General features: G+C 44.9%; 4 protein-coding genes and 1 long non-coding RNA gene across 5 annotated transcripts; 3 read left to right on the forward strand and 2 right to left on the reverse strand.

The window, feature by feature from the left end:
* Positions 1–19471: 19471 nt before the first annotated feature.
* On the reverse strand, positions 19472–23071 carry LOC125540893 (uncharacterized). The gene is made up of 4 exons (XR_007297403.2): positions 22594–23071; positions 22408–22524; positions 20538–20674; positions 19472–19852 (listed from the first exon to the last, which is right to left on the reverse strand). It is a non-coding gene; the product is annotated as an uncharacterized LOC125540893 (long non-coding RNA).
* Positions 23072–31765: 8694 nt separating this feature from the next.
* LOC125535465 (sporulation RMD1-like protein, putative (DUF155)) lies at positions 31766–37117 on the forward strand. The gene is made up of 7 exons (XM_087543030.1): positions 31766–32315; positions 32403–32514; positions 33520–33682; positions 34370–34518; positions 34591–34742; positions 36439–36553; positions 36646–37117. The coding sequence occupies exons 1-7, from the start codon at positions 31888–31890 to the stop codon at positions 36772–36774; spliced, it is 1248 nt and encodes a 415-aa protein (XP_087399156.1). The 5' UTR covers positions 31766–31887; the 3' UTR covers positions 36775–37117.
* Positions 37118–37767: 650 nt separating this feature from the next.
* On the forward strand, positions 37768–41555 carry LOC125535467 (L-ascorbate peroxidase 2, cytosolic). Its single transcript, XM_048698521.2, has 9 exons — positions 37768–37987; positions 38082–38256; positions 38352–38417; positions 40020–40068; positions 40488–40573; positions 40668–40747; positions 40867–40969; positions 41083–41141; positions 41252–41555. Exons 1-9 carry the CDS (start codon positions 37866–37868, stop codon positions 41280–41282), a joined length of 771 nt encoding a protein of 256 aa, XP_048554478.1. The 5' UTR covers positions 37768–37865; the 3' UTR covers positions 41283–41555.
* A 512-nt stretch (positions 41556–42067) lies between these two features.
* Positions 42068–45095, forward strand: LOC125535466 (arogenate dehydratase 2). The gene is made up of 11 exons (XM_048698520.2): positions 42068–42387; positions 42473–42537; positions 42646–42738; positions 43034–43234; positions 43321–43404; positions 43533–43628; positions 43709–43786; positions 43882–43971; positions 44077–44141; positions 44248–44329; positions 44415–45095. Exons 1-11 carry the CDS (start codon positions 42162–42164, stop codon positions 44475–44477), a joined length of 1143 nt encoding a protein of 380 aa, XP_048554477.2. The 5' UTR covers positions 42068–42161; the 3' UTR covers positions 44478–45095.
* A 6161-nt stretch (positions 45096–51256) lies between these two features.
* Positions 51257–52262, reverse strand: LOC125534885 (TPD1 protein homolog 1A-like). Its single transcript, XM_087539557.1, has 3 exons — positions 52038–52262; positions 51859–51951; positions 51257–51743 (listed from the first exon to the last, which is right to left on the reverse strand). Exons 1-3 carry the CDS (start codon positions 52135–52137, stop codon positions 51361–51363), a joined length of 576 nt encoding a protein of 191 aa, XP_087395683.1. The 5' UTR covers positions 52138–52262; the 3' UTR covers positions 51257–51360.
* Between the last annotated feature and the right edge of the window lie 18439 nt (positions 52263–70701).

A 70701-nucleotide genomic window follows, 5' to 3' on the forward strand; every position in this document is an offset into this window, starting at 1 on the left:
AAGCACTGGAGAGAGCCTGGATATTTCTCATGTCATGTGGTCTGAACTTCTCTCTACCGTGTCTGAGCGCAAGTGCCCGATATATGGTCCATTCATCATGAGGCTCATTGAGAGGGCCTGGGCACGGACCTATCCCAGAGTGTTGCTAGAGACTAGAGACTTGGCTTCTCATGAGATCAAGCGTCTGAGGAAGAAGGACAATTGGGTCACCCCAGCGCCTCAAACAGGGGGTCCGTCTGCTGCTGCTGCTACTGCTGCCATGGAGACCGAGGATGGGGCAGCCACTGATGATCATGAGGAGGATATTGGCCCCTCTAGTGCTGAACCCTCGTGGGCGAAGAAGCTTAAAAACAAGTTGAAGAAGCTTTTCTGCATGGAGTCTCATGGTCAGTACATGACTCATGTGGCGGAGAAGCATGCCAGGATGCGCCACAAGGAGCTCATGCGTTAGTTGGGAGCGACAGTTGCCAGTGGTTCTGAGGGTCAGATCACTGAAGAGGAGGAGTGGATTCATCAGCACTGCCCTTGGACCGACTCCGAGGCCGAGCAGTTTTCGACCAACGACGGAGATGCAGACGATCACGCTGAGATTTGATGTTTCGAGATCCTCAGCTTGCCATCACCTGGAGTTGTAGCGTCGCTCTTTTCCCTTTTTGGTGTCTCGCTGCCAAATGGGGAGAGAGTGTAGGGATTTGTGTCGTGCTTTGTGTTTGTCGTCTTGTGTTTTCTTGTGTGTTCTCTCGGTGTCTTTGTTTGGTTTGGTTTGGTGCCCGTGAGACCTAAGTTCTAGACATATGGTGTGAGACATATGCTCCCTATCGCTACCTTATTACTTATGTCTATTCAGTACTGCAGTTTATTATGAGTTGCATGCTTGTCCTGTTATATTCTCTTGTGCTTAGAATTGTTGGACTATAAAATATAGGGGGAGTGTTGATCCGGATGTGTGTGTCTTGCTTTCCAAATGCTCCTCTAACTAGGTGCACACATTCTGGGGGAGCCCGTCTATATTTTGTAGTTCTTAGTTTTCTTTCATTTATTTCTTTTCCTTGCGCAAATCCCTAGTTGTCATCAATCCACCAAAAAGGGGGAGATTGTTATGGCATATCTCTCTCAAGGTAGTTTTGGTGATTGATGACAACATGTTTGCGGACTAATCATGTGCTTTGAATAGTTCACAGATTCACCCCTGGCACGAGACGTTTCCTTCCCTTCGGAGTGTCCTTCAAGACAGTGTAACTCTTTCGTTTCTCTCTCGGTGGACTAGTTGCGTAGAGGGCACCGTACTATCAAGAGGGGGTCCGCTGGGGTTTTGCATGGGTGGAATCAACACGTACACATCAGCTTCTCACCCTCCGAGCTTGTCCATTCCTTTGAAGAGGTCTCTCCACTTTTCCTTGTCCTGTCTGGGTCCCAGCGGTAGTACCGCGCAACCCAGCCGTAGTACCGCTGAGGAGACACAAGCGGCAATACCGCTCCACAGCGGTAGTACCGCCCTTGTCTCCACAGCAGTAGTACCGCTGGGGTGCCTAGCACCACCGCCTCGTCCTCAGCCTCATTGGAAAGATTCTCTCTCTCTCTTCAGTGTCCCAGCGGTAGTACGGCCAAAGGGTCACAAGCGGCAGTACCGCCCGTGACCCCGCTGCCGTAGTACCGCTGGGTTGTTTGGCTCCTTCCGCCTCGACTCGAGGGGTCTTTTTCTCGTGTCGGGTTTTGCGGCACTAGTTGCGGTTGTAGAGGCGGTAGTACCGTTTCAGGAGCAGTAGTACCGCCCCTACCACCGCGGTAGTACCGTGTTGGGTCCTATTCCCTACTAGTCTCCTCTGCGCGGCAGTGCCGCTGGCTGGTGCGGCAGTACTGCTGACCTAGCAGTAGTACCGCCCCCCTCTTAGCGGTAGTACCGCCCTGTGCGGGGCTGGTTGGTGGGGGGCAACGGTTGGATTGTTGCCCCCACTATAAAAGGGAGTCCCCTTCTTCTCTTTGACCTACCTCTTTCTCCCCCAAGCTCCATTTATTGCTCAAGCTCCATTAAATGCTCCAAGCTCCATTTTCGCCCGATCTATCTCTCTAGCCAATCAAACTTGTTGATTTGCTTGGGAGTGGTTGAGAAGGCCCCGATCTACACTTCCATCAAGGGATTTTCGATTCCCCCACTCATCCCTAGCGGATCTTGTTACTCTTGGGTGTTTGAGCACCCTAGACGGTTGAGTTCACCACGGAGCCATAGTCCATTGTGGTGAAGCTTCGTGGTTTTGTTGGGAGCCTCCGATTAAGTTGTGGAGATTGCCCCAACCTTGTTTGTAAAGGTTCGGTCACCGCCTTCAAGGGCACCAATAGTGGAATCACGGCATCTCGCATTGTGTGAGGGCGTGAGGAGAATACGGTGGCCCTAGTGGCTTCTTGGGGAGCATCGTGCCTCCACACTGCTCCAACGGAGACATACTTCCCCTCAAAGGGAAGGAACTTCGGTAACACATCCTTGTCTTCACCGGATCCACTCTTGGTTATCTCTTACCTTTACTTGTGCAAGCTCTTTAGTGTTACTTCTCTTGCTTGCTTGTTTGCTTGTTGGTATTGCATCATATAGGTTGCTCACCTAGTTGCACATCTAGACAACCTACTTTGATGCAAAGTTTAATTTGATAAAGAAAAGTTAAAAATTGGTAGTTTCCTATTCACCCCCCCTCTAGTCAACCATATCGATCCTTTCAACTGTCTTGGGCCCGGCGGCGCCCCTCGAAGGAGCCCGCCAAAATATTTTGGATGAAGAAGTGCCATCCTCTAGAATAGCAGGCGACTGCAGATGGTGTGATTCTCTCCCTCAAATTCAGTTTGCGAGATCATGGTTACCAAGCAGCGCAAAGTAACATCTTGCGGAGGTACCTCGTCCTTGAACAACAAAGAATCTAGTCACTCCTCAAAGACTTCGCAAACAAATTCAGTCTGCACCATGCTACCTTTAGCAGATTCAACACAAGGAGCAGCGGATCGTGGTGGGAGAGCAGCAGCTGAATACTTGCCGCCATCTGCATCTGAACCAGTCTTGAATCCATCAGAACCAGTCTTGAATCCATCAGACATTTTTTTAGAAAAGGAGGCATAACCCCGGGCTTCTGCATCACATTGATGCACACAGCCATTTTATTAAAAATCAAAGAGGTCCAAAAGTCTCCTTAAGCATTCTCAAAATATCATAAAGAAACCAATGCCACACGCAGCCAAAACAAAAGAGCCACAACCGGCTAAAATAGCTTAAGCTGCCTACACACCTAACCTATTACTGGACCGCCATCCATATCGGTTGTAAGTATCCCGTACAACCGTTTCCCATCGGTTGCACCCAATAGCCATGTGTGCCCTGTGGTCCGTATGGCTCAGCAAGGACCACATACGGATCCATGTAGACACTTTGAAGATAACCTGCAAAAAATTAGTAATGTGTTGTCTGTTAAAAGCCATGTCATTCCGACAATTCCATATAGCCCAAAGCAATGCACATGCTCCGACTCTGATTTGTGCTGCTATCTGAGGTCTCACCCCGTTCAGCCAGTTATGAAAGAATTGTGATATTGAAGTTGGCGGATTGACATTAAAAGCCACATGAATAGTTCTCCAGAGTAACCTAGCAATCGGACATTTGATAAACAAATGTTCAATTGTTTCGTTTTGATCACAAAAGCAACAACGGGAACTCCCTACCCAATTACGTTTGGCTAGGTTATCTTTGGTTAAAATGACACCTTTGTGAACAAACCACATAAACACTTTTATTTTCAAAGGCACTTTAATCCTCCAAATATGGCCCGACCTTGGGATGTCTCCGGTATTGATTAAATCCGTATACATAGTTTTAACCCTGAAAACTCCTGACACCGTTAACTTCCAAACTATCGTGTCATTGGCATCCGACAGATTAATATCCATTAATCTACGCATGTGATGCAACCATGTATCCCAACATGGACCTACAAGTGCCCGTCTAAAATGAATATTGAGCGGACTGGACTGTAACACTGAAACAACCGAAACATCTTTCCATTGTGCAATGTTATATAAACTTGGATACTGCAACGCTAATGGAGTGTCCCCTAACCAGGTATCCTCCCAGAATCTAGTTCCTTGCCCATTCCCTACTCTAAATTTCACTCTGTTAAAGAAAGCAACTTTCGTCCTCATAAGTCCTTTCCAAAACGGTGAGTCGGTGGGTTGTGCCATTACGTGAGCCAAAGACTTCGCATATAAGTATTTGTTACGCAATAACTGCAGCCACACACCCTCTGTCTCTACTGAAAGACGATATAACCATTTGCTCAGCAAGCATCTGTTTTTTACCTCTAAATTCTCAACACCCAAGCCACCCTGGTCCTTCGGTCTACAAATTATATCCCACCTGGCAAGCCTATATTTAGCCTTGTTCTCATCCATTTGCCAAAAGAATCTGGATCGGTAAAAGTCTAATCTTTTCCGTACTCCTACTGGTAATTCAAAGAAAGAAAGGAGGAACATCGGCATGCTAGTCAGAACCGAGTTAATAAGAATTAATATTCCTCCATAAGATAAAAGTTTGCCTTTCCAGCAACTTAGTTTATTCTCAAACCGATCCTCAATACACTTTCATTCTTTGTTAGTTAGTTTGCGATGGTGAATTGGTATCCCTAGATACGTAAAGGGAAGTGCACCTAATTCACATCTGAACAACTGTTTATAGCTTTCTTATTCCTCCTTGGCGCGTCCAAAGCAGAACAATTCGCTCTTATTAAAAGTAATCTTAAGTCCGGATAGTTGTTCGAACAAGCAAAGCACTGACTTCATGTTCCTTGCTTTCGCAAGGTCATGTTCCATAAAAATAATTGTGTCATCCGCATACTGTAGGATGGAAACCCCCCCATCCACCAAATGTGGGATTAGACCTCCTACTTGGCCTTCTTGTTTTGCCCTATTAACAAGAATGGTCAACATGTCGACAATAACATTGAACATAATTGGAGACATGGGATCACCTTGTCTTAATCCCTTAAGCGTCTGAAAGTAATGACCAATATCATCATTCACTTTAATACCAACGCTGCCTCCCTGCACAAAGGATTCAACCTACTTTCTCCAGGCTTCATCAAATCCTTTCATGCGCAAGGCCTGTTGCAGAAAAGGCCATTTGACTTTATCATAAGCCTTTTCGAAATCCACCTTGAAAATCACTCCATCGAGTTTCTTCAAGTGGATTTCATGAAGGGTCTCATGTAGGACAACCACCCCTTCTAGGATATGTCGCCCTGGCATGAAAGCAGTCTGCGTTGGTTGAACCACCGTATGCGCAATCTGTGTAAGACGGTTTGTGCCAACTCCCGTGAAAATTTTAAAACTCACATTGAGTAGACATATCGGTCTAAATTGCTCAATGCGGATTGCTTCCTCCTTCTTTGGCAATAAAGTGATAGTTCCAAAATTTAATTTGAAAAGTTGTAAGTGCCCATTAAAGAGATCATGAAACATAGGCATCAAATCTCCTTTAATGATACCCCAACACTTCTTATAGAATTCAGCTGGAAAACCATCCGGACCAGGTGCTTTATTGTTTTTCATTTGAGCAATCGCCTCATATACCTCCTTCTCAGAAAAAGGAGCTGTGAGGATCTCATTCTCGTCATTCCGAAGTTGAGGGATGTCATCTACTCTTGCCTCATCCAGGCTGACAAAATTCTCAACTGGATCCCCAAACAATTGTTTATAATAGTTAGTGATGTACAGCTTTAGGTTCTCATGACCTACAATCGTACCCTCATCCTGTTCAAGTTGGATTATTTTCTTTTTCCTATGTTTTCCATTTGCAATCATATGGAAAAATTGTGTGTTGTTATCCCCTTATACAACGCGCCACACTTTTGCTCTAAGCGCCCACTTCATTTCTTCCTCTCTAAGAAGCTTCGTCAGACTGACCTCAACTTCTCTCTTAGCAACCCGATCATTGATGTCTAGATTCATACTTCCTGCCTTAATGTCTAGATCATCTATCAACTTGAGTAGTCTTTCCTTCTCAAGTCTATAAGCTCCACTAATATTCTTAGCCCAGCCTCTCAAGAACTGTCTAAGGTGTCTAATTTTGTATTGCCATCTCTCTATATTAGATGTGCCCCGTTGCTTTACCGCCCACTCCCTTTCAACCAATTCAAGGAAGTCCTCTCTCTCGAACCATGCAGTTTCAGAAGAGAAAACACTCTTGTTACCCAAGTGAACTGCCTCACCTGAATCCACAAGAAGTGGCGTATGATCAGAAACCCCTCTAAGCATCGCCATCACAGAAACTAGAGGAAATTTTTGTTCCCATTCAGTGCTCATGAGAACCCGATCAAGCTTTTCATAAGTAGGAGATGGAAGATTATTTGCCCAAGTGAATTTTCTACCAGTGAGCTCAATCTCACGTAGGTCCAAGCTTTCAATGATCACATTAAACATAAAGGACCATCGGGCATCAAAATTATCATTATTTTTCTCCTCTCGTCTTCTAATGATGTTAAAGTCCCCGCCTACCAGAATCGGTAGAGTCTCGCCTCCACAAATTCTAGCTAGATCGGTAAGAAAAACTGGTTTGAGCTCTGGCTGTGCCGCACCATACACAGCCACAAGAGCCCATCTGAACCCGTCAACCTTAGACCGGACGTGGAATTTAACAGCAAATTCTCCCATGAAAACATTTATCACCTCAAGAGTCTCGCAATTTACTCCAAGGAGGATCCCTCCAGATCTTCCCCAAGGTGGCAGGCAATGCCAGTCGAAGTCCAGCCCACCTGATATCGTCCCCAAAAATTGTGAAGTGAAATTGTCACTCCCTGTCTCTAGCAACGCAACAAAATCAATCTTGTGCTCCCTAGATGCATCTGCTAGAAATCTGCGTTTAGCCAAGTCCCTCAGACCTCTGCTATTCCAGAATATGCCTTTCATTTTTCATCATGAAATTTCTTTCTAGCCCTAACTCGAACACTTCGACGAACGCAAAAAGATCATACTGCTTCTTCTGCCGTTTACGCCTTGGTGCTGATGGCTCGAGCTCACAGTCTGCATGGCCGTGATCGTCACCAAGACCATCACACTAGTAGAAAAAGGGCCTTTAGTCCCGGTTCATAAGGGCTTTTAGTATCTGTTCTGGAACCGGGACTAAAGGATCGGTACTAAAGCCTCCCCGTTTAGTCCCGGTTCTTACTGGAACCGGGACTAAAGGCCCTCCACGTGGCCGCTGCCTGAAGGTCCACCTTTAGTCCCGGTTGGTAACACCAACCGGTACTAAAGGAAATTTTATGAATTTTTTTTGAAACTTTTTTTTAGAATTTTTTTTGAATTTCAAATTTCTGAATTTTTTTAACCTCTAATCTCTAATCACCCTTCATCACTACTCAATTTAACCTTTAATCTCTAATCACCACTCATCATTCCAAATCATCTAACTTTCCGAACGATCACCCATCCTCTCACTATTCCAGCCTGAGCACGCTTAACTTTCGGGTTCTATTCTGCCTCGTTTCCAAGTCTGCACTTGTTGTTTTCCTGACAATAGTAAGATGTCAATTCTATTAACCCTCAGGAATTTAGCTTGAGCATGAAGTCACACATTTCACTGTTTGAGTTTGAAACTATTGTTCTAAAAATCAATAATTATTTAGTAAAACTAATATTTCTTGAATAAGTAGTTTGACCACAGTTTGACCCTAGTTTGACCACAGTTTAACCACAGTTTGACCAGATTTGACCAAAATTCAAAAAACTGAAATAATTATTTAGTAACACTAATATTTCTTGAATAAGTAGTTTGACCATTGTTTGACCACAGTTTGACCACAGTTGACCAAAATTCAAAAAAACTGAAATAATTATTTAGTAACACTAATACTTCTTGAATAAGTAGTTTGATCATAGTTTGACCAGATTTAACGAAAATACAAAAAAAATTAATTTGAGCATAACTTTTTTTCCTTTTAGAATTTGAAGATTCTAAAAATTTACAAACAGGCCATAGGCCGTCAAAATCGGATGCGGATTTTCGTGTTGAACATTTTGATATATTATACGTTTTTTCCGACATCGTATGCAAAAGTTATAGTCGTTTTACGTTTTCCCTGCACTTTTTGCAAAACATGTCCAAATTTAAGTTTTTAAATTTTCCTAACTAGTAGATGTAGTAATATAACTACCTCTTGAAGGATTTTATTTTTTGAAGTTTTTATCATTTTCTTTTGATTTTTTCAAAACATAAAAGGCGATCAGGGGGGTGGGGTGGGGTGTAGAGTTTGAAAATGGGACCTTTAGTCCCGGTTTGAGACACAAACCGGGACTAAAGGGCATCGCACCCTTTAGTCCCGATTCGTGTCTCAAACTGGGACTAAAGGTCTAATCTTTAGTCCCGGTTTGAGACACAAACCGGGACTAAAGGGCATCGCACCCTTTAGTCTCGGTTCGTGTCTCAAACCGGGACTAAAGGGCTCAGGTGAACCGGGACTAATGCCTTAGCCGCACGAACCGGGACCAATGCTCATATTAGTCCCGGTTCATGACTGAACCGGGACTAATGTGAATATTGCCCCATGACCAAAGCCTTGTTTTCTACTAGTGTCATATGGTTGTAGATCGACCGCATGCTCATCTACCTCCACGGTCTCCCCATCTAATAAATTACTCGGAACCAAATCCTCACATAACACCTCCAACTCATTAACCCCTAGGTCATTAATTTCACTTTCTTTCATTGGTTTGACCGCTGCTATGTTCTTTAAGCATATTGAACGCCCTATCAGCCTCTAGATCAAGTAATTCATTAATGGAAGTTGCAATCTCATTTTTGCTACTACCCAAAGAAATACCTAAACTAGCAGCCCTACACATAATATCATTCTCGGAAAAATGCAAAACTGAAAACTCAGTATTAACTAACAAACCCGAGGAGGCCTCGACATCTCGAAGCTTGGCAGCCCGCATGGCTCGCCCCATCTGAAAGTCATCCGCATATGGCTGCTCCTGAATGCGCCTGCTGCTCCACCTCCCCCCAGATGTCGGATGCGAGATGCCACCAAACGCGACCACGTCCTCGACAGATACCACTGTCATCTGTCGGTCAACAGCAAGCGGCGGGACCGAAGGCCCCAGAGGCACCACCCTCGCCGCCTCCTGCGGTGAGAGTAGAGTAGTCTGTAACCTCGTAAGAGTATCCTCCTGTACGGGAGTCACCTCCTGTGACACCCGCACAGAATCCATCAGACATATATGCATTATAGCATTGAATATGAGACCCGGCCGGCTGTAGCAGCAGCAGCAGCCAGCCTATGTAGCTTTACAATCAGGAGCATACTCTCTAGTTTGGTCTCATCCCAGGCAACCTCTCGATCATAAACATGATCACTCCATATCACAATCCTCATCATACGTATCATCAGTATCAGAAATCATTACTGCAGGAACACTCTGATCAGTCACCATGCATGACAGCCCCAGCGCCTCAGACGGACATGATCGAGGGGCCATAGACGGACATGCAATGAGCTGTGGCCCATCAGGTGCTCGCGTTTGTTTCTCCATTCGCCTGGGCCTGGCCTCCGTTCGAACTGCCTCGTGATTTGTTTCGAATTCGGAGTTCAGAACTTCAGATCAGATACGGATCATGTTGGTTTTGATCGTCCGGTTGTTCTCCCTTTCGAGTTCGGATTCCCTTATGCCCTGCCGACTATAAATAGCAAACCTGATATAGGGTCTGTCTATATTACATCTAGATGTAAGATAATATCTCACATCTAAGTATATGATGTCATCGCCACCTTTTTATTGTTTATCTTATTTGTTCGATTTTGATTTGTCTATGATTTTGATTTGTTTCGCGCTCATGTCCGCCTTGATGGGCCAGCCTATACGTCCAACAGCTTTTTACGTTGTGCATCAGCCAGCCGAAGATTCCTTCTTGCTACATGTGTCTCTCCCTGTGCGTGCATGGTAGATCAATAGACACTGGTAGAAAAAGGGCTTATAGTCCCGGTTCGTAAGGGCCTTTAGTCCCGGTTCCTGAACCGGGACTAAAGTGTCGGTACTAATGCCCCGACCCTTTAGTCCCGGTTCAATCTAGAACCGGGACTGATGGGCCTCCACGTGGGCAGTGCGCAGAGCCCAGGCAGGAGACCCTTTGATCCCGGTTGGTGGCACCAACCGGGACCAATAGGCATCCACGCGTCAGCATTTCTGTGGCTGGGGTTTTTGTTATTGTGTTAGGTAGCTATAATTAATAGAGAGAAGTGTCCTCTCTTATGTCCGTGCTTGGTCGACGCTACGTACTATACATACGTATAGAGAGGACTAGACACGCTAGCTAGCTAGTAAGCAAACGAAGGAAACAGAAGATCGTCATGAACATATATGCATACAGAGAGAAGTGATACCGACCACCTCTCCTTCTCCGAGAGATTGGTCGAACAACAAGTTCTCGTATATCTATCCGACACTACCGGCTACATATATACAATAATTATCTCTTACAAATATAATCATACGGACTCATGGTTCACATAGTATTCTCCGTCTTCAGCGATCACGTGGTCAAGAAAGAATGCCGCCAATTCCTCTTGAATTGCTCGCATGCGAGCTGGTGCTAGGAGTTCATCCCGCTTTCGAAACATCTAATTTGAAGAAGGGGGTCAATACATATATATATGAATGAATGAAACTCAACACGGATGATGGTAATAAAATAAAATTGTGAATGTTGTTATTTACGTACTTCATATTGTTCGTTAGAGTACCCGCCCCGCTCACAGGTTGTGTGGCGGATGGACTCGCAGACGTAGTAACCACAGAAATCATTCCCTTGTTCCTGCCACAACCACTTTACAAGAAATAGAGGTCAATCAAACTGATAAGCAAGAATGCTAAATGGTATTGATGAAACTAGCGCTTGAATCACTAGCTAGGAGATGCGCGGAACATGCTACTATAGTACTTACTTTCGAGTGTCTAAATTCCAGCTCCTTCGGCAGTCCCGGAACTTTTCTGGTGAATTTTCTCCAAACCCTGCCGGACTCGGTTCGGTCACCAGAGCTGTCATCACGGTCTCCTTCTTGCACCGGCATTGGGTCACCGGAGCCGTCCTCATGTTCTTCTTCTTGCACCGGCATTAGGTCATCGTAGCCAGCTTGTTCACCCTCTCCTTCCAGACCATCGGTGTCGTTGAGAAACAACGAGACGGCATCAGTTCCTTCTGCGATTATGTCCCTCAACAACGCTTCTTTTGCTTCGTCTCGGGCGGTGTCCATAGTTTCTACAAATATTTACAACATGGCAATTATTATTCAAACATGACAGATGGATATACTAGTGCCAAACGTAGAACTAGCTACCTAATCATAGCAAGCTATCGGGAGGGGGTATATATCGACAACGACGACACTACATCTATGTCCCTCGACGACCCTCGTTCCCGATAAAAAAAAGAGGAAGAAGAAGAAAAAAAAAGAGGATAAGAAAGAATAGAGGAGAAGAACTCCTCTATTCTTTCTTCTCCTCTTCTTCTCCTCTATTCTTTCTTCTCCTCTTTTTTTTTCTTCTTCCTCTTCTTTTTTTATCCTTTTCTTCCTCTCATGTTCGAGAGGATCGCCGAGGGGTCGGGAGGTTGCGTAGTGTCAAAGGATTCAACAAAACCATGTCTTCATCATTAGGCGAAAGTAACATGTGCATGATGGTATGAAGCTCTTCAAAGTTGTTCTGGAACGGAGTCCCAGATAGGATAATTCGCTTTTTGGTACAAAGTTCAGCAAGAGCCTTCCGGATATCGCTATTTGGAAGGCCTTTGCTGAATTCGTACCAAAAGGCGGATTATTCTATCCGGGACTCCATTCCAGAACAACTTTGCAGAACTTCGTACCAACATGCCCTGGTTACTTCCGGCTAATGATGAAGGCATGGATTTCTTCAATACTTTGACACTAGGAAACCTCTCTCGACCCCTCGGCAATCCTCGACCCCTGGAACCCTCGACCCCTAGACGACCCTGCTGGAACCCTCGACCCTCGACCCTATAGAACCCTCGAACCCTCGACCCTAAAACCCTCGACCCTTGACCCCTTAACGACCCTCGACCCTCTACCCTAGTTCCCGACCCTCGACCCCTCGGCGATCCTCGACACCCTCGTTCCCGATAAAAATTAAGAAGAAGAAGAAGAAGAAGAAGAAGAAGAAGAAGAAAATAGAGGAGAAGAAGAAAGGAATAGCTAGAGGAGAAGATCGAAGAAAAAAAGAAGAAAAAAAAGAGGAGAAGAAGAAAGGAATAGTGGAGAAGAAGAGAAAATAGAATATTCTATTTTCTCTTCTTCTCCACTATTCCTTTCTTCTTCTCCTCTTCTTTTTCTTCTTTTTTCTTCTTCTTATTTATTTCTCCTCTTCTTTTCCTCTCCTCTTCTTCTTTCTTTCCTCTTCTTATTTTCTTCTTTCCTATCCTTCTTTTTCTAAAATTGTAACTTTTGCATATATAAAACTTTTCTAAAATTGTAACTTTCTATATAAAACTTTCCTATCGGGAGGGGGAGAAGATCGAAGAAAAAAAAGAAGAAAAAAAAGAGGAGAAGAAGAAAAAATAGAAAAAAAATTCTATTTTTTTCTTCTTCTCCTCTATTCCTTTCTTCTTCTCCTCTTCCTTTTCTTCCTCTCCTCTTCTTCTCCTTTTTCCTCTTCTTATTTTCCTTTTTCCTCTCCTAAATATATAAAACTTTTCTAAAAATGAAAGTAACCTAAAATGTACTAAATCAGAGAACATATATAGATAATCCTTTTCTAAATATTTAAACCTAACTTTTGCATATATGAACATATATACACAGAGAACATAAAAACATATATACATTTTTATAAAAAAGAAAAATACAAAATACAAACATATATATGAAAAAAAATCTGAAAAGAAGCAATATACACAATACATATATGCATAATATACACAAAGAGGCAATATACACAAGCATATATAATATATAAAAAATAGGGGAGGGGCGCCGGCCGGACCAACGGGCAAGGCGACGGCGACGATGACGGGCGGGCCGCGGCGACGGTGACGGGCGGGGCGGGGCGACGGAGACGGGCGGGGCGACGACGACGGGCGGGGCAGGGGCGACGGCGACGGGCGGGGCAGGGGCGACGGCGCGGGGGAGGCCGGCGACGCGGCGCGGGGCGACGGGGAGGGGGCCGGAGATGGCGCACGTAGCGACGAGGAGGAGGCCGGCGACGGCGCAAGCAGCGACGGGGACAAGGCCTGCGGCGGCGCGGGGCGACGGCGACGGGGAGCGGGCGACGACGGGCTCGATCGGGGCGGCGACGACGACGACGAACGGCCTAGGGGCGTCGGGGGCGAATGGGAGCGATTGGCGAAATTTTCACAAGTGCTACCTTATATACCCAGAGCAATGGTCCCGGTTCGTGGCACGAACCGTGACCAATGCCCCCCTTTGGTCCCGGTTGGTGCCACGAACCGGGACCAAAGGCCAATTTTCAGCAGCCCAAAGGGCGGGAAGCGGCGGCCTTTGATCCCGGTTGGTGGCACCAACCGGGACTAAAGGGGGGCATTGGTCCCGGTTGGTGCCACCAACCGGGACCAATGGCCTTGTGCTGCCCCGCGCCCAAAAGTTTAGTCCCACATCGCTAGCTGAAGGGCGCCGGCACTTGTTTATAAGCGCTGGTGTGCCTCCCCATTCGAGCTCCTCTCTAATGCAGGATTTCGGGCCTAAACTTGCTACTGCCTGTGGGCCTATTGGGCCTTCTGCGGGCCTGAATCCTGGCCCATGTAGGGTTTCTAGTCGTATTCAGGCCGTGGAGGCCCAGTAGGTGGCATTTTTTTTTGGTTTTTTCTTTTTTATTTCTACATTTTTTTGGTTTTTTATTTTTTTATTTCTACTTAAAACTAAATACTTACAGTTTTTTAGTGATTTCTTTTTACTTTTAGGTCACAAAAATTATAAACTTTCTGTTAGTGCCATTAGTTTTAAATTTTGAATAGTTTAAATTTGAATTTTTAAAAATTTGTGTGAATCACTAGTTTATGAATAACTTTACTATAAAAATAGAATTTTTTTCTATTTATTTTTTATTTATACTTACAACTAAATACTTATAGTTTTTTAGTGATTTCTTTTTGATTTTAGGTCACAAACATTATAAACTTTCTGTTAGTGCCATTAGTTTTAAAATTTTGAATAGTTTAAATTTGTATTTTTTAAAATTTGTGTGAATCACTAGTTTATGAATAACTTTACTATAAAAATAGAATTTTTTTTTTCTTTTTTGCTATTTATTTTTTATTTATACTTACAATTAAATACTTATAGTTTGATTTTAGGTCACAAAAATTATATTCTTTTTGCTATTGAAGAATATTATAGTTTTATTTTAGTTGATCATAACATAATATTTTAATTGATTGTTTTTATTTTCATAAAAGTTTTGTAGTTCATTCTGTTTGCTATTAATTCATTCTTTGAGCTAAATGACTCTGAAATTGGAAAGCATTTAAAAATGAACTCTGAAAAGGTTGAAAGTTGGCATGGTATCATCATTTCACCCACATAGCATGTTCCAAAAAGTAGAGAGGGTTACGACAAAAACTTGATGCACTTCTGTACAAAATGGACAATCACTTTCGAAGTATCAAAGTTTCGGACAATAACTGCGCCACATCATTGGCTAGGACGAATGGTTCGTCTGTGTACCCAAGATTGTTTAGATCCACTGTTGTCATACCGTACTGTGGGTCTACCTGTACCCCGCCTCCTGACATATTGATCCATTTTCCTCAACACATAAAACCTTGAATCATAAGACATGAAAGCATTTCAAATGAACTCTGAAAAAGTTGAAAGTTGGGATGGTATCATAATTTCACCCACATAGCATGTGCATGTACAAAACGGACAATGGTAGCATGTTCGTCTGTTACAAATTTGGCATGGTATCATCATAATAGTTGCGGGAGAAAGTCTTCACTTTTTCTTCGCTTGTGTCATTTGCTTATTGCGCCGTAACCATGGATAATCTTCATTGTTTATCAGGATGCTTGGGTCAGCCTTGATATTGAAGGGAGGAATTTCATGAAACTTTTCATAATCTTCAGACATGTCTGTCTTGCCGTCCACTCCCAGGATGTCCCTTTTTCCTGAAAGAACTATGTGGCGCTTTGGCTCATCGTATGATGTATTCGCTTCCTTATCTTTTCTTTTTCTCGGTTTGGTAGACATGTCCTTCACATAGATAACCTATGCCACATCATTGGCTAGGATGAACGGTTCGTCAGTGTACCCAAGATTTTTCAGATCCACTGTTGTCATTCCGTACTGTGGGTCTACCTGTACCCCGCCGCCTAACAGATTGACCCATTTGCACTTAAACAAAGGGACCTTAAAATCAGGTCCGTAGTCAAGTTCCCATATGTCCACTATGTAACCATAATATGTGTCCTTTCCGCTCTCGGTTGCTGCATCAAAGCGGACACCGCTGTTTTGGTTGGTGCTCTTTTGATCTTGGGCGATCGTGTAAAATGTATTCCCATTTATCTCGTATCCTTTGTAAGTCAATACAGTCAAAGATGGTCCCCTGGACAACAAGTACAACTCATCACAAACAGTGTTGTCACCTCTGAGACGTGTTTCCAACCAACTGCTGAAAGTCCTGATGTGTTCACATGTAATCCAGTCGTCGCACTGCTCCGGGTGTTTGGAGCGCAGACTGTTCTTGTGTTCATCGACATACGGGGTCACCAAGGTAGAGTTCTGTAGAACTGTGTAGTGTGCTTGAGACCAAGAGTATCCGTCCCTGCATATTATTGAGTCTCTTCCAAGAGTGCCTTTTCCAGTCAGTCTCCCCTCATACCGCGATTTAGGGAGACCTATCTTGTTAAGGCCAGGAATGAAGTCAACACAAAACCCGATAACATCCTCTGTTTGATGGCCCATGGAGATGCTTCCTTCTGGCCTAGCGCGGTTATGGACATATTTCTTTAGGACTCCCATGAACCTCTCAAAGGGGAACATATTGTGTAGAAATACGGGCCCCAGGATGACAATCTCGTCGACTAGATGAACTAGGACGTGCGTCATGATATTGAAGAAGGATGGTGGGAACACCAGCTCGAAACTGATAAGACATTGCGCCACATCACTCCTTAGCCTTGGTACGATTTCTGGATCGATCACCTTCTGAGAGATTGCATTGAGGAATGCACATAGTTTCACAATGGCTAATCGGACGTTTTCCGGTAGAAGCCCCCTCAATGCAACCGGAAGCAGTTGTGTCATAATCACGTGGCAGTCATGAGACTTTAGGTTCTGAAACTTTTTCTCTGGCATATTTATTATTCCCTTTATATTCGACGAGAAGCCAGTCGTGACCTTCATACTGAGCAGGCATTCAAAGAAGATTTCTTTCTCTTCTTTCGTAAGAGCGTAGCTGGCAGGACCTTTATACTGCTTCGGAGGCATTCCGTCTTTTTCGTGCAAACGTTGCAGGTCCTCCCGTGCCTCGGGTGTATCTTTTGTCTTCCCATACACGCCCAAGAAGCCTAGCAGGTTCACGCAAAGGTTCTTCGTCACATGCATCACGTCGATTGAGGAGCGGACCTCTAGGTCTTTCCAGTAGGGTAGGTCCCAAAATATAGATTTCTTATTCCACATGGGTGCGTGTCCCTCAGCGTCATTCGGAACAGCTAGTCCACCGGGACCCTTTCCAAAGATTACGTAGTGTAAATCATTGACCATAGCAAGCACGTGATCACCGGTGCGCATGGCGGGCTTCTTCCGGTGATCTGCCTCGCCTTTGAAATGCTTGCCTTTCTTTCGACATTGATGGTTGGTCGGAAGAAATTGACGATGGCCCAGGTACACATTCTTCCTGCATTTGTCCAAGTATATACTTTCAGTGTAATATAAACAGTGCGTGCATGCGTGGTATCCTTTGTTTGTCTGTCCTGAAAGGTTACTGAGAGTGGGCCAATCGTTGATGGTCACGAACAGCAACGCCTTAAGGTTAAATTCCTCCTGTCTGTGCTCATCCCACGTACGTACACCGTTTCCATTCCAAAGCTGTAAAAGTTCTTCAACTAATGGCCTTAGGTACACATCAATGTCGTTGCCGGGTTGCTTAGGGCCTTGGATGAGAACTGGCATCATAATGAACTTCCGCTTCATGCACATCCAAGGAGGAAGGTTATACATACATAGAGTCACGGGCCAAGTGCTGTGATTGCTGCTCTGCTCCCCAAAAGGATTAATGCCATCCGCGCTTAAAGCAAACCATACATTCCTTGGGTCCTTTGCAAACTCATCCCAGTACTTTCTCTCGATTTTTCTCCACTGCGACCCGTCAGCGGGTGCTCTCAACTTCCCATCTTTTTTTCGGTTCTCACTGTGCCATCACATCAACTTGGCATGCTCTTCGTTTTTGAACAGACGTTTCAACCGTGGTATTATAGGAGCATACCACATCACCTTCGCAGGAACCCTCTTCCTGAGGGGCTCGTCGTCAACATCACCAGGGTCATCTCGTCTGATCTTATACCGCAATGCACCGCATACCGGGCATGCATTCAGATCCTTGTATGCACCGCGGTAGAGGATGCAGTCATTAGGGCATGCATGTATCTTCTCCACCTCCAATCCTAGAGGGCATACGACCTTCTTTGCTGCGTATGTACTGTCGGGCAATTCGTTATCCTTTGGAAGCTTCTTCTTCAATATTTTCAGTAGCTTCTCAAATCCTTTGTCAGTCACAGCATTCTCTGCCTTCCACTGCAGCAATTCCAGTACGGTACCGAGCTTTGTGTTGCCATCTTCGCAATTGGGGTATAACCCTTTTTTGTGATCCTCTAACATGCGATCGAACTTCAGCTTCTCCTTTTGACTAATGCATTGCGTCCTTGCATCGACAATGACCCGGCGAAGATCATCATCATCGGGCACATCGTCTGGTTCCTCTTGATCTTCAGCAGCTTCACCCATGGCAGCATCATTGGGCACATCGCCTGGTTCCTCTTGATCTTCACCAGCTCCCCCCGTTGCAGCATCACCGTATTCAGGGGGCACATAGTTGTCATCGTACTCTTCTTCTTCGCCGTCTTCCATCATAACCCCTATTTCTCCGTGCCTCGTCCAAACATTATAGTGTGGCGTGAAACCCTTGTAAAGCACGTGGGAGTGAAGGATTTTCCGGTTAGAGTAAGACCTCGTATTCCCACATTCAGTGCATGGACAACACATAAAACCATTCTGCTTGTTTGCCTCAGCCGCATCGAGAAACTCATGCACGCCCTTAATGTACTCGCGGGTGTGTCTGTCACCGTACATCCATTGCCGGTTCATCTGCGTGCATTATATATAATTAAGTGTCCAAATTAATAGAAGTTCATCATCACATTAAAACCAAAGTGCATACATAGTTCTCATCTAACAACATATAGCTCTCCAGAGCATCTAATTAATTAAACCATACATTGAAACTATGTAAAACATTTCAATGCGAAAACAAATGCGATCATAATCGCAACCAAGGTAACAATTGATCCAACAGCATAATGATACCAAGCCTCGGTATGAATGGCATATTTTCTAATCTTTCTAATCTACAAGCGCATTGCATCCATCTTGATCTTGTGATCATCGACGACATCCGCAACATGCAACTCCAATATCACCTTCTCCTCCTCAATTTTTTTTATTTTTTCCTTCAACAAATTGTTTTCTTCTTCAACTAAATTTAACCTCTCGACAATAGGGTCGGTTGGCATTTCCGATTCACATACATCCTAGATAAATAAAATCTATGTCACGTTGGTCGGCATAATTTTCATAAACAATAAATGAACCAATAGTTATAAAGATAATATACATACCACATCCGAATCATAGACAGGACGAGGGCCGACGGGGGCGGATACCAAAACCATCGCACTATATAAGATGCAATAATAAATGTAAGAAAATGATACAAGTATCTATCTAAACATACAAGTAAGAATATTTTTCCTTTCAAAAAGAAGCACTACAAGAATCCTGTTAATACATGACGGTATAAGTCCGTCATGGACTAGCGTTAAACCGTCAAGGAAGGACACGCGTGATGGATTTGAAATCCGTCATGTATATCGCGTCATAATTTGACCACAATGCCATCCTTGACGGATATGTGAGACCGTCATGGATTCATGACAGTTTTTTACCGTCATGCATGGCACTTAACTGACATGCTCATAACGGCGTTAACATGTCTTCCATGTCATCATTTGACATGGATCTGACGTGGCAGCCCATACACTAAGCAGCCCAATTATAATTTCGGCCCATTATTTTTCATTACCTACCGCCATGTAGTAGTCGGCCCAATTGGAATCTCAGCCCATTAAATGTCAAATCTGTCCAAGGCCAACTAATTTCAGCCCTCTAGATTAGCCCATGTCGCATTTCTCTTGGTCCATGATTTTTTTAATTTAAGCCAATATTTTTTATAGAAAATACATGCTATGTAATTAAATAAAAGGAAATCACCAGAAAAATAACAATTTATGCAAAAGGAAAAAAGACCACAAAAACGCAAAATTACACACATGTCGAGACGATACCATGTGCTGGAGCAAAAACACAAGAAACTTCAATCTAGAAACAAGTGCCAAACAAGTGCCAAACAAGTGCTAGAGAACACCCTATGCTACTTTGCAGCCACTGCCTCCCAACGCTCAACAGACAGCAACCAGGGGTCATTCCCATGCCTTCCCGGACACAGATCCAGCCATCCCCGCCGACATCAGTGAAGGAAGTCACCATATCACCTCAACCTATGCTCCCAAGGACCGGCGCGACGTTGCCTGCACATAGAAAAATTGTAAGGCTAACTCAAAAGTATGGGTTTAAGCATGGGTTTTCGTACATACACAAAACTGTACCAAAGGTAAAGTGAACCATGCATGTTAGCTTCAAATAATGGTATTTTTACTGTGACGACAATGCAGCACAAGCTAGCAACCAACAATGTTTTCAGGATAACATAACATCATGTTTGAAATATCAAACATCAAAAGAAACAAAAGCACAGAAATTGATGATAAAGGTCCTGGTACATATATTCTTTCCCTTTCTTAATTTCACAACACACATACAGTCGCAATAAAGAGCAAATCAGTTCCATGGTTTGGTTCTACATATAGGTTAGTAAAAAAGGGCTAGTCAATGCAAAAGGGTCCAATCAGTTAGCTAGTCATTCATAAAGTACAATCATGTGAAAAAAGAAAAAGAAGAATAACAAGCGGCCTGGCAATGATGGATATAGTATTATGAGATCTGTGATGTTCATGAAAATAACAGAAAATGATAAAATTGGACCTGATTAAGACCATAGTGAAATCCAATGATGGACAGAAAGAAAATCAATCCTAATATAGCGAGTTCCCTATTGAGTTGAGATGATTACATAGAAACAAATCATGTGACCACCAGCCAGATCAAACATTTATGGATAGGGAGAAAGTGGCAGCTTTCGTGCCGCTACTGTACCTTGGATGCGCAGCATTGGATGGGGATCACGAGCACACAGCCGCACCTGTACCCAGTTCCATGGGACCTTGAGAACATGTACCGATTGTTGGCCGCCATCCTCCCTGCGGTTTGGCCTCAAGAGATTTCTTCCACCTCTTTAGAAACCAAAAAATGAAATGCAAGATCAGATCACAATTGTACGGATGGAAAAAAATATAGTCAATGTAACCTGTTTGCCAAGTTGAAGGAAAATATAAGAATAAATTGCAATATTTATTTTTCACCAAAAAAATAACAAGAAAAGATATCTAGTCAGTCCAATTTACCAAAATCTGGACAGTAACATTCTGAGTATTTAAGTGAAGATGTAGTAGGCAATCAAATGAATATATGGTGAAGGTGGATAAAATGAGGCAATCAACGACTTAGGCATGGGGTCCCATTCGTCGATGGAGAGCATCTGCTGCTCCAAATCAAACAAACAAACAAATATGTTTAGCCCACCAAGAACGGGAGCACTAACCAAACAGCCCCTATCCAGCAGCAATTTTAGGCAGTGACAGGTCAGCTAGATGAGTTAAAAGGTGAGAAATATGAATATTTTGTGTAAGGTAAACATAAAAAACTTTTTTGGTAGGACTAAAGAGCTCTTGAATGTTCTGAAGCGCAAAGAATTAGCTATACTACCCAGTAGGACTAGCGTCCGGCAAGCATTGACATGACACGTATGTCACTAACAAAATGATAAGAGTGTCAGGATCATGACGCTTTTACTGAAGTGGAATGTTTGTTCTTTCTGCTTTGTGGCTATTCTAAATAACCCCCTTCAAAACATGAAGAAGAATAAAAAGCTAGTAAGGAGAAAATGCAGCAAACCAAGATGGCTTGGTCAAATGCTTCAACTAAAATCTAGCTGGGCTGGAATTTAAATGCAGTATGTACACATTGCTTGCACATGTCAAATGAGCGATGAATGGATTATTTTTGCAGCACAGAAAGCAAACACTCTATTCATAACAGAAGAAATTCTGGATTTACACAAGTAATGGTTAAAGGTTGAAAGTTCAGTGGCACGGCTAATATAACAGTAAAAAAAGACGCCAATTGTGGAATCAAATTGGCAGCAAGATTTTTTCATACTTGGGCATGGAGAGCTCTATATAAATTTAACCAAGAAAATGGATCAATTTGACCTAAGCAGGACCAACCCGAAACCATGGTAATAAAACTTGAAGCTAGCTCGGTTGATAAATTTGTTACGGCTAAAACAAAATAGAAGCAAGGCCTGCACCATCCATCTCTCTCTCTCTGAAACCAACCACCCATGCATGTACAAAGTAAACTGGAACCAAGTCCAAGCTACTCCATGGATAGGATAGGATCAGATTGGACCAAAGAAAACTAGTTTGCTAGCTAGGCAGGAGCGGTGGCGGAGCGTGACAAAAAATCAAGAGGGGGGCAAATTTTAGAATAATAGCAAAATATACATGAAACATGGCAGCTCGGCTCATCGACAGTCGGTGGCGTGCAACAGTGTGCGACGCTGGCTCGGCGGTTGTGCGGCAGTTAGCAGTCCAAACAAAAATTGGAAAAACAAGATTGAGGAATTGCATGGACTACTTAGTAATCAAATTATCACAGATGAAAAGCATGGAGGCAAGCCGTGGAGACTTTTGACCGACAGAGCTTCACGTACCGGAAGTACGCGCATACAAAATCAATCAAGCTAGCTATGCACCTATGTGATGCGGCACACTAGAACGCTTAGTATTCATGGTTCAAAGAAAATTGCACTTTTGGAAGGGGGGCCATGTCCCAGGCTCCGCGAGTGGGCAGGGGGGAGGTAAACTAAAATGCTGCAAAGAGGAAGGAAGGGTCTTCATCTTACCACCACGGTGGTGCAGGGGCGCCGGATATGGCTGGCCGTGGCGGATCTGAAGAAACAGTGGGAGAAGGGAGGCCTTACTTGCTCCATTGCGGCGTCCCTGCATCTATTGAGCTGCAGCTGTGTGGCGAAGGAAATCAGGGAAGGAGATCAAATCAAATCGAATTGAAAAGATGGGCAAGGGCTGACCTTGAAGCGCAACCATGTGTGTGCTCACTCAGCTCTCATAGCCTCCATCCATGGATGGTCGATCTGGAAGGGGAGGAAGCAGCCTCCCACATTGACATCCATAATGGGATCCTTGACGAAGCCCTCTTCTCAGTCATGGGAGAAAGATGGATAGAGAGGGAGAGGACGCCGGTTGTTGCCGTGGTGGATCTGACCGCCGCCCGACCCGCAATAACGGCACCGGCGTCGCGTGCACTAGGTTCGCCTTCAGGGTCGTCCCCGCCTCCGGGAACAAGGCTATCGTCGCAGCGGTTGCGGGATCTTCCCCTAGAAGATGGCCATGGATGGGGAGGTGGCGGCGGCCATGGATGGGGAGGTGGCGGCGGCCATGGATGGGGAGGGTTGGGGATCTGGAAACAGTGAGACCTGGGGAGTCGGGGCTGACAAAGGAGATGGAAGAAGTCGATCGAGATCTACAGAGGAGTCGGGAAGGATGGAGTTGATTGCTTGTCGTTGGATCACAGAAGAGGAGATGGTCTGGATTTGCGATCCGTGGGACGGCTAGCTCAACCAATCACAACACGAGTTTTCCCTCACGCTGGATTGCCACATCAGCGCCATCCATCCATGACGATCCTAATGGTATATAAGAACAAAAAATATAGGCTTCGTGAGTCGACTCGTGACGGTTTTCGTGACGGCCCCTCTTTATTTGTCATAATGGGGCTACCGGGTTGGGGGGGCCATCCTCATGTTGCGTATATGTGACGGATTTTGCGACGAACCTGATAAACCGTCATAATTTGTGACAGTTTTTGGGAACGTCACCAGAAATCTGTCATGGATTAACAGGTTTTTTGTAGTGAAGATAAGAACAAGAGGCTCACCACGGTGGTGTCGGTGATGAGATCGGCGCGGGTGATCGACGGCGGTGAAGACGGGGACGGGGCGTGACGGACCGCTAAATCTAGACAAATCTCGAGGAAAATGGAGCTTGGAGGTCGAGCTTCGAGAGGAGAAAGCTTAAGTAGTGTGGCTCGGGCATTCCATCGAACACCTCATGTGCATAGGAGGTGAGCTAGAGCACCACAAAGCCCTCTCCCCCTCGGCCAGAAAAAACAGAGCACTGTGCTCTGCTCTTGCGCGAGGGGGTATATATAGGCACCTCATTGGTCCCGGTTGATGGCATGAACCGGGACTAAAGGGGAGCCTTTGGTCCCGGTTCAAGCCACCAACCGGGACCAATGGTGGTGGGCCAGGAGCGAAGCCCATTGGTCCCGGTTCGTCCCACCAACCGGGATCAAAAGGTCCAGATGAACCGGGACCAATGGCCCATGTGGCCCGGCCGGCCCCCTGGGCTCACGAACCGTTCTAGACTGAACCGGGACTAATGGGCTGACTCGGCCTGGACCAAAGCCCTGTTTTCTACTAGTGAGATCATATTAGATCGGATGGCGACGTAGGGAGAAGCAGCAAGCACCTTGATAAGTTGTGTTGTATCACTACTCGAAGCTAAGGATCAGAATTTTTTTCCAGGAAAAGCTAGTGATCAGATGTATATCAGTGAAAATAAAGTAGCTCTACCATCGATTTGTTAGTTTTTGCGTTTTATTGCCCACTTTTTAGCGGCGTGTCTCTGATCGCTAGCTTCTAATAGGCTATAAATGATTTTTTTTTGCCCTTTGGTTTTTGCTTTCCCGTTCCACTCTTTATATTTTATGCATTAATTTTCAGTAAAAGACAAAGTTTGATTAAAAAAATCAGAAATATGTTCACGAATTTGTGGTAATATACATTTTTTAATATACAGTGAACTTTTTTATATACAATGAGCTTTTTAAATTATATTCACTAAGCTTTTTTAATACACACTAAATATTTTTTTAATACAAACTTAATCTTTTTTAATATACATAGAACCCTTTTAAATATACGGTAAAACATTTTTATAATATACACTAAATAATATTTTGAACACATACTGAACAATTGATCGTGCATCCAAAAGTGTTAAAAATAGTTCGTGGATTCAGAAAATGTTCGCTGATTCAAAATAAATAAATCACAAAGCTCCAAAATTTTCATGAATTGAAAATTGTTCATATATTTGAAAATGTTCAAAATAATTAAAAACAAAATGCGAAGCAAAAGAAGCAAAAAAAAAAGAAATAGAAAAAAACCAAAAGAATAACCAGAAAACCAATAGAGGATGGAAGTGCAATCGGGACGAAACAAACTACAAGCCTAGTTGCAAGTTGAGGGAGGACTTGCAACTCGGACAACTACACAAAACTAAAATATCATTTGCGATTCGAGGATGGGTTTGCAATTGGGAGAATAATAAACTACAAGCCCAGTTGCGTGTCAAGCGTGGATTTGCAACTGGGATGAAAAACAAAATACATATCCAGTTGCAAGTCGGGGGTGGACTTGCAACTGGGGTAAAAACAAAACAACACCCTCCTGAGTTGCGTCAAGTGTGGACTTGCAACTGGGCCAACAGAAACCCCTAGTTGCAGGTCGAAGGTCTAATTGCAACTACTATGAAACAAGAACAAAAAAACAACACCCCCCGAGTTGGGAGTCGAGGGTGGACTTGCAACTAGGGCTACAAAACTACACCCTCCCGAGTTGCGAGTACACGATTGACTTGCAACTGGAGCAATTACAAACTATATCCCTCGAGTTGCAAGTCGGGTGTAGACTTGCAACTGGGGTGAAAACAAACAACAAAAGACACCCTCCCCGAGTTGCGAGACGGCGGTGGACTTGCAACTGGGGCGATTGCAAACTACATCCCTCGAGTTGCAAGTCGGGGGTGGACTTGCAACTGTGGTGAAAACAAAACAACACCCTCCCGAGTTGCGAGACGAGGGTGGACTTGCAACTAGGCCGACAGAAACCCCTAGTTGCTGGTCGAGGGTCTAATTGCAACTACTATGAAACAAGAACAAAAAACAACACCCCCCGAGTTGCGAGTTGAGGGTCGACTTGCAACTAGGGCAACTACAAAACTACACCCTCCCAAGTTGTGAGTACATGGTTGTCTTGCAACTGGGGCGATTGTAAACTACATCCCTCAAGTTGCAAGTCGGGGGTGGACTTGCAACTGTGGTGAAAACAAAACAACACCCTCCCGAGTTGCGAGACGAGGGTGGACTTGCAACTAGGCCGACAGAAACCCCTAGTTGCTGGTCGAGGGTCTAATTGCAACTACTATGAAACAAGAACAAAAAACAACACCCCCCGAGTTGCGAGTTGAGGGTCGACTTGCAACTAGGGCAACTACAAAACTACACCCTCCCAAGTTGTGAGTACATGGTTGTCTTGCAACTGGGGCGATTGTAAACTACATCCCTCAAGTTGCAAGTCGGGGGTGGACTTGCAACTGTGGTGAAAACAAAACAACACCCTCCCAAGTTGCGAGACGAGGGTGGACTTGCAACTAGGCCGACAGAAACCCCTAGTTGCTGGTCGAGGGTCTAATTGCAACTACTATGAAACAAGAACAAAAAACAACACCCCCCGAGTTGCAAGTTAACGGTCGACTTGCAACTACGGCAACTACAAAATTACACCCTCCCGAGTTGTGAGTACATGGTTGTCTTGCAACTGGGGCGATTAGAAACTACATCCCTCGAGTTGCAAGTGAGGGGTGGACTTGCAAATGGGCTGAAACAAAACAACACCCTCCCGAGTTGTGAGTCAAGGGTAGACTTGCAACTGGGCCGACAGAAACCCCTAGTTGCGGGTCGAGGGTCTAATTGCAACTACTATGAAATAAGAACAAAAAACAACACCGCCCGAGTTGCGAGTCGAGGGTGGACTTGCAACTGGGACAACTACAAAACTACATCCCCCAAGTTGCGAGTACATGGTTGCCTTGCAACTGGGGCGATTAGAAACTAGGGCGACTAAGTTGGATGAGCAAGGCCGACAAGTAGTCAGCTGACCCACGACGTGACACGATAGCCATGCGAGAAAACAACTCTTGATCAAGATTTGCATGACATTTAAAGCGAAAAGATGGCTGAGTGAAATTCATAAATTAAAAAAGAAAAAAAGAAAACAAAAAATAAATATAAATAAAAGACAAAAGATCATGAGTATAAAATACTTCATAATTTAAAACAAATAATGAAACAACAAAATAAAAACAAAAAAGTAAAATGACGAGGCAAAAATAAATGGAAAGACATGACGCCTTGTTTCCACAGCACAAGCACGCGAATGGCTCAAAAAAAGACAACCAGCTCTAAAGACTACAGGAGACCGGCACACACAAAAAATCGATGGAAATAATTCCACAATAGGAGCGGCCCAGGCAAAGCAAAGCTGGCACGAAGCGGCCCAGGCAACAAAATTTTGATACGCACACGTCTCAACAAACAAAAAGACAGGAAGCTCCTAAAAAAACAAGACACGAAGAAGTGAAGGCAAAAATCACGAATCTTAATATGTTATATATCTAATGGCTAGGAAGTTAGATGTGGGATAGTTATTTCACATTTAGATGTGAAATAGCAAACCTGATATATATATGACGACAGGCTCGATCGATCGGCACCGTATCCATTGACATTGTGCAAGAAACGAGGGCCCCAAAGCCAAGTAGCCAGCCAATCTTGCCACGATGTCGTTCTTCAACCTGCGTCTCTTCGCTTCCATGGCAATGGCAGACATCCTCCGCTTCCCAGGAGAAGACCTGCACGATCAGACGCCCCGGAGCTGCCCGAAGGAAGCAACGGCGGAACTCCCGCTGCCGGTGGGATCGTCCCGTCAAGAGCCCCAGCGCGTCGTGGACTGCTCGGAGGCGGACTCGACGCTCGCGGAGAGGAGGAGCTCCACCAGCGCTTGAAGAAATTCATGTGTGATGTGTTCGTGCGTGAGTTCGAGGATTGCTAGTACGTAGTAATTAATATACTTTGACAAGATTGTATGAATTTCAGTGTGCTAGTAGTACTGTAGTACAAAATAGAGGTACTATAGAAGCGTACGCGGATTTTTGTGTCTGCCGATTTTTTTGTAGTAACAAATATTCAGTAATCTGTAGTGCATTCTATGAAAATGTAGCATATGTATGCATGGTGATATTGCGAGAAACCTAACGGTGAAAACATATTCAATACTGGAATTTTCACATCGCGCGCCGGATGTAATGCCCTTCGCCGAGTACTAAAACACGGACACTTGGCACTCTCGGCAAATCCAGTTTCATGGTAAACTGTCATCTTTGCCGTCACTGCCTCACGGCAAAAAGGCACCGCACGACAAAACCTGCAGACGCTGAGAGTCGCTCACGGCAAAGAGGGGCCACGTGGCATGCCCATCCGCAACAGACGGCTCCATCAGTTACTGTGTATTTTACCGAGAGCCGCAGTTCGACACTCAGCAAAGCATATTCAACATTCTATTTTTTTTGGTGTGTTCTTTCTAACTGACATGTGATCCCACTGGTCACATTTATCAGCAAAAGTTTCAAATAACTTGCTAAATATTTTTGAAAAAAAATGACGATATCTTTGCCGAGAGCAGCTCTCAGCAATCCTCCTGACCAGTAGGATAGCGTGGCCCACATGGCAGCTGACAGTTTACATATCTTTGCCGAGAGCTAGTCTCGGCAATGCTCGCCTTCTTTTCCGAGAGCTGCTCTCGAAAAAGTTGTGGCACAACAGTAGATCTCCCAGACGATCATGTTTTCGAGAGGAGCTCTCGGTAGTATTTAGTTTTCCGAGCGTTGCTCTCGGAAGTATTTCCCATCCATTCTGTTGTTTAAGCTATTTCTTTTTTGATCCATGCAGATAAAAACAACTACTTGGCAGAAGGATCGTATATAGGCATAATTTGATCTAGTCCACACATATATAGGCATAATTTGATCTAGTCCACATATATATGCATAATTAGGGATAGTTCACATATTGTCACACACAAATCGAATATATTATCCTAGTAGACGTCACACACAAGTCGCGAATTCATACATATTGTCACTACCGTGCACGTCACAATAGAAGTACACTTGTTCATATATAGATCATCTTGAGGATGAGAGGCCATCGGTTAACATTCCGGAGGAGGAGGAGGGATATCACTTGCACTGCTTCGAGATTGCATAAGAACCTATAAGAGTAGAGTCACATGAGGGAAGTACACTTGTTCATATATAGATCATCTTGATAATGTTATACCTGTAGTTGATCCTCAAGCAGTTTCAACCTCTTGTTCGTGTCTTCCCGTTCCTTTTCTCTGAACTCCTGCTCAGCCTGCCGCCTTTGCTCCTCTTCAACAGCCCGCTGCGCCATTAAATCCTGTAACATGGCATTAGGCTCATATAGGTTGGAATGGTGCTATTTCGAGGCATGGACATAAATGAAAGGTTAGGATGCTAACCTTGAGACGCGCTATCTCACCTGATGCGGCGGTTGGGCGACTTAGTATGGACGGAGTTGAGCTGGTGCTCGACGCGCGTATCTCGTGCAGCTTGCGATGCGAGAGGTGGCGATCACCCCGTTGCAAAGGAGGTGGCGGCCATGGCCCTTCCCCTTGCCAGCAATGATAAGAAGCTCAGGATCAAGGGGCTTGGACGTAGGTTCGGCTTCCTGCCCGTGCACCTCCTGGAAGACCTCTTTGAAGGTCCCCCATTTCTCCTCCACCGACTCGCTGCAGAATTCGGCGCCATCCTCCCCCTTGTGACCTTCTTTCCAGGCTTCCAGGATGTGGACCGGGCGACCAACCTTCGCCTCCTGTAAAATTAACCATCAAGTTTAATGAACCAAGATGCACCGTGCGAAAAAGTTAACATCTTAATCCACATACCATGTGTTGCTTGAGAGCGGTTAGGTTACTGCATACGGATAAATTTAATATTATAGCATTTTGAATTTATCAAAAAAAAACTAATTACGTTACTGCATACGAATAAATTTGAAATTTCATGTGATGTGATGGGACTTGGTGACCCAGGAGAGGAATTTCTTTTTTGACAAATAATACCACGAGAACTTCTTGTATTATGGTGTGTGTGTGCCCCGTTGCCGGTTTTCTATATAAGAGCATTTGCAGCGCCAACCCTCAAAACAGTAGTATCCGATCCGGACTCTGGACGTAGCTGTCCGGACCTCAGAAGCCATCCAACGTCGATCCCCATCTGTCCGTGGATACTACCAGTACATATTTATTGTTCATTTTTCTTATAATTGACATCTAATTCTTACCCCAACAAATAAAAAAAATATAGATTTCCTATTCGATGCCTATAGCGATGGATAGTGGGCGACAACAGAAATCAGCCCCCTCCCATGATATGGGCCGGCCCAAGCCTGGAGCTTGGGAGGCACATAGTCCTTCTACCAATTTTTATATTGGTTTTCTCTTCTAAAATTTTGTTCATACCAGTTTTTACTTTTATTTTGTTTTTTTTTCTTTTTAACTACACGATCATTCTTAAATTCATATTTAAAAACATGAGCATTTTTAAAATTCATGGAGATTTTTTATATTCATGAATAGTTTTATAATTCAGAATTTTTTTTAATTTTGTGAACACTTTTTCAATAATAACTTTTAGATCCGTCAAGACCAATACCTATTTTTCAAAGTTAAATGCACCCGTTTTTAAATTCCAAATTTCTATAAAACGTACGTGTAGTAGTCCTTTTTTGGTTCCTTAATCAAACGAGGGCGCACCTGCATGATTTAGCAACTATCCTTTGCTACAAGCCAATAATATAGCAAAAAATAGGAGCTCCCAATAATATCGCCATACAGTTTTTGATATACGTAATCATTTAAATTGGAAGGAAGTCCATTTTCACTCGAAATTGTGCACCAATGGACAAAATTCCACGAAAGTCGGCTTTGGTACGATTTTGACCCCCCCCCCTCTTTGTGTGTGTGTGTGTGTGTCCCTGTCTCAACAATCACCATCACCGTCAGAGGTCATTTATCTTTGTGCTGAGGCTACTACATTTGGTGGCAGAGGGTCTCTGACGGCAGGGAGCCGATGCTGAGCAGGTATATCCCAAGCCCATGAATACTCGAGTTGTACTCATACTTGTTCATGTGGAAGTTCATGGGCTTCCCGTGGACCGAATCCTTCATGGTGAGCAGGTGCTCCTCGACATGGTGCATCATCGGGTGGGAGTGTACGTCAGTGAACACTTTGTGCTCCTTGTTATATTTCATGTCATGGTGAAGGAAGTCGAGGATCTTGTGGACGTCGATGCATTACGAGACGGTCATCGGTTGCTTCAACATCATCAAATGCCTTGTGGGGTCAATTTGGATATGCGTGCGCGCAAGAGATCACGTGGAATACGAGCAAAGCGATCGGGGACATGAAGAGAAGCGACCCAACAATGCCATGCCATCTCCCCCAAACCGCCTAAATCACACTAAAAACGTCAAAGAGGGATTTACCAAGTTAAAAAAAAATTGACAACCTGTTTGGTTGGGGGGGGGGGGGGGGGGAATAGTGGTAGGGAATCTGAAATTGAGGCGTACAAGACATATAATCCATTATTTGGTTGGGATGCTAAGGAGTTGATGAGGGAAGGGGAAAGGGATGGGATTAAGGGGGTCAATTCCCGTGCATCTCTTCCTACCCTCCACATGTTAATTCACATGGGATGTTACTTTATTTAAAATTCCCCATACTAACTCACACCGTGCACCAAACATGAGTTTGGGATAAAAATCAACTTCCCTTGTATAATTCCTTATTAAACTCCCACATGTATACTGCCATTACCTTTCTTCATTTAGGCCAAACACGTTGTAACTGTCACTACCAAGATCGACTTGAGGGGGGATTCGTTCATCGAGGCAAATTTGACGTAAAAAATGGACTTCTTCCATCCTTTTTTGAGGGTCTTTTTACTTATTATAGAGCAATAGGCTCATCATTGACTTTTATTGTTTGTTTGGCCGAGCTTATATAGGAGTAAACAATTATAGTGCTCGTTTTTTTTGTGGGAAACAGTTTTTTTAGGGGGAATTTGGAACGTGTTTTTTTTAAAGGGAATTTAGTACTTGGAACGTGTGAGGAGGGTTGTGGTAGCCCATCTAGGCTCTGAATTCTTTGCGGCCCATCCCATTCCCGTTCCGGGTAACAGCCAGTCAGCCAACAGGGCCCACCAGGCAGCCTCACACCAACGTGAGCTCCAAGACACAGAGAAAATCCCCATTCTATGGCGGCCTCTGCCCCACCCTTCTCCTCCTCCGCCTCCTTCGCCGTTTCGTCGCCTCCACTCCACCAGTCCACCGCCGCCCCCGTCCCCGCCCCCGCCGCCGCCTAGGGCAGAGGGGCTGCCCATGGAGCTCTCCAGGATCCGGACCTTCGAGAAGCGCCTCCTCCGGCCGCTCCTCTCCCTGCCCGCGTGCTCCCGGGCGTTCCAGACCCTGGCCCGCTCCTCCCCTCCGCCGCCCCGCGCCCCCTCCCTCCACCTCCTGCTCCGCACGCGCCACCTCGCTCCCCATCCCCACCCCCATCCCCCCCGCCGCGCCTCGCTCCCGCCCCTCCGCTCCTTCGCCTCCGTCTCCCCGGCCCCGTCGGCCCCGGGCAAGGACCTCCAGGGCAGCAACGGCAACGACGACGACGGCCTCCCGCCCGCGCCCCTCCCGCCGCCGCCCGAGGAGCTCGGCTCCGACGACGACGCCTACTACCAGGAGCAGCTGCTCGAGTACGCGCAGGAGGACGAGGCCCGCCTCGTCCCCGTCAAGGCCTACTTCCCCTGCACCAGGTCGCCTACCTAGCATATCTCACTCCTCCGTATTGTTATTGGGGTTCGGGGCTCATCATCCTCTTTGCCAATTGTCATCTCTTGCAGCATCAACCTCAAGAGCCTCCAGTCGCAGAACTCCTTCAATGTCATCCCGCCTACTTCGCGTGCCACCAATTATGTCGTCCTCAGATACTATGATGTCAAGGGAGACCCAGAGGTGAGCGGTGATCCTATTCACATCCCTGTTTATCTCTTGGTTGCAGTATCTCTGGTCCATTTCCACTGCAGCTTATAGGTTGACATACAATGCGATCACCATTGGGTGGTCTGATCAGCTGAACCTAAGAAACAATGTACTTCCTGTACCAAAATTGTGTGTTTCAGTTCACACTTGTTATCTAAGGATGAAGATTTAAATAGGCATGATTTTGCAAAAGGCTACTTAACCGCTTGAAAAGTACCTGTAAAAAGAATTGCGGGGAGAATTGTTTCCACTTCTATTTTTCTACGATCTCTTTACTCAATGGCAATTTGTTATGCGAAATGTGGTTAAGCTAAAACAAATCTCAGTCTCATTTCCCGACACCCGTGATTACCCTCAGCCTTTATGTTCAAGCCGAGATAACTTGGAATAGAGGAGTATCAGTTTACACATGGAAGAGCGAAAGAACGAGCTCTCTGCAATGCTACAACCCTAGTTTATGTTTTTCAAGACAACAGCTCGATACATGACTTGCTTAGTGGTCTTTGGCCATTGTCACAGTAACACAGTCACACTGTTTTGACCTATATAGCGTACATGTTGGCTAAACACAAAACATGTCACGGATGAACTGTCTTGGCAACTCTTCTTTTGCTTTCTCTAGCTATTTGGACAAATAGTGGTATTATTTAGAGCACGACAAAATGATTTAGAAGATATTTGGACTTGTGGTTCTTGTCATGCTTTTGCTCAGCACATATTTCTGCTAGGGCACATTTATACTTCTCAGACTTGTGATTGCTGTCTTGTTTATTAACACAATATTCAATGCAAGTTCACTGTTTCATTCTCGTGAGGTAATGAAAAACTGTTGCAAGCTGATTATAGCTCCACAGTCAGTTATTGTGTGATTGTGCCATCACATTTTTAGAATGTTGATGTACTGATGTTTATCATTCTTTAGTGTGTTACTAAGGATCTAATAGAGACTAATGGGCTGTGTCACCTGCTATTTTGCAGGGTTTTAAGACTGGTGTCATAAATGAGAGCCATTGCCACTATATGGTAGTTTTCCAATATGGGTCCATCGTGCTGTTCAATGTTTCTGACCATGAAGCAGATGGATACCTAAAAATTGTCGAGAGGCATGCTTCAGGGTTACTGCCAGAGATGAGGAAAGATGGTAAAACTCCTCAATATAAGAAAAGACTACTTATCTGATTTGATACAGTATAGCTCCTGAATCTTCATCTTCATCTGATAACTGTTACTGTTTTCTTCCACATATGAATGCTATGTTCTCCAATGACGAGATGTTTCATATTTAGTACTCCTACATAAACATTTGGCGATGCTCCTTGTTCACGTGAAAAGGTGATACAATGTTAACAGGCACGCACAGAAATATAGTCTAAAAATCTAGATGGTATTCACTAAGCAACAACGGGCAAGAAAATTTAGGTAGTTGTAAGTTTCCTTCGTAGAGATAACCGCTAGCAATTTCTGTAATAGTCGATCTTTGTTTTCTGTTTTCACATGCAGACTGTACTCTTCTAATGACTATGACATTTCCTCTTAGTCGAAACTGCTAATGTAATTGTACAATCTTGTCTTACTTTGTGATAATCTATCTGGCCTTTAACTTTGTAAAAATGGTATCACAGTTTATTGCTGATTAATGGTGAGGGTTGCCTTTTCATTTCGGTCTTTTGCAAAAGCAAATAGCCTATTCTCTAGTTGGTAGTTGCCGCATTCCAAAAAAACTAAATAAATCCAACTGCATGATATGCATGTATGATTGTGATTACTGTTGTAGTAATCTAATCGTTAGTATTTTCTGAGGATTCAACCTTGAAACCTTAAACTGTAGATTACGCCGTTGTTGAGAGGCCTGCCATGGAGAAGTGGATGGAGGGTGGACTTGATTTTATTATACTTAAGGATCTGAGTATCGATGGTATTCGGACAATTGGAAGTGTACTTGGTCAGAGTATCGCTCTTGACTATTATATCCGGCAAGTATGTACTCGTTAGTTTCATACATATGGTTATGAAACTTTGAAATATCTATCTAAAAATCTTCACTGATAGGTGGATGGAATGGTTGCCGAGTTCACGGATATAAATCGTGGAATGGAGAAAACTGGTACCTTCACTATGGAGAGGAAAAAGCTTTTCCAGTTAGTCGGAAAGGCTAACTCTAACTTGGCAGATGTCATTCTTAAGCTCGGACTTTTTGAGAGGTAAGAATAGCATCATACTGAGAGCTAAGCATGTAAACTCAATATATGGCGCAGTGTGCTGTTTCCATTTCCTGAATTTGTGTTAGGATGTGACTGTTGGACTAATCTTTTATATAGTGCATTTTTTCGTTTAAATGGTAAATAGTTTCCAAGCTCTGGAATATAAACAAGCTACTTATTCTTTGTGCTGTCATCAACTAGTCAGTCGTGTTGTACATTTGTGTCCACAAAATCTTCTGCTTTATGCAATCATGTCTGAGATAAGTATTTTGCTTTGTTTACTGAATTTGTGTTAGGATGTGACTGTTGGACTAATCTTTTATATAGCGCATTTTTTCTCTAATTGGTAAATAGTTTCCAAACTCTGGGATATAACAAGCTAGATAATTTTCCTTCCATTTCCCATCTTAAATACCATGCTTTCTGGCATGTGTTTTGACCACCTCTTATTCTTTGTCCTGTCATCCACTAGTGAGTCATGTTGTACAGTTATGTCCACAAAATCTTCTGCTTTATGCGATCATATCTGAGACAAGTATTTTGCTTTGTTTCTACGTACTAGTTTATAAGTTATGTGTAATGCTGAGAGATGTCAAAAGCTGATGTATTACGATCGTACTTGCATTGTTGCATAATCATTGACAATTGTAACTCTCATATTACAGTCCAATTCAGGCAGTACTTTTGTTGTTGTTAAAAGGCTCGTTTGGCAGATAGCGAGAATCATGGGAAATAGTATTTGTTGGCTACTGGGGAATAGGTGTATCTCTTATTACTTTTTTTTGGGTGGCTTATAATCACTTTAGATCCCAGCAATATATGTATAATGAGACATCATGGTAATTCAAATATTTTATATCCGTTCGTCTTATTGCTCTGCAAGTGCAGGTGTGCTGTTTTTTTTTTCTTGTATAACAAAAAAATGATTTGCTGTTATGCAAAAAATATGCATACTAAAAATATATGAAAATGGTAAAAGCCAGAACATGTGTTGCCCTTGTAATTTCTGAAAGTTTATAAAATTGTAATAAGCTGAACAGATGTTGGCCTTGTAATTGCACCTTTTCATCCCCCCATTCCCCACCCCCAGTTACAATAAAACTATTCGATGTCGCTAAAATGAACTCTACACTTGTGTATCTGCACACATTTACCTGCTTGTTGCATAGTCATTGTCAAATTTAAATCTCATATTATATTACAGTCCAAGTGCTACATGAATGAATGTCTGGTATTACGTTTTTGGTAAAAAAATGTCGTTTGGAATGCCAGAATCATGGCAGAAAATTGTATTTATTTCCTGAATGGAAATAGGTGTTTTTAGTGTTTTCGTGATCTAACGCTCTTATATATTAGTTTACAGAGGGTGTACTTCTTAGTTGTTATCAGCTCAGTTTTATGCCAGCATTGCATTTTCTCAATTGGATTGACTTTTTCGCATTCTTCATTCAACTGTTTAAGTATGCAGACAAAGTCCATATCATAAGAAGTTCAGAAATTCTATACACCATGTTGGTCTTATGTCTCTGCAAGTACATCTGTGCTGAGAGCCCCTCTTTCTTTTTTAACACCAAAAATTGTGTGTTTGCTCTATATGCAAATCTGCGCATTGAAAATCAAAATTGTGAAAAGCTGAAGGGGTTGTGAAAAGCTGTGGGGTGCACGTTTACTTACATAACTTTGTCCGCTCCACCAGGTCAGACATTGCTTGGAAGAACGCAAACTATGCGCAGATCTGGGAGTTCCTCCGGGACGAGTACGAGCTAACCCAAAGATTCGGAAACCTTGATTTCAAGTTGAAATTCGTCGAGGTAAGGGCCATGGCACAGCAGCGCATGGGTTTCGTGTTGGCTTATCTGAAGATTTCTGACAGAGAATCCTGTGTTCTTCTTCTTGCCTGCAGCACAACATCCGGTTCCTCCAGGAGATCCTCCAGAACAGGAAGTCGGACTTCCTGGAGTGGCTCATCATCATCCTCATCAGCGTGGAGATCTTGATATCCGTGTATAACATTGTCCAGGAGCAGATGTAGAGCGACAGCGTGAGACCAATACGTCGTTGTTGAGAGTGAGCGAGACCATCGTCAGAGCCACGGACCACACTGTTTTTGTCCGCGAGTTTTTTGGTTCCATTTCTTCCCCTCGGTAGAAGGCTAGAAGCCCCTGTAAAGAATTCTTAATTCGGACCATGAATGATCACGTAGCTTTAGGACGGAGGTCGTGTTGCCGCTGTTGTCTGGTGCAAGTGTGAACTGCGGATGAGTCAGTGAGTGTGGCCGAGGCAGTAACTGGGCGGCGTGTGACTGGCACGCGATGGCGACGGCTCCTGTTGGCGTTCGTGGCTGAAACTTGAATGGTAGGCGTGTGATTGATTGATCGGGTGTTGTTGGCTTGACGGGGCGCGTGCAGGGCATAAGCCACGTTCACATTCTGACAACCACCGGAACCTTTTTTCCATGGGAATGGGCTTGGAATTATACCATGGATCCAATCTGCCGGGGAATCGTTTGGTTTTTTTTCGGGGATTGTTGATTATATACTAATAATGTACACTAACATTATACTATTATTTACTAGTAAATCATATCCATTAGCCATTTAGCCACTTGCTCCCTTGATTAATCCGGCCGGACGGCGAGTGGGGCAGCCAGATGCATGCCTCGCCGGCCTGTCGTTGGCTCGTCGTCGCCCACTCCCTCCCTCCTCACCTCAGCCCCTAGCGAAAATAGCCAAGCGCTCTGGCTGACTGACCGGCCGACGTGGCCGGCCCAATCCTGGTCCACCACCTGGCGCCCCTCCCCGGCGGAATCTCCCGTGTTCACACTCCCGAGTTACCCAAACACCCTCCTCCACCGGCGACCACACGAGGGCAGAACCGTCACTCGCAACTTCCAAGCACGCCCGTGCGACCCGTCCGCCCTCGTGGCCGCACGATCCCGAGATCCAGCGGCCCCGGTCGCCCTACCAGAAGCTTCCGGCCCGGTGTATATAAGCGCGAGAGGGCCAGTGGCCTCCATCGTCTTCGCCCCCCGCTCCTCCTCCCCCCCCCCCCCCCCCCCCCCACACACACCGCACGCGTTTGACATTTTCCGCCCACCACCACCGGAGGGAGCGAGCTCCAGCCATGGCCGCCAAGTGCTACCCGACGGTCAGCGACGAGTACCTGGCGGCGGTCGCCAAGGCCAAGCGCAAGCTCCGCGGCTTCATCGCCGAGAAGAACTGCGCGCCCCTCATGCTCCGCCTCGCGTAAGAGCGCCCCGCGATCCGCCCGACCCGATCCCCTCCCGTCTCTCGCCTCGCGCCGATCTGATCTGACGGGCGCGCTCTCTGTCCTCCGCAGGTGGCACTCGGCCGGGACCTTCGACGTGGCCACCAAGACCGGCGGCCCCTTCGGCACCATGAAGTGCCCCGCGGAGCTCGCGCACGGCGCCAACGCCGGCCTCGACATCGCCGTCAGGCTGCTCGAGCCCATCAAGGAGCAGTTCCCCATCCTCTCCTACGCCGACTTCTACCAGGTGACGCGCCCTTCCCCGATCCGATCTCGCCCGCCCAGATCGCCGTGCTCCCGAATCGATTTGATCTGATTTTTGTCGTTTCTGCGGTGTTGCAGCTCGCTGGAGTCGTCGCCGTCGAGGTGACCGGCGGGCCCGAGGTTCCCTTCCACCCGGGGAGACAGGTGAGAACCATTTCTGCTCTCCCCCAACGGGCCATAAGATTTGTCTAGGGGTTAAGCCTGTTTTGTTTAGTTTACTTGCGCTGCCTGAAATGATGCTCCATTTCTGTACCTTATCCTTGTGCGGGATGGTGGACCTGTCAACGTGTATTATTGACTTGAGTGACGACAGATGCGCTATTGTTTAGTTGGGTGGTTGGAATGGTTGGTCCAGAGAAAATTGTTTATAGAATGGTGATTTGGCAAAAATATGGTGCTTGTTTATTGCTGTGATGGCTACATCCAAGACAATTATTGCGGCTTCATGAGTGGGTTGTGTTTTTGTTCCATCCAATGTCTGATTTCTTATCTGATTTGATATAGCCATAACTATGAAAAAGGACATCATTGTATTCCATAAAATTCTAGTCCATGTGTTGGTGTTCTGATCAAGTAATGATGATTGGATCTATGTGTGGGGTTGCTGTTTTGATGTGACCATGGTAGATTAAGAGGGGTATGAAGCTAATTAAACTAATCTACCTAGATTGTATTTATATGCCATACAATTACAGATGTCATTTCTCTTTGTTCTATTTTAGCCTTCTAGATCTACATAATTTTATGATGTTAGTTCGAATAAACATTAACAACTGTTGTTATGCAATGTTATGAAATGTATGTGTGTCCTCCTATTCTCATAGGCTGTCTAAAATCTGTTTACATGGAAATAACTGAAGAGCAGTGTTTTAATTGGGTATTGTTTAGTGATTTTAGTGACGACAGATGCGGTATTGTTTAAGGACTTTAGTGACTTTAATTCAGTATTGTTTGTCCTCATATTCTCTTTATTGACTTTAGTGACGACAGATGCAGTATTGTTTAGTTGGGTAGTTGGAATAGTTGGTTGAGACAAAATTGTTTATAGAATGGTGATTTGGTGAAATACCGGGCTTGTTTATTGCTGTGATGGATACATCTAAGACAATTATTGCGGCTTCGTGAGTGGGGTGTATTTTTGTTCCATTCAATGTCTGATCCTTAATCCATAACTATGAAAAAGAAATGTGTTGGCGTGCTAACGAGAGTTCAGGGGAAATGGTGTTCTGGTCCATGTTATGCTTTGGTGTGACCATGGTAGATTGAGAGGATTATGTAGCTAATTTGATCTTCAATCTAGGTTCTGTGCCTGAAATTCTTGTCCATCCACATTGTTTATTAGGCAACATTGTATGCATATGTCTACAATCTAGAAGCTTTGCACAGTTATCTACTTTGAAAACATCATTTAACTAATGAGAATTGTCCTCAAACTTGCCTCCCAATAGATATTTGGTCACCGTTTATCTTCATGTCTTTGGCTGAACTATGTGATCCTGGTTTGCTTTTTTATCTATATGGGATGGCTGTTGATTGGGAATAATATTTACAGGGTATCTACATGAATGTTTATGCTTCCTGGCCTGTTGTGTGTGAATGAGTTAGAGCGTGTATGTCCTTGTCTTCTCATAGTGCTGTCTAAAATCTGTTTACATAGAAATAGAATAGCAGTGGTTTTCTTTACCCTGTATGTGTGTGTACGCACATGGTTTGTGGATGTTTATAGTGGGTTGACTTTGTTTGCAGGACAAGCCCGAGCCTCCTCCAGAAGGTCGTCTTCCTGATGCTACCCAAGGTACTATCGTGCAGCATCTTCTATATCAACACAACTACAGAACTTATATATTGATAAACATGGCTGATTGCATTATTATTATTTTTGGTACCAGTTATGCAACGGAATGTGTTAGCATATCATCATTTAGGGATTTATTAATTCATAGTGGTATCAACTGTTAGTTTCACAAGAGGACACAATTAAATTCGTTAGAATTCCAGCATTTCTCTTAGTTTAGGTGTACCTACGGAATTCTTAAGTTTTATGTCTCGGTCTATGTGATGCACCCTGTCAATGCTGGACCATGCCTCTGCTTCTATAGTCAGGGTTAAACGGATTATTATTGCCTGCTTGTTTTATCCTGTGAATTTACGGTGTGTGGATTGGTGGATTTGATTTTTTACCTGGCTGACATGGTGAATTTACTGTTGTATCAGGCTCTGACCACCTCAGGCAGGTGTTTTCCACTCAGATGGGTTTGAGTGACCAGGACATTGTTGCTCTTTCTGGTGGTCACACCCTGGTTAGTCCAACTGCTCAATTATCATGTTGGGCCATGCTTGTTTGTAGGCTTGATTGAAAGGTTGTGCTTACGCAGCTTTAATTGTCTGATGCAGGGAAGATGCCACAAGGAGAGATCTGGCTTTGAGGGAGCCTGGACCGCCAACCCTTTGATCTTCGACAACTCTTACTTCACGTATGTAATCTATGCATGCTTGTTTGCAAGAGTTGGAAGCTGTCTCTGTTATCTTTTTTTTTTCCCATGTTGATATGCTGTTCTTGTTTCCTCAAACAAAAAATTTCTTCTCTTGACAGTGAGCTCCTTAGTGGGGAGAAGGAAGGCCTTCTTCAGTTGCCGACCGACAAGACCCTCCTGACTGACCCGGCCTTCCGCCCACTTGTGGACAAATATGCTGCGGTACATCCTCGATCCTTTGTAGCCTATTATGGGTTCTCACTGTGTTCATCTTTGGCTACCGTACCAATGTGATGTGTGTGATCTGAGAGGCCGGATGTTCATTGATTTTGCAGGATGAGGATGCTTTCTTTGCTGACTACGCTGAGGCACACCTCAAGCTCTCAGAATTGGGGTAAGTGATGCGAGTATCATCGGTGCCCTTGATATGCACCATTGCAATGATAACTTTGCTTGTGCAAACATCCTCGGAGAGTAAATCCATGTGTGTCGATTGTTTTTCAGATTTGGCGAGGCTGTTGAGGGCTGCTGCTGATTCAAGCTCGGCGCCTGAAGGTCGTTAATGAAGAAGAAGAAGATCATGAAGAAGAAGAGCAATAAGGATGTGTTGGCCCCTGCGGCCATGTCGTGTGTTTGTCTGGACTTGGATTAGATGGGTCGGTCGATGGGGTGTTGCATTGTTTTGCTTTGACGCCTCGTGTCTTGTGATGGGCGTGCTTGTAGTATGAACTGCCAAGTGTTATGTAGTTCCGTTCCGGTTGAATTGTTATTCCCTGTCGAGGACGAAATGAGAATTTGGTTGCCCTCATTTGGCCATTGAGCTCATGTCATTGTTTGTTTTACCAGCTTGTTGTCGTGCCTGTCAGCTAGTTATGTGTTGGCCTGGTTCTTTCTCGCATTGTCGTCTATGGAGCTGCAAATTTTTCACGGATCTACACGCAAGAACAAAGGAATATAGCATCATCGTTTGCTGTTTGCATCGAGCGGTCGGCAGTGCATCGACCGGAGCCATCAGCACGATTTGCGGACGACGGGAGTAGGCATCTCTGTTCGAAACTACTCTGCACACGATTGTGCATGCACGATTCCTGGACGATGCATTCCTTGGCCGTGCATCGTGTACATACGTACCCCCTACTCCAGCTAGATATACTCATAACTCGCAAATATCTTTTGTTGATCTTGCATTTACATCGAGCTGCAAAAATGGAATTAATGATTCCCAAATCACCAAACACCAACCAATGGGAACGCCTGGAAAACCAGCATGGGCGGGCTGGTGGGCTCTCCCTCCCTCCACTCCGCCCGCCTCGTTTATAAGTTTAACAAGCCTCCGCCCGCCGTCACCAACCTCCGCAACTCGGTCCACCAATCCACCACCACCATACCCCCCGTACCGTACCACCAGTCCACCATGGCCGCCGCCTCCTCCTCCTCGCTCCGGATCCCCGCACCAACCCACCACCCCGCCGCGGGGGCGCGTCCGCGGCGGCTGCCCTTCCACGCCGTCTCCGTCCGCCCCCGCCGCTCCGCAGCCTCCGCCTCCTCCTCCCCGCAGCAGGCGCCGGCGCCGGGTGACGGCGGCGGGCCCACCGGCGTGCCCGTGCCCTTCTCCCGCGACTCCGCCATCGCGCTGCCCCGTAAGGCCGGGATGGTTGTTTGTCTTCGTTGCTCGCTGCGCTTCTGTATGTAAGTATATATAAGCGTGCTTGTTTCTGATTGCAGGGCCGCTGACGAGCGCGGATCTGATGGGGGAGGCCAGCGGGGAGGGCCTCAGGGTCGCTTACCAGGTCCGTTTTCTCTCCTCCTTCTCTCTTCTTCTGAGGAACACTGAGGATAATGATGGCGATCAATGGTTCTGACTACGATGCAACGCGACTCTGACCAACCAATCTCAGGGGTGCCCGGGCGCCTACAGCGAGGCCGCCGCCAAGAAGGCCTACCCGAGCTGCGAGACCGTGCCCTGCGAGTACTTCGAGACCGCCTTCCAGGTACCATCCGTCGTCCATCAATCCACTCCACTGTCCCCTGATCCCCTCCAATCCATGGGACAGTTTCGGGACATGTGTCATATACTGTATTGCAATGCTGAAACCATCACAGTATGCACCGACCGAGCAGCTTCTTGTACAAATCCAAATTTGCACCAATTACCATAGAGTAGTATAGAGGAATCAACAACAGGTTTTGTGCACGGTTCCAGCGAGCCGTTTTTGATTCAAACACCCCTAGTTGATCCTGCCAGACATCGACCGTCAGATAGTGATGACCTCGTCTGTCTAACAGGCCGTTGAGAAGTGGGCGGCTGACCGCGCAGTGTTGCCGCTGGAGAATTCCTTGGGCGGCAGCATACATCGCAACTACGACCTCCTGCTTCGCCACCGGCTGCACATTGTGGGCGAGGTACGGCTGGCGGTTCGTCATTGCCTGCTCGCGAACCGTGGCGTCAAGATTGAGAACCTGCGGAGTGCCATGAGCCACCCTCAAGTGAGTTGGACTGTTTTATCAGTTCATCCCCAACCCTGTTGATTTGCCTGTTTAAATGCTGTTCCTTTCTGGTAATTGTTTTTTAGGCTCTGGCGCAGTGTGAGCAAACACTGACGCAGCTAGGAATTGAACATAGAGAAGCTGTTGATGACACAGCGGGTGCGGCCAAGGTAGGGTGCTGTTTGATGGCATTATTTGGTTCACGAAATTGCTCTTCACTTCTTTGTCTTTGTTAGCAGTAGTTTCGAACATCAAGTTAATTCTGTTGTCACTAATCAGAGTAATATGCGCCTTTTAGCAAATTGCAGAAGAAAATCTCCAAGACACCGCTGCCGTTGCCAGTTCATTGGCTGCTCAACTTTATGGACTGGATATTCTTGCAGAAAATATCCAGGTAGAACTAGTTCATTCTGAACCTGTAAGAGATCATATTCTCTTTTTATTCATGGAACGGTAACTCACCTCTTTATATAGGATGACGCAGATAATGTAACCCGTTTCATGATGCTGGCTCGGGAACCCATTATCCCTCGCACTGATAAGCCATTCAAGGTCTGTGTTGCACGTTTTCTTCCTGCAATTTCTTTGTTCTCCCTTTCCTGGTAAATGCTAATGAAATGTTGCTCTACAAATTGTATGGTCTCCAGACTAGCATAGTGTTCTCTTTGGAAGAAGGACCTGGACAACTCTTCAAGGCGCTTGCTGTCTTTGCTCTGAGGAAAATTAACCTCACCAAGGTATTGTATCTTCAGCAACATCACGCTCTTTAGTATTTCGTCAACACTCATGCGTGTTTGAAGCAGAACTGATCGGTGCTGCATCCTTTTTTGTATGGTCTGCAGATGGAAAGCCGTCCACACAAGAAAAGGCCTCTGCGTGTAGCTGATGATAACTCCACGCCGCTGAAGTAAGAACAAGTTTATTCATTTGAGTTTCATTTAACAGTGCACAGTTTGAGCTGCACGGAAACTGTATTGTATATAATGATAACGTTTCTCAAAATGTTGTGCCAGGCACTTCGACTACCTTTTCTATGTAGATTTCGAGGCTTCAATGGCTGATCCAAATGCACAAAATGCTCTCAGTAACTTAAAGGTGTGGTTTTATTAGTCGCTGCTCGTTATGGTCTGGTGGTTGAGTGAGCGGTGACTCAGTTCGTCTCTGTTTTTGTCTTTTGCAGCAAGAGTTTGCCACCTTCCTAAGAGTTCTTGGGAGCTATCCTACCGATGTTACCGAAGCATGAGTGCAGGGCACCTGAGCAAACAGAAATCATTCCTTGATAGTCGGTATTTGGCTCTGGAATAGAAGCAAATTTTTTCACCGGTCACGATGAAGAGATTCACCTGGCAGTTTTGAACTCCGCGATTCAGTAAATCTTCCTGGGGGGCTTCTCTGTTCTTTCCACGGGGACAGTAGTTCTCCAGATATTCTTTATTTTCCTGTGAATGTGAGAGAGAACTCTCTACATATATATATATATATATATATCTTTTGCCTGAGAGCTCGCGAAATGATTGGTTTTTATTATTATAGGAGTACTTGCTGGAGAATAGTGTTGGTTGGTTTGTGTCTTGAATAGTGATGGTGATAGTTTAAAGTCTCAAGCATTAAGTGTGATGTTTATGTTTGAGGTTGCAGTAATGCGTGTATTATTTGCAAAGTTGATTGGTGGGTGGGTTAGCTAACATGTGTGGTCTGTACTGCGCGTATGCCCCCTCCGTCATCAAGACGAAACTGCAGTACTGCTGACGATGAATTCGGCACACCTTCCATCATGTAAAATTTCGCCTCCAAATTCTGTTCAGACTGAGAAACGAACAAAAGAGATAAATACATCTTCAGACAGACCAAGTTCAGTTTCTGCTGTGAATTTTACTTCCAGCAACTATTCACTTCTGAATTGTTCATCTTTGGTTTATTATCTTTTCATGATTCTTTTGGGGGAGACTATGCTAGCATGGGTTGCCAACATAGTAACACCTCATGTCATGGTGGCACTAGCATATTCTCGGCTTGCAGGGACATGATGATGAAGTCAAAGAAAAAATGGGTAAAGATGGTCTGAAATGTAGAATTTATTGTCAATATTATTTTGTCAGCATTGGGAACAAACCTCTGCTGCATCGAAGCAAATTTATTTTCTTGGCACATGCTTCAAACTACTTCACCCTATATGGTCCAGGAAAAGAAGCAATTGTTTCCTTCACCCAAAATATCCACCTGGCAGTATTTCAACTCCGCAGTTCATTTATGTCCGAAATAAATCTCCCTCTCACTGGGGTACTCTGTTATTTACATGGGGTAGTACCTCTCCAGATGTTCCTTATCTCTGCGAGAGTATTCTTGCCATATACTCCTCTGCAAGTAATATGAGATGTTTTAGATGTCTTATACTATTAGTTTACAGAGTAATATAGGCAGTTTTAAACGTCTTATATTAGTTTACAAAGGGAGTACCTTTTCTTGCCTGAGAGCTCGTTTACATTGTAGTGATAGATAACTTACTTTTTTTAGTGGAAATTGTTGCAGCTTTATTAAAGGTTCACGACACCCTCTGCGGTTACCACCACGCAACCGCGCTAATACAGTTTTACAAGCTTTATCCCTGCAACTTTCCCTAGCTAAAATGTTTGCGACGTTATTAGCCGTACGACGCACCCAGATAACCCTATACTCCAGACAGAAGTGTAGTATGTCCCTGATCTCTTCCACCAAAGGTCCATCTTTCCCTTCCCTGTTAATCTTCAGAACCATCGACTGCGAATACGTTTCCAGAATAATTTTGTGTCTTGGCAATTATCTATCTTGATAGTGAAAATGATATATTAAACTCAAGCATTGTGTGTGATGTTATGAATGAGGTTGCAATAACACGTGTATTGTTTTCAGCATCGGTTGGTGGGGCTGTGTTTGCATTTTTTTCAGCATTGGTTGGTGGGGCTGTGTTCGTTAACATGTGGTATGCGTGTACAGACAATGTGCATTACTTTAACAAAAAAAATGTTGAGGGAATGTTCGCAAATTCTTTTCTTTTTCTTTTTCTTGACCGCTCGATCAGCATGATCGCACTCTGTCTGTGATAATATGCATATGTATTGCTAGGGAATTCCTATTTCACACATAGGTGGACAGATATCGAACAAAACGCAGCGCTATACCTACCCCGCTTGCTTTTTTTTTTGGTATGTGGGACTCGCCCACTTGCGCTGATGGGTGTGCAGCCCACCAACACGGTTTTTTTTTCTGTTAGAGATCAGGCTTTATGTCCGACTTGCTGTGATCATGTTCGTTCATTTTTTCATTTTTTACTGTTTACACATCTTATATATTTTTGAAACATTCTAAATACATATATTCATAGAAACAATTTACTTAACATTTTAAAAGCCTTCATCGCACATTAAAAAAAATCACGTAGTGTACACAATTCCGAATGCACAGAATGCTCTGAGTAACTTAAAGGTGTGGTTTCATTTGTCGGTATGGTCCGGTGGTTAAGCGAGCGAGCGGTGTCTTATTTCATGTCTGTTTTTGTTTTTGCAGCAAGAGTTTGCCACCTTCCTAAGAGTTCTTGGGGAGCTATCCTACCGATGTCACCGGAGCATGAGTGCCGGGCACCTGAGCAAACACAAATCATCCCTTGATGGTCGGTATTTGGCTCTGGAATAGAAGCAATTTTTTTCACCGGGCGCGATGAAGAGATTCACCTGGCAGTTTTGAACTCCGCGATTCAGTAAATTTTCCTGGGGGGCTTCTCTGTCCTTTCCACAGGGACAGTAGTTCTTCAGATATTCTTTATTTTCCTGTGAATGTGAGAAAAAACTCTCAACATATATATATATATATATATATATATATATATATATATATGAAATATTAGCTTTTATAATTTTAGGAGTACTTGCTGGAGAATAGTTTTGGTTGGTTTGTGTGTCTTGAATAGTGATGGTGATAGTTTAAAGTCTCAAGCATTAAGTGTGATGTTTATGTGTGAGGTTGCAGTAATGCGTGTATTATTTGCAAAGTTGATTGGTGGGTGGGTTAGCTAACATATGCGGCCCGGACTGGGTTGTTGGTGCCGTGTACGACTGTGGTGATGCCATCAGATGGCCTTGTTACTATTGCCATGGTAGCAGTCAGAAAGTTGTGAGAAGCTACTTCAAAACATAGATTGGCAGAAGATGTACCTTCCATCTTGTAAAATTCCACCTATAAATTCTATTCAGACTGAGAAAGGAACAAAAAAGAGATAATCCAGCTATGGATTCAAATTCTTCTGTGAATTTTACTTTCAACTACTATTCTCGGCTGAATTTTTCTTCTTCTGTGTCATGTTCTTTTCATGTTTTCAACTACTTTTTTTTTTGTGAAATCATGATTTCAACTACTGTTCATGTAATATTCTGTCTTAATAGTGACAATGATAGTTTGAACTCAAGCATTTGTGTGATGTTATGATTGAGGCTGCAATAACGTGTGTATTGGCTGGTGGGGCTGGGTTGGCTAACATGTGGTATGCGTGTAGAGACAACGTGTGTTACTTTACCAAAAAATATATTGGGGGTGGGGGGGGGGGGGGGGGGGGAGGGGGATGCTAGTTTGCTCGTCTCCCTGCATAGAAATTCTTGACTGCTCGATCAGCATGATCGCACTCTCTTCGTGATAATATGCTTATGTAGTGCTGGGAAATTTCTATTCCATGCGTAGGTCAATAGATATCGACGAAACTCGCACCCGTAAGTTTTTTTTAGTAACGTGGGACATTTTTCACACCCATGATCTTTTTCTAAAAAAATTGACACATTTTAAATATTATTGAATTCATAAACATTTTTGAATATGCCACAGCCTCGTTTTTTCTAAAAAAAATTAACATTTTTTGTTTCCATTTTTTTCTTTTATTTATCCTATAAAATACTCTAAAATATATATTACAAAAATAATCTACATAATTTTTTTGAAAAATGTTGGCCAAACATTTAAAAATTTGCTAAATATGTATAGAGAAAATGTTTGTTACATATACAAAAAATATATACGAGAAAATACAATGTGTATCAAAAAAATTGGTCATGTATTTAAAAAATGTAATCAAGCATTTGATAAAACATGTTGAACAAGTATTTTAAAAAATATGAATCAAGCATTTGGAAAAAGGTTAAATTTGTATAGAAAAAATGTTGATCAGGTATTAAAAAATAATGAAAAATTTGAACTTGTATAAAAATGTTAATCAAGCATTTTGAGAAAAATGTTGAACTAGTATTTCCAAAATATTAATCAAGCATGTAAAAAATGTGAAATGTGTACAGAGAACATGTTAAGCATGTATTAAAAAAAATAAAATTTGTATTTGAAAAGCTCTTAATGTATAGAAAGAATATTGACCATGTATTAAAAAATGATAACCTTGTATTTAAAAAATGTTTAAATATGTATAGTAAAATGTTGAGCATGCATTCAATTTTTTAGCTTTGTATATACAAAATGTTAATCAAGCATTTGATAAAAAATAACCGTGTATAGAAAAAATGTTGAAGAAGTCTTAAAAAAATGCAGTCACGTATTGGAATCTTTTAATTAATAATTCTAAATTTTTTTAAACATGTGTTGAAACAATGTATTAGATACGTACAAAAAATGTGTGTAGAAAACAATTGAACCCGAGAGGAAACAAGAAAAATCGTCGAAAAATGAGAAAGAGACAAACAAAACCGAAGTAAAACAAAAAAAAGGAAAGAAAGGAAAAAGGAATAAAGAAAACAGAAGAAAAGAAAGAAAATCCGGTAAAAATTGAGAAAAACCGAACAAAAACTGTTGAAAAAAATGGAATGTCGGCTCTTTTGTGAATAAGTCGGAGCACCCTAGTATTTAACATGAACTTGACACTTACCCAATGACCAGTTTCGCTACACATCATTGAGGATGCTTAGGATCGAATCCTGGGATCTTCTTTTTTTCTTCTCCTTTTTAATTTCTTTTGAACGTGCATTAACAGGCTGGTTCATTACTGTGGTTTCTTAGGGCGAGAGATCCTTCCTTCGCGCTTAATGCGCGATATAGCTCCCACACCCGCCTTGCGCTTTGATCACCCACGCAACCCCCCATGATCGCTCGCTCAGATATGGGCCGATCAATATCTGTGACTTTTCATGTACCTTTCTTCCACTGGTTCTGGGAAGGTTCTACAACCTTCTAGTAACAAGTTTTTTCTTCGGTTTTCTTGGTCGTTTTTTCCATTTTAAAATTTGGAACATTTTTTAAATTCGAAATTATTTTTTAATTTCCTTTTATAAAAATTTGGATAAAATATTTGACATGGTGAAAATTTCAGAATCAAAGTATTTTTTGAAATCATGAACATTTATTGAATCGGTAATCCTTTTTAATTGACTAATATTTTCAAAATTTTGGAAATAATTCTTTGAATTCCTATTTTTTAATCTATGAACATATTTGGAATTCCGAACCTTTTTTGAATTCACAAATATTTGTGAATTTTGGACATTTTTTGAAATACTAGAGCATTCTCTAAATTCATGAACCTTTTTTGAATATAGGAACTTTCTTTAAATTCATGAAAATAGTTTGAATTAATGGATCTTTTTTGTAATTCATGAATGTTTTTTAAATAGTAGAACATTTTTTAAATTCATGAACATTTTTTAAAATTTAGAACAACTTTTGAACTCCAAGAACATTTGTAAATTCCTGACTCTTTTTTTTTGAAATTTGTGATTTTTTTTAAATTTTTGTAGTGGTGAGCTTAATTGGAATTCTTGTTTTTTAAATCCCAAATGTTAATAAAAACATAAATTGAAAAACCAATTAATAAAGTAAGGAAAAAGACTGGGATGCCTCGTCCCGCAACGGGCCGGTCCAAAGTGCGGGTTCGCTGCGCCTGTGCTGCCCTATGTGCGCGGGGTTGGAGCCCGTTCTCTCATAGCGGCGGAGCGCGAGGTTGGCCATGGGCATTGTGTATCCTTTTATCCAAAGTACTAGGCCAACTTATGGCCCACTATGCTTGGAACTGAGCCCTTCGTATGATGCTCTCAAATTTGGTGCAAATAGGTATTGAAGTAAAACCACGGCACTTATTTCCGATCGGACGGAGTAGCATTGTAAGATCCATTAAAAAGGAGTAACATTATAAGGGTTTTCAACATTATGGCAAGGAAATAGGTGCTTTGGATCATGGGATCCATGGAGCACCTTTAAAAAAAAGGAAAACACTAAAAATCTGACGTCAGCTTTCTAGGATCTGACATTTTTCATGGCAATTTATGTTGGTGCGATGATGACAAATTTAATTTGCAAGCACGGCAATTTTCTGACAAAAAATAAACCGAGGCAGAATTTTCGTGCTCGTCAACTAAACTTGCCATCCTTGGAGAACATAATTTCCCATGCTAAAAAATGACCTCAGATCTGTAGTGGAGTCCAAAAAAAAAAGAAACAAAATTCAAATTTTAAAGTTGCAAAAAATCAAGAAAGCTACAAGTAGATATGGATGTATCCTACATGTGTACTCCCTCCATTCCAAAATACTTTGCATATGAGTTTTGTTTAAGTTAAACTTTGTGAAGTTTTCTTTGACCCACTTTATTAAAAAAAATATCAACATTTTCACAGTACTAGATTAATACAAATCCATTTGGATGTGTGGAAAGCAACTTCTATGTATATTTGATCACCGCCCTTTTGTAAAAGTGGTTCATCTGAAAATTGCTTGTTTAGTGCCTATATTATCACGCAATATTCACCTTAGTTTGGTTAGGAGGTACTCCCTCCGTTCCAAATTACTCGTCGTACAAATGGATGCATCTAGAACTAAAATACATCTAGATACATCCATTTCTGCGACGAGTAATTCGGAACGGAGGGAGTACAAGCATGCCAGACTGATATTCAGTAAATTGGTTGTTCAGACTTTCAAAGGGACACTTGTGAGAGTAGCAATGTCAATGATGCTTGTTATTCTTCTTGTGGGATCAAGGTTAAATCCTTTTTTGTTTGCTAATGGATGATGCATAGACCATCAGGATGTAATTCTTATTGTTATTTCGTTTATTTATATGGCGTACACTGTGCCAGCAACGCCTAGTTCTGAACTTCTGAATTAGCTGCTAGTGGGAGGTGGCCGGGGGCGGGTGGACGCAGGAGGCGAAGGCGACGCGGAGCTCGCAGGGGAACGAGTTGGCGTACTCGAACGAGATGGTCTCGCCGGCGAGCAGCGGCTGGCCGCCGTTGACGAGGCAGTCGTCGTAGGCGAGCCGCAGGAACTTGCGCGGGTCCACCAGGGTCACGGAGCTGAACCACCCGCACCGCGCGTGGATGCCGCCGATCGCGCAGCCCCCGCCGTCGGCGATGCACCGGTTCATCGCCTCCACCGTGTACGACGGGATCCCGCTGGGCAGCGCCGTCCCCCAGCCCTGGGAGATGGAGATGTCCTGAGCGCCCGCGCAGCCGGTGGTCACGCGGTGCGGCCGGACCTCGTCGACGCCCGTGGCTGCGAGGGGAGAGAGGAAGTGGTCTTCCCATGTCACTTGCCCTACGTAGGACGATCAAAGGATCGAACGCTGAGCGAAGTGAGAGAGGCAGGCATGCAAGAAGACGGAAGTTACCAGCTGCCGGGCGGAAGACCTTGCGGGGAAGGACGGTGGTAGACGCCGACGGGGCGGGAGCGGCGAGCGGCTGCGCGTGCTCCGGCGAGAATCCTGCATGACGTTAGCTCAGAATTCGTGGACACAAAATGTGGAGAAAGGGAGAGCTGAGGAGCTGAGAGACGAGCTTCGCTAGCTACCTGCATCGTCTACGGAGGCTGATGCGATGGATACGGCGGAGCCGAGCGTGGCGAGCAGTACGACAAGAACCCTCGCCGCCGGCGAGAAAGACGCCATCATCACCCCGAGAGATAGGCCCTGAGGTATAAGACCAACACCGGAGACGGAACTGACACAGAGTACAGAACCCTGCAGCCAGCGTGCGCTTCCACCGCTGCCTATATAGCCCTAGCAGCCAACGCAAGGCTTCGGTGCAGCATCCTTGGCGCGGCGGTGGCGGGGAGAGGTGCCGATCGGATCGCTTAATTTCGCTGTGACCAGAACGAACCGAGCCAGACCGGATCGCTTTCGCTCTTGCCTGTTTTATAGCCAGCTAATTCATCTTCAGTCAAATCACTTGGTGAGGAGACGGTGCTTCAATGCTCACGCGGACGCTCAATCGATCCCAGTTTTAGTCACACAAATTAGTGCTCTCATGCCAGATCAGTACCTAGCATAGGTACTTCCTCCGCTAAACTAATATAAAAATATTTTGATTACTAATGTAGTGATTTAAATGCTTTTACATTAATTTTCAGAGGGAGTAGTTTATAGGTGGCTCCATGATGCTTACAATTCCATTTGTAACGGACGAGGAAGCCTGGCTGAAAATGACCCGTGTCCGTGTGTGTATCTTGCAGAGTTTTCTTCTGCTCTGTGGTTTTTACAGCGAAAATGCTACACCTACCAAGAGGTGTTACGTACCCTATGTAATATTTCAAAACACCAATTAAACCACCCCCGATTCTAGGGTGGGCCCGTGTGGCCAACAAATGACAAATTAAAAGCTGCCGGGTCAACAATTATGTAGAGCACTCAATAATCCCTTCGTAGGTGTAACAAAGCCCTTTTTATAGTGTCCCGTAAAAAATGCCCTTTTTACGGTGTTCTAACCATAGTTTTACATAGCTGGCTATGACTGGCTATGACATTCTATGGGTGTGTTTAGTTGGCATACCAAGTATTTCACACTTTGCCACGCCCCCACGCCACAAGTTTGACTTAGTTGCCCTCCTGTTTGGCCTGCAACCATACTTATGGTAAGATTCCTTTCATGCAAACTAGACCCCACATGTCATTGACTTTGAAATATCTGGCAAGATTATCTCGAGTGTGCAAAATGTGGCATCAATTTTGCGCGCCCAACCTTAAGCATATGTGGCAAAAAAGTGTGGTAAATGGTGGCAAGAGACAGAGGACTGCAAAGTCCTTTGGTGATGATGTCCTTGTATACCTTGTCGATGGCACTCCCAGTTACATTTCAGAAGCTTATGCATCACCGGATGCTGACTACTGGAAGGATGCGGTCCGTAGCGAGATGGATTCCATCTTGGCTAATGGGACATGAGAAATCACTGATCATCCTTATGGTTGTCAACCATTGGAATATAAGTGGGTGTTCAAAAAAAAGTTTAGGCCCGATGATACTGTTAAGAAGTACAAGGCTAGACTTGTGTCCAAGGGTTATACCCAGAAAGAAGAAGATTTTGCTGATACTTACTCACCTGTGGGCTGTGGCTAGACTGGCAACCATTTGAGTGTTACTCTCGTTGGCTGCCTCGCATGGTCTTCTCGTTCATCGGATGGACGTTAATACGGCTTTCCTTAATGGAGAGCTAGACAATGGAATTTACATGCAACAGTCAGATGGCTTTGTAGTAAATGGCCAGAAAAGAAAGGTGTGTAAGCTATTGAAATCTTTGTATGACCTGAAACAAGCACCTAAGCAATGTCATGAGAAGTTTTATCTGCTGGCTTTGTTGTTAACGAAGCTGACAAATGTGTATACTATCGCCATGGTGGGGGCGAAGGAGTTATACTCTGTCTGTATGTCGATGACGTGCTGATATTTGAGACCCACCTCAAAGTCATTGAGGAGGTTAAGACTTTCCTGTCTCATCACTTTGACATGAAAAATCCTGGTGTCGCTGATGTTATCTTGAACATCAAGCTAATGAGAGATAATGAGGGTGTAATTACACTTCTGCGATCCCACTATGTTGAGAAGATTTTGAGTCGTTTTGGATATTCGGATTGCAAACCTTCTACAACACCGTATGATCCTAGTGTGCGGATTCGAAAATTTGAAGGCACGACTGTAGATCAATTGAGATAGTCTCAAGTGATTGGTTCCCTTATGTACCTAGCTTGTTCTACTCGACCCGACATCTCATCTGCCGTATGCAAACTGAGCCAGTTTATTTCCAATCCGGGAGATGTGCCTTAACATGCTATTGAGTGAGTCATGCGTTATTTGCAAGGTAGTGTGAACTACGGAATTGACTATACTGGGTACCCGACGGTACTTGAGGGGTATAGTGATTTGAATCGGATATCTGATGCTGATGAGATGAAAGCCACAAGTGGATATGTGTTCACACTTGGTGGTGTTGCTCTTTCCTGGAAGTCTTGTAAGCAGACGATCTTAATGAGATTAATTATGGAAGCAGAACAGACAACATTAGACATACCATGCGTCGAAGCAGAATGGCCTCAAGAGCTTTTGATGGATTTCTTAGTGGTTGATAAGCCAGTTCCGACTATCCTTATGAACCGTGACAATTAGACGGTAATTATCAAGGCAAAGAGTTCAAAGGACAACATGCAATCCACAAAGCATATAAGAAGAAGATTGAAACCTGTCAGGCATTCAAGAAACTCCGGAGTAATAGCGTTGGATTATATACAGACGGCTAAGAATATGGCAGATCCCTTTACAAAAGGTCTATCACATGTTGTGATAGAAAATGCATCGAGGGAGGGTATGAGCCCCATGTAAGTTGTCGTGGGGGTAACCCAACCTATGTGACGGAGTCCTGTGAATTAGGACCTGGAAAAACAATCCAGCGGTCAACTCAGAAGAGTATCCTTACTAACCCACTTCGTTGGAGACGCAATACTGTCGTAAATTTTAAGGCATCGTGACTTTTGTCTTAATGTGTTCCAAAGCTTGTGTAAGGAAGATACTATCCTACAGAGCTTTCTTTGAAGGAATAGACCTATGTGAGCCCGACAGTTGGTCACACTCTATGAGATAGTGTAATCTCTAGGAAGCACATGAATAGGTCAAGAGTGTGACTAATAAGCTCCACCCGTGGTGTCAGCCTTCAACAGCCTTATACATATATGCGCATAAGTCATCTTGGGAAATAGGAAAAGGAAAGCCAAGCCATACCCCTCCACTCCCCTCCCCCTCTCGCGACCGCGCCGCCCCCGCGGGCGGGCGCCCGCGCCCCGATCTATCCCCCCTCCAGCCCCCTCTTCCCCTCCTCCCCGCCGCCGTCGCTGGTGGCGCCCCTGCCTTTCCTCTCCCGGTGGCTCTCTGGCGCGGGGCGGAGCTGCGCCGGGGGGGTGCTCCTCGGCGGTGACGGTCTTGCTGACGGCGGGGTGCCTCGTCGCAGGGCGGGCGAGCGGCTGGACGGCGGCGTCATCGTTGGCGGCGGGGTGGCGATGCGGCACGTCCTGGCGGCGGAGCTCGGCCCAGATCTAGGCCCTACGAGGCCCATCTGGTCTTGGCTAGGCCGGCGGCAGGGCGGGTCGGCGGCGTGATTCCCGGGAGGCGGGGGAGCGGCGTTGGGCGACGGGGGCTGGCGGTGCCGACACCAGCCTGCTGCAGCACTGCTGGCAGGGCTTGGCGGGCCCATTTCAGGCCTGGCCGGGCCAGGGGTGGCCTGGTATGCCCCGCTGCCGTGTCCAGTCGGCTACCGCAACGGTGCCGGAGGCGCGGGCTTCTCGCACGACGGCGGTGGAGGTGGTTCCCTCTCGCTCGGCCTTGGTGCTGCTGCTCTCGTCGTGTGGCGCTTCTCTCCGATCTTCTCGGCCTCGTGTTGGTGCTCGTAGTGAGACGACGTGGGTGGCGGCGCAACCGCGATGGCGCATTGGGCGGTGGTTTGGTTGGTAGGCTCCGGATGGGCGGTGGTGTTAGGCATGGGGGAGAAATCCTTGCCGGCTCGTCCGGCTCCGATGCGGTGCCACCGGCGGGTGCCACCATTCCTTCTTGAAGGGTGTTCACGGTAGCCATTCTCCACTTCCCTCCGCGTACCGAGGAAAACCCTAGGACTCGTCCGGGCAGCAGCGTCGTCGACGTCACATACTTTCTTGGAGGTGCTGGTTGGTACGCGACACTCGGAGCCTCGGGCTGTGGTGTAGTGTCTCTGGAGGGCGCAGCGGTGGCGGGCCTTCCGCGCTTAGTCGAGCTGTCGTTGTTGGCATTTGTTTTTTACTTTTTTTTTTCGTTGGGCTTGTTGTGCTACTCGCCTCAGCATCGCGTTTGTACTGTTGGTTGATGCTTTGGAATACAAAGCGGGAGGAACCCTGTTTCGGTAATAACCCAGAGGCATCTCCTCCGAGTGCTACTAACCCATTCTTCTGTGCCCGAGATCAAATGCGAGTCAGGCACCATCTTTTATGAGAAGGGCCTCCATGGTTAGAAGTATGTGAGCGCTCGTACCATAGCTTGAGCTGATCTCGCCAAAAATTAATAAAGTTTAAAAACAAAAGTTGTTGTCATCGCCTCATCGGTGAAAAGCGGATGCAGATTCGAAAGTGCATACCCTGCACATGACATTATGCCTGCCAAGGTCGTCATGTACATGACTAATGTGGCACATTGATGTTTTCAATTGCCTTTGGCATTACTGAATTTTTGCCGAGTGTCACTCTCGACAAACCCATCTTCACGGCAAACTGCCATCTTTGCCGTCATTGTCTCACGGCAAAGAGGCACCGCACGGCAAACCCCGCAGACGCCGAGAGCCGCTCACGGCAAAGAGAAGCCACGTTGCAGCTCGTCCGCAACAGACGGCTCCGTCAGTTACTGCGTACTTTGCCGAGTGTCACTCTCGGCAAAGCATATGCAACATCCTATTTTTTTTGTGTGTGTTCTTTCTAACTGACATGTGGTCCCACTGGTCACATTTATCAGTAATTTTTTAAATAACTTACTAAATATTTTTGAGAAAAATGACGATATCTTTGCCGAGAGCGGCTCTCGGCAATCGTTCTGACCAGTACGACAGCGTGGCCCACATGGGGGCTGACAGTTTACATAGCTTTGCCGAGAGCTAGTCTCGGCAATGCTCACCTTCTTTTCTGAGAGCTGCTCTCGGAAAAGTTGTGGCACAACAGTAGTGTCCCAGACGACCATGTTTCCGAGAGGAGCTCTCGGTAGTATATCGTTTTCCGAGTGTTGCTATCAGAAATCTTTCCCATCCATTCTGCTGTCAAGCTATTTCTTTTCCGATCCCTGCAGATAAAAACAACCACAGTGCAATTTGATCATATATAGGCATAATTTGATCTAGTCCACACATATATAGGCATAATTTGATCTAGTCCACACATATATAGGCATAATTAGGGATAGTCCATATATCGTCACACACAAGTCGAATGTATTATCCTAGTAGACGTCACACATAAGTCGCAAATTTATACATATTGTCACTACTTGCAAAACACGTGCACGTCACAATAGAAGTACACTTGTTCATATATAGATCATCTTGAGGAGGAGAGGCCATCGGGTTAACATTCCGGAGGAGGAGGAGGGGCATCACTTGCACTACTTCGAGATTGCATAAGAACCTATAAGAGTAGAGTCACGTGAGGGTGGTTCGTCCCTATGTAATGAATCTTCTACTCTAGTTTAGATAATGTTCTACCTGTAGTTGATCCTCAAGCAGCTTCAACCTCTTGTTCGTGTCTTCCCGTTCCTTTTCTCTGGACTCCTTCTCAGCCTGCCGCCTTTGCTCCTCTTCAATAGCCCACTGCGCCATTAAATCCTGTAACATGGCATTAGGCCCATATAGGTTGGAACGGTGCTATTTCGAGGCATGGACATAAATGAAAGATTAGGATGCTAACCTTGAGACGCGCTATCTCACGTGATGCGGCGGTTGGGCGACTCCGTATGAACGGAGTTGAGCTGGTGCTCGACGCGCGTATCTCGTGCAACTTGTGATGCGAGGAGGTGGTGATCGCCCCGTTGCAAAGGAGGTGGCGGCCATGGCCCTTCCCCTCGCCAGCAATGATGAGAAGCTTAGGATCAAGGGGCTTGGACGTAGGTTCGGCTTCCTGCCGGTGCACCTCCTGGAAGACCTCTTTGAAGGTCCCCCACTTCTCCTCCGCCGACTCGCTGCAGAACTCGGCGCCATCCTTCACCTTGTGGCCTTCTCTCCAGGCTTCCATGATGTGGACCGGGCGACCAACCTTCCCTCCTGCAAAATTAACCATCAAGTTGAATGAACCAAGATGCACCGTGCGAAAAAGTTAACATCTTAATTCACATACCATGTGTTGCTTGAGAGCGGTTAGGTTCCGGCTCCCCTGGACATGAGCCGGGCCTGGCATTTTGGCTCGTTCGTTTCCCTTCTCCACATGCTGCGCCTGCCATGCTGGGTCACACCACATGTCAACCAGGGCCTCCCAACAATCGTCCTTCATCCAGGGTTCCTTCACCTAGTCAGACAAAATCAAATAATTGAGGAACAAGAGGGATGAATCAAAGTACTAGCAACCGATGTAGTCACTTACCACTGACAGGTATTCTTCTCGCGACAAGTTGGTCTGGCAAGCAGTCTTCCTTGTCATCTTCTCTCCCTTCTCATCGAGCGGACGACACAACATCACGGCTTTGTACCGCAGCGTGTGCTTGGTGTCAGAGAGTATCTTTCGGGCAGATTTCACGATGCCTTTGATCGCCTTCTGCTGCTCACCATCCACGCAACAAAAAGTTTGCTACAAGAAAGAGTATGGCATCTTCTCAATCCACGCAAGCAAGGATTTGGATATGGAAAAATGCAGTGGTCGGAGCGAAGATACTTACAAAAAAAGCATTGATGACCCGAGTGGCCATGGTGACATCGTGCTCATCCTTGTTGTGTAGGTAATGCTCCCAGGTTAAACCTGGCAACGGCGGATCGTAATCACCCGGCTTGGACAATCCAGGGAAGTGCTTCCTCAAGAGGGAGTCGATGACGTGGTTCGTCCGGCGTGCCCCCTTAGGTTGTGTCGGGATAAATTCCCACTGACCGCATAATATAAAAGACAAGCATATGTGAGTGTCAAAGCTGTGGCATCCAAAATATGATGCAAATGAAATGCTTGCTTACCCCTCTCCTGTCGGGCAAATGACAGGATGGTTGCTAGCAGCAGTTGGTTCTGGGACCTTCCCCGGACCACGCCCGGATTTCTTCCTCTTGGAAATTGAAAGTGCGTTATATCGACTAGAGGGGGGGGGGTGAATAGGCGATTTTTATGAAAGTCTTCAAAACGTGGAAGTTTCGAAGACAAACGATAGAAATAAACCTATTACCATGCTGCGGAAGGTAGACTACACTAGGCAAACCATAGTCAAGTATTCAATGAAGTGAAAGCACAATGACTAATAGCAGCTAGGTAGTAAGGATCAGGTAGGAAGATATTATGAAGCCAATCAGAACAAGCAGTCACTCAGTGAAGACAAAAGATAATGCAATCATACAATGACTTCACAAGGACCAACAGTAAGTAAAGGGAACGGAAGGATGAAACCAGTGACTCGTTGAAGACAATGATTTGTTAGACCAGTTCCAGTTGCTGTGACAACTGTACGTCTGGTTAGGGCGGCTAGGTATTTAAACCTGAGGACACACAGTCCCGGACACCCAGTCCTGAACACGCAGCTCAGGACACCCAGTCCTCACCGTATTCCCCTTGAGCTAAGGTCACACAGACCTCGCCCAATCACTCTGGTAAGTCTTCAAGGTAGACTCCCAAACCTTCACAGACTTCGTTCACTGGCGATCCACAATGACTCTTGGATGCTCAGAACGCGACGCCTAACCGGCTGGAGGATTCACAGTCCTCAAGTGTAATAAGTCTTCAGATCACACAGACAGGAAGACTTAAGTGATGCCTAACACTCTTTGGCTCTGGGTGTTTATGGCTTTATCCTCGCAAGGAATTCTCTCTCAAAGGCTTCGAGGTGGGTTGCTCTTAAACGACAAAAGCCGTACTCTAACTCTGAGCAGCCAACCATTTATGGTTGTAGGGGGTGGGCTATTTATAGCCACTAGGCAACCCAACCTAATTTATCCGAAATGACCCTGGGTCACTAAAGAACTGACACGTATTCCAACGGTCAGATTTCAAACACACACGACAACTTTACTTGGGCTACAAGCAAAGCTGACTTGTCCAACTCTGGACAAGATTCGCTCTCATAGTATTCACTCGAAGACATAGGATTTTGGTTAAGCATCACTTCAGTCATTCTAACTGGTTCTCTTGGACCCCACTTAACAGTACGGTGGTTCCTATGACTCAACAAAGAAGAAAAAGAGCTACGAAAGATCTAAGTCTTCGAGCTCCATAGGCTTCATGCGATGTCTTCTCTTGTGATAGTCTTCAATGTGAATATCTTCACATACCACCTTTGACTTCAATGTCTTCATACATTTTTAGGGGTCATCTCTGGTAGGAAAACCGAATCAATGAGGGACTTCTACCTGTGTTATCCTGCAATTCTCACAAACACATTAGTCCCTCAACTAGGTTTGTCGTCAATACTCCAAAACCAACTAGGGGTGGCACTAGATGCACTTACAATCTCCCCCTTTTTGGTGATTGATGACAAACTAGTTGAAGTTTTCAACGGGGAATATAATATGTGAAATTGTAAAGGATAAGGAATTGTCTTCATAAGTTGTAAGGGCTCCCCCTGAAGATGTGCATATAAGTAATTTGCTTTTGGAATGCAAATTCACATGGCAGGTTGTACTTGTGGAGATCCTCTTCAACTTATGATGACAACTCATCATGCATGAAAAGTATGTGAAGATAATGACATGCATAATGGAAAATGGACGTCTGTAAAATGATCTAAGTGCGGAATTTATCGTCGCACATGCGGAATTTATCATCGCATCATAAAGTAGCAAATGAGTAGCAGACGACCATCGAGTTTAAGTGTTACAACTCAAAGAACCAAATGTATCAAAACGAGAGTTGTAAACACTAGGCAAAACATAAAGTAACCGCCCATATGGACCCGCTTGAAGACTATCAAACTCATATGCTTCTCCCCCTTTTGTCAGTAAGGACCAAAAAGGTTCGAAGACATAGAGCATCTACTCGTTCCCCCGAGGAGTAGGTGAAGTAGCAAGGTCGTCGGTGTTGTTAGGCGGTGCAGACGAGCTCGGGGCAGTGGCGACGCGTGCTGAAGGAGGGGGCGGTGAAGTAGCATCGTCTTCGTCCTCGATCACTCTGGCATTCACAGTTGCCGCAGAGGAAGAGAACTCAGAGTCTTCAAGAGAGAGAGTTCGTCGCAGCACAGCCCTTCGGGGAGGTGTGGAGTCAAACTTGAAACGTTCAGAGAAGCCATCCTCAGAGCACATAAGCGTCAGCCCTTTCCATGTACGCCGACAAGTTTCATGGGCAACAAAGGCATTCTTGGTGGCAAGATTGCGAATGCGGTTGACATCCACCAAGAGGCTTTTCATTTGACGCTTCAGCCAGTCATGATGCCGATCCTGTTTCTGATGAAGAGCAACCAGAAGCTCTCGGTCATTGAGAACACGAGATCGCTTCTTGGGCCGTTGGGCAATAGTGCTTTCAGTGGCTTCAGTGAGGGCACGATGAGGTGCGCGTGTAGTGCCAGCCAGAGGATAAACACGAGTGACTGCTTCAACTCCTTCAATGTTCTGAGAGAAACTTTGATGCTCCGCATTCTGAAGACTAAGAGGCTCCTTGGCAGGCTCTGGATAGAGGGCTTCAACGGACATATCCACGTCAGGCATAAAGATCCGATGATTGCGAGCAGAAGGCTGATATGAGATAGCTGAGTGGAGTTTGATCAGCCGCATTATCCATGGAGCGTAGAACTTCAAGCCAAAAAGGTTAGATCCTGAAGCAGCAAGTTGGCGGATGAAGAAGTCTTGTGCGTTGAAGCATTTGCCGTGAAGAATATAGAAGACCAAAGTCTTCATTGCACCTTCCAGCTTTGCATATGGGGAATGTCCTTTGATGGGCCAGAGAGTTTGCCTTAAAATGTGATAGATGGTCCTTGGCAGATACTCCAGGTCTTCAACAAGGAACTCCTTAGGATATGCAGCGTCTTGTGGGAAAGGCTTCATCATACTGAGCATCTGACTCATGTTCGGTTCAGGCTTCTGAAAGATGCTCTCCATAGCTTCACTGTGAAGTTGACATCCAGGTTCATAGAGATCTCCAGTAGTGGGCAGACCAGTGAGCTTAATGATATCAAAGGCTTTGGCTTCGTGATGAACATTTCCTGTCATCCACTCAAGGGCCCAAGTCTTCGGATCTCTGTTGTAACCACGTATGTGAAGTGTGGCATAAAATTAGAGCAGCAACTCTTCGTTCCAGTGCTCTTGGTCGGTGACGAAAGGCAACAATCCAACCTCTTTGAAGCAGTCCAGAGCTTCTTACAAGCAGGGCAGACCAGCTATTGCTTCGGTGTCAAGACGCATATGTGGGAAGATGCGACCTTGATTGTACAGAATGCAGGAGTAATAGCCTCGCTGCGGATAGCTCCAGAACCGATCTGAAGATATTCGTTCCCTTGAGTAGGGGTTCTTGGAGCTATTGAAGAAGGTGTTGTCTGCTTTGAAGCCGTTGACATTAAAGGATCCAAGTGCTGATGCAGGACCTGGAAACCTGGGCAACCTTGGCATTGGCTTCTGTACCTGAGGCCTATGCTCAATATGATAGTCAAACTGAGGACCAGCAACAGGCGCAGGAATAGGAGCAATAGCATCATTGGCTTCGCTGACATCTGGTTCATGGGTTGGTGAAGGCTCCACATTTGCTTCAGCCACGACGACGTCAGTGGCTTCATTCGTGTTGGTGGTGGCAGCCTCAAGATTTCTACCTCCACTTAATGAGCTAGAGGGTCGGGCACAGACACGTTCTCCTCGAGAACAACTTCTTCAGTAGTTGGGGGAGTGGGGACACGTTCTTCTTCTTGGGTGTCATCGGCTGATGCAGCCGGAATGTCTTCAACAGCTTTAGCTTCAGACTCGGAGACAGGAGGCCTTGGTCCTTTGCGAAGCCTGCGTAACGCTGGCAACGCCTTTGGAGATGGAGTTGGCTGGGCCTCACGGTCATCTTCTTCTTGTTGTTGTGGGTGATCAGCCCATGATGCATCCTGAGCAGTTGGCGTCATAGGACGACCAATGCTGATGAGTTCGCTGTGCGTAAGCACAGGCGATGATACCTATTGGTGCTCGATCTGAGGAAGAACTGCATCATCTTCAACATGGTCATGGTGACCAATGTCTTCAGCAGCAGTGGGATCAGCTGCTGGAAAGTCTTCAGCTTCATGAGCCTCTGTGAAAGCAGGCTCATGGACAGTCAGTTGGCGCTCTTGATGTTCAGCGGCAGGGCGAACCATGGAGATGGGTTCAACAATTAAGGGCTCTGTGGGAGCAGCCCGTTCCTTCTTGGTCTTCCGCTTCTTCTTGGAGGGAGCAGGAGCAGAGGCTTCAGGATGTTTCCTCTTTCTGGCTTTAGCCTCAGCAGTCCTCGTCTTCTTCAGTTCTGAAGCGGTAGACCTGGCTTTTGGCTTCGAGCCAGTCATGCTGGTTGGGAAGACAATGGGATGTGCTTCCTGCCTTGGTGCGTCGGGTTCGGCCATAGCGGGCTTCTTCTTCTTCTTCTTCTTCTTCTTCTTCTTCTTCTTCTTCTTCTTCTTCTTCTTCTTCTTCTTCTTCTTCTTCTTCTTCTTCTTCTTCTTCTTCTTCTTCTGCTTTGTAGCCATCCTGGGGTCGATGCCAGGACGCCCAAGGGCCTTGCGCTTCTCAGCCTCATTGTAGGCTTGCACACACTTGTCACCCAGGCTCTTCATGCGCTCACGAGAACCTTGAGCTTCTTCACGCTTCTTGAGAAAGGCTTCTTTGAGCTCGTGCAGCATGATCTTGAAGTTCTTGACCTCTTGCACGCTGAGCTTGGCCATATGCGTCTTGAACTGAACTTTCTCAAAGTCAATCTTCTGCTTCAGTTCGACGATGCGCTGAGCTAGAGCTAGCTCTGAAGCAATGGCGCCATGGAAGGCGACACTGAGGCCAATTGGAAGTTGCAGATCTTCGAAGCTGAGGTTGGGCGTGTCAAACCACTCATTAATGAAGTTGTGGATGATTGCCACGTCAAAGAGAGGTAGATCATTGAAGATTTCTGCTTCTTCTTTACTCTTGATCAGTTGCTCAAGAGCGTCATCTGCAAGATCTTCATCACTGGACAGATCAATGGCATCGTTGCGCAGAATAGCAGCAGCAGTCAGTTCTTGGCTGGTGTGTGGCAGAGGCATCTTGACTTTCTGGGGCTTGGAGATGCGTGATAGATCTTCAGACTACACACTATCTTCAGGAGGTGCAGTAGCCAGTGGCTTCGCCCGTGAGATTTTTGGTGCAGAGGCAGGCTTTGAAGCTTTAGGCTGCTTCAGTTTCTTTGGCTTTGGCGCTGTAGGCACTTCATCTGATTCAGCGTCATCTGCAGGCTCATCCACGGCTGTCCCTTGAACCACGATATGAGTGATGAGACCTTCCAGGTTGTAGAAGGGCCCAACAAGATTGGGTTCAGCTTCGCGGGTCCCATCGGCACGGGGAGTAGAGGGACCAGGGTTGAAGTCTAATCCCAAAGACTTCTTGTTCTACTTCGCCGAATTCTGGGCAAACTGGAAGTTGCGCTTGAACAGATTGTCGTCACGACACCATAGCAGTGACGATGGGTCAGCATCCGCAGGCTGTGGTCCACGGACCATGCAGGGATAGAAGCCTTGTTCAATGGCTTCATCCCTGGACCTGGGTTGAAAATTTTTGTAGAGGATGTCTCCCCATGGTCGCTTGATGGCATTCTTCTCAGCATATTCCTTTGTCACAAACCTGTACTTGAACCACTGTTCTGCCCAATATCGTCGAATCCATTGGATTCGTGTCTTGAGCTGATTGTAATCCTCTTCAGGATCTGTCTTGTACAGCTCTGAGAGGTCATCAGGCAGATCTCTTGATGTTTCTCCTCGACGCTTTCTGCCACCCTTCCTTGCTGATTTCTTTGCAGCCATGAACTTTAAACCGAATGGCTTCAATACGTTCACAGGCTTCAAGGGCTTTCGCTTGCTGGACAAACAGGAACTGGCTTCGGGAGAATTTATGTGATGCTGTAAGAATTCTGCAAATGAATGCAGACTATGAGAACCAAGGGATTCTCCCACGGACATGTACCTGTGACAGCATTAAGGTGCGAGGGAAGGGGAAGAGGTCATATGCATTCTCAGAAGATTTTGAAGATAAATCAGTTTAGAAGACATTGACCTCATCGTGCGAAGACATTCACTCATAGATAAGGAGTTGGTTCCAGATTTGTACGAATCCACGGATCAGTACAAGTGAGGAATCTAACTACTTTGTGAAGCATAAGTGAATATACTAGGCATATTATGAGATGCAGTATGAAATAGATCCAACTTGTGTGAACAGAAACTGCTTGTGGTAGAAAGTGACGAATCTATAGGATCAAAGGGGCCGTAAAAAGGAAGTTTTATTTACCACACGAAGAACTGCTAGACGGAGTGGAAGAGGAGGCCGAGCAGTTCGATCATCCGTGCCCTAACTTGGCGACGGAGGACACCTACGGCGACGGCGGAGAAGAGGATGTCCGCGGTCGGCGTGAAGACGGCGTCGGAGAGGTTGCGGCAGCTAAGCGCTTTGTCGCCGGCGTCGTCGAGGGCTAGCGATGGCGCTAGGGTTCGTGCGAGAGTGGAAGAAGAGATAATGACTGTGGTGAGGCATGTATTTATAGGGACAGGGGCGGCTCAGTGTTATCACACAGGTGCCCCTGGCGATTCACATCTGAGGAACACGTGGCCATCATGCAGCATATCGGAGGTTGTTCCACGTCCCACGCACACCTGGATTGTTGGGTGGTCGTTCCCACTTCTCCGGGTTTCAGGTGAAGGAATTAGCATTGAAAGCGGACTTAATGTTTGTCTCTGTATCTTCAGCTGACAAGGACGCAGAGAAGACATTTGACAGTTTCAAGAGAATGCATATGATTTGGAGAGATAGAGTTTGAGATAGAAAGCATAGAGAGGTTAGGGTCCGATCACATTCACTTAGTTCAAAAGATTCAACAAGAAGACATAGCTATAAGTGAATGCTATAGAGGACAGAACACTAGTGTATATATATATAATCAACATAGTGAAGATAATCATGAAGACATGTTGAGATTGAAGCCAAACCAAATGTGAAGACATAGCAAATGTAGCGCCATGAGTGAAACACTTCAAACAGAACATTTGGTGGTGGCGTTACCCACTGTATAGGAAGTATTAGACCCAGACACGGCGCACAATTATCGTGGCGCTCCGAAGTCAAATTCCTCATTAATGTATTCACACTTAGAATGCATGTCTTCATTGATTGAAGATATACTTTACTTCGTGTGTTGAACATCTAAGTCATCAATATGCATAAGTGTTAGGATGTGTGCCTGATCACAGGACATTTGAGGATTCCAAGATATTTAGCTCACACCGTAACTTGCAAAATCTCTTCTCATCCAAGGGCTTGGTGAAGATATCTGCCAATTAGTCTTCAGTGTTGACGTGTATGATATCAATATCTTCCTTCACAACATGATCTCTGAGAAAGTGATGACGAATCTCAATGTGCTTTGTCTTCGAGTGCTGAACTGGGTTGTTGGCAATCTTGATGGCGCTTTCGTTGTCACAGTAGAGTGGCACTTGCTTCAGATGAATGCCATAGTCTTTGAGTGTTTGCTTCATCCACGTAAGCTGAGGGCAGCAAGATCCAGCAACAATGCATTCAGATTCAGCAGTGGAGAGAGATACACAGTTCTGCTTCTTTGAGGACCAACATACAAGTGATCGTCCCGGAAAATGACATGTGCCTGATGTAGACTTGCGATCCACCTTGTCACCAGCATAATCAGCATCCGAGAATCCAACCAGATCAAACTCCGAGCCCTTTGGATACCATAATCCTAGAGTTGGGGTGTAAGCCAAATATCGAAGAATTCGCTTCACAGCTAAGTGATGCGATTCCTTTGGCGCCGCTTGGAATCGAGCACACATGCAAACACTAAGCATAATATCTGGCCTAGATGCACATAGATAAAGTAAAGAACCAATCATGGAGCGGTATACCTTTTTTTATCAAACTCTTTACCATTGTCGTCGGGACCCAGATGATGTTTCGCTGGCATTGGCGTCGTGAAGCCTTTGCAGTCTTGCATACCGAACTTCTTCAGGCAATCTTTGAGACACTTCTCTTGAGATATAAAAATGCCGTTGCATTGCTGTCGTATTTGAAGACCAAGGAAGAACTTCAGCTCTCCCATCATGGACATTTGATATTGCTCTTGCATCATATATCCAAACTCTTCACTGTATTTCTGATTGGTGCAGCCGAAGATAATGTCATCCACATATATTTGGCACACAAACAGTTCACCATCATATGTCTTCGTGAAGAGAGTGGGGTCGAGGGAACCATGTGTGAAGCCTTTGCTCTTCAGGAAGTATTTGAGTGTGTCATACCAAGCCCGAGGGGCTTGTTTGAGGCCATACAGTGCCTTGTTGAGCTTGTATACCATGTCAGGATGTTTTGGATCTTCAAAGCTAGGCGGTTGTGCAACATACACTTCTTCTTCAATCTTGCCATTGAGAAAAGCGCTCTTCACATCTATTTGATATAGAAGTATGTTATGATGATTTGCATAGGCCAGCAGTATGCGTATGGCTTCAAGTCGAGCCACAGGAGCAAATGTTTCATCGAAGTCAATCCCTTCAACTTGAGTATATCGTTGAGCAACAAGACGAGCTTTGTTTCTGACAACTTGACCCTGCTCATCTTGCTTGTTGCGATATATCCATTTGGTGCCTATTATATTGTGCTTCCGAGGATCAGGACGCTTAACCAGTTCCCATACATTATTCAGCTCAAACTGTTGAAGCTCTTCTTGCATAGCTTGAATCCATTCAGGTTCCATGAAGGCTTCTTCAACTTTCTTGGGTTCTATTATTGAGATGAATGCGAAGTGTCCACAAAAATTTGCTAGCTGTGTTTCCCTTGAACGAGTGAGTGGACCAGGTGCATTGATGCTATCAATTATTCTCTCAATCTGCACTTCATTGGCAACACGAGGATGTACGGGGCGAAGGTTTTGCTCTTGCTGATCATTGTCATTGTTAGAGGGATTGTCTTCAGGCTGAGCATTGTCTTCAGGTTGATCAGGTGCGGAGATGATAAGTTCCTCTTCAGGTTGAGCTTCAGAAGGTATGATTTCTCCAGTTCCCATAAGTTTGATTGATTCACTGGATGGAACTTCATCTAGCACATTTGGCAGGTGCTCTCTTTGTGAGCCGTTAGTCTCATCGAACCGCACATCCACTGTTTCAACCACTTTATAATGAAAGAGATTGAAGACTCTGTAGGAGTGCGAATCCTTTCCATATCCAAGCATAAAACCCTCATGTGCTTTTGGTGCAAATTTTGAAGTGTGATGTGGATCCTTGATCCAGCACCTGGCGCCAAATACTCTGAAGTAACTGACATTTGGCTTCTTGCCAGTAAGGAGCTCATAAGATGTCTTGTTCAGAAGCTTGTGAAGATAAACACGGTTGATTGTATGGCATGCAGTATCAATGGCTTCAAGCCAGAATTTTCTTGGAGTCTTGTATTCATCAAGCATCGTTCGGGCCATCTCAATGAGTGTTCTGTTCTTGCGTTCGACGACGCCATTCTACTGTGGCGTGTATGGAGCTGAGAATTCATGTGTGATGCCCAAAGTATCAAGATATGTATCAAGGCCAGTGTTCTTGAATTCAGTGCCATTGTCACTTCTGATGTGCTTTATCTTGGCGCCATAGTTGTTCATTGCTCGATTGGCGAAGCGTCTGAAGACATCCTGCACTTCAGTCTTGTAGAGGATTATATGCACCCAAGTATATCTAGAATAATCATCAACAATGACAAAGCCATAGAGACAAGCAGTAGTAGTAAGAGTTGAGTAATGAGTGGGACCAAAAAGATCCACGTGGAGCAGTTCGAAGGGTCAAGTCGTTGTCATGATTGTCTTCGAGGGATGCTTGGCCCTCGTCATCTTTCCTGCTTCACAGGCACCGCATAAGTGATCTTTCTTGAACTTGACGCCCTCGATGCCTATGACATGCTTCTTCTTTGCAAGGGTGTGCAGGTTCCTCATGCCAGCATGCCCTAGCCTCCGATGCCAGAGCCAGCATTCTGAAGCTTTTGCTAGAAGACATACGGCAAGCTGTGGTCCTGCTGAGAAATCTACCACGTACAAATCATCTTTCTGATACCCTTCAAACACTAGAGACTTGTCAGATTCCATTAGAACAAGGCAACTATATTTTCCAAACATCATGATCATGTTTAAATCGCAAAGCATTGAGACAGACATTAAGTTGAAACCAAGGGATTCAACAAGCATGCTTTATCCATGTGTTGATCCTTTGAGATTGCAACTCTACCTAGACCCAATACCTTACTTTTACCAGTGTCAGCAAATGTGATGTGACTTTTGTCGGATGGACGTAAGGTTGAGTCCATAAGAAGGCTTCTCTTGCTAGTCATGTGATTGGTACACCCACTATCAATAATCCATTCTGAAGCTGCTAGTGTCGTACCCTACAGTGCAGTTAGGGGGATAGGCTTCACGAAGAGAATTGTGAAGCAAAAACATTTGACGAACCAGTGGGTTATGAAAGCTTAGATCGAGATTTGGACTGATAGGGCGAGTAGCAAGCGATTCAGGAACAAAGTACATAATAAGACCATTTGGGCATTTGATCTTGCACCCTACAAGATGTTTAAGGTCCCCAGCAATAGCGTCAGATGATTTTAGTTTTCTGCTGGAGACCCTTCCCTGCAAAAGAGAGTTAAGCTTTCTTAGCCACCCACATCTTCAAGGGTGGCTTTGAAGCAATGAGTCTAAGTGCAACATCTGAGAACTTTGGCTTTGGAGCCCTAGCAAAAAGTCTTGCAGGTGGACAACAGTACTCATAAGAATAAGCAGAATAGTTCTTGGTCTTATGAACATGGCGGTTTGATGAACCGCGCTCATATTCATTGGCCTGAGTATGGCTTCCCTGCAAAACATTTGCGTTAGTGTGACTTAGGTGAGTCCTCTGTCTGTATGAAGCCTTTGGATCGTATGAAGCCCGTGGTCTGGGGTTTGTCTTCTTCACCTGTGGTGTCATGATGACATTCACAGGAAGATTCTCCAAACACCTTTTCGGCACCCAGATCTTCTTCATAGGCGGTCCATTCCTGCAGTTAGTACCAATATACGTGGCAAACACTTCACCATTCTGATTCTTATACAGTTTATAGTTTGTATCAAAGGATTCATCAATAACAATGGGATTAGCACAAGTGAAGCCAGATAGGGTGGATGGATCCGCTGAAGGTTCCTTTGCAGCAACCCATGTGGTTTTGGTGTACTTCTAAGGTTTCCAGTAAGAGCCATCAGCATTCATTTTCCTTTCGAACCCAACACCCTCTTTCCTAGGGTTTCGATCAGGATCTGCCTTTTGAGGACATCACATAGTGTCTGATGCCCTTTGAGACTTTTGTACATCCCTGTTTCAAGCAGTGTCTT

This window comes from Triticum urartu, chromosome 2A (assembly GCF_056163025.1).
Source record: "Triticum urartu cultivar PI428250 chromosome 2A, HENAU_Tu73, whole genome shotgun sequence".
In the NCBI taxonomy this organism is placed as follows: domain Eukaryota; kingdom Viridiplantae; phylum Streptophyta; class Magnoliopsida; order Poales; family Poaceae; genus Triticum; species Triticum urartu.

Excerpts from the sequence above, each read along its gene's own strand:
- LOC125535465 (XM_087543030.1), top strand. The coding sequence starts at position 31,888 with ATGGAGCTCTCCAGGATCCGGACCTTCGAGAAGCGCCTCCTCCGGCCG. Across the intron at positions 33,683-34,369 it reads GCCAGAGATGAGGAAAGATG|ATTACGCCGTTGTTGAGAGG; the intron begins GTAAAACTCCTC and ends CTTAAACTGTAG. Across the intron at positions 34,743-36,438 it reads AAGCTCGGACTTTTTGAGAG|GTCAGACATTGCTTGGAAGA; the intron begins GTAAGAATAGCA and ends CCGCTCCACCAG.
- LOC125535467 (XM_048698521.2), top strand. The coding sequence starts at position 37,866 with ATGGCCGCCAAGTGCTACCCGACGGTCAGCGACGAGTACCTGGCGGCG. Across the intron at positions 38,257-38,351 it reads CCTACGCCGACTTCTACCAG|CTCGCTGGAGTCGTCGCCGT; the intron begins GTGACGCGCCCT and ends GCGGTGTTGCAG. Across the intron at positions 40,748-40,866 it reads TTCGACAACTCTTACTTCAC|TGAGCTCCTTAGTGGGGAGA; the intron begins GTATGTAATCTA and ends TTCTCTTGACAG.
- LOC125535466 (XM_048698520.2), top strand. The coding sequence starts at position 42,162 with ATGGCCGCCGCCTCCTCCTCCTCGCTCCGGATCCCCGCACCAACCCAC. Across the intron at positions 44,142-44,247 it reads GATAACTCCACGCCGCTGAA|GCACTTCGACTACCTTTTCT; the intron begins GTAAGAACAAGT and ends ATGTTGTGCCAG. Across the intron at positions 44,330-44,414 it reads ATGCTCTCAGTAACTTAAAG|CAAGAGTTTGCCACCTTCCT; the intron begins GTGTGGTTTTAT and ends TGTCTTTTGCAG.
- LOC125534885 (XM_087539557.1), bottom strand. The coding sequence starts at position 52,137 with ATGATGGCGTCTTTCTCGCCGGCGGCGAGGGTTCTTGTCGTACTGCTC. Across the intron at positions 51,952-52,037 it reads AGCCTCCGTAGACGATGCAG|GATTCTCGCCGGAGCACGCG; the intron begins GTAGCTAGCGAA and ends AACGTCATGCAG. Across the intron at positions 51,744-51,858 it reads GGTCTTCCGCCCGGCAGCTG|CCACGGGCGTCGACGAGGTC; the intron begins GTAACTTCCGTC and ends CTCCCCTCGCAG.